Source organism: Papaver somniferum, chromosome 1 (assembly GCF_003573695.1).
Source record: "Papaver somniferum cultivar HN1 chromosome 1, ASM357369v1, whole genome shotgun sequence".
Classification (NCBI taxonomy): Eukaryota; Viridiplantae; Streptophyta; class Magnoliopsida; order Ranunculales; family Papaveraceae; genus Papaver; species Papaver somniferum.
This window is the reverse complement of record NC_039358.1, coordinates 74,698,920-74,770,511: the sequence shown is the minus strand read 5'-3', so window position 1 is coordinate 74,770,511 and position 71,592 is coordinate 74,698,920. Positions and strand designations below refer to the sequence as shown.

The 71,592-nt window shown below is 37.7% G+C and overlaps 2 protein-coding genes, 1 long non-coding RNA gene and 1 pseudogene across 3 annotated transcripts; 2 read left to right on the top strand and 2 right to left on the bottom strand.

The window, feature by feature from the left end:
- Positions 1-16,709: 16,709 nt before the first annotated feature.
- LOC113335616 lies at positions 16,710-17,434 on the bottom strand (annotated as a pseudogene).
- Positions 17,435-40,911: 23,477 nt separating this feature from the next.
- Positions 40,912-49,848, bottom strand: LOC113290945. The gene is made up of 2 exons (XR_003331609.1): positions 48,921-49,848; positions 40,912-42,102 (listed from the first exon to the last, which is right to left on the bottom strand). It is a non-coding gene; the product is annotated as an uncharacterized LOC113290945 (long non-coding RNA).
- Positions 49,849-51,133: 1,285 nt separating this feature from the next.
- On the top strand, positions 51,134-52,161 carry LOC113335539 (L10-interacting MYB domain-containing protein-like). Its single transcript, XM_026581598.1, has 2 exons — positions 51,134-51,466; positions 51,568-52,161. Exons 1-2 carry the CDS (start codon positions 51,134-51,136, stop codon positions 52,159-52,161), a joined length of 927 nt encoding a protein of 308 aa, XP_026437383.1.
- Positions 52,162-52,498: 337 nt separating this feature from the next.
- Positions 52,499-54,512, top strand: LOC113335450. The gene is made up of 3 exons (XM_026581516.1): positions 52,499-52,966; positions 53,083-53,308; positions 54,067-54,512. The coding sequence occupies exons 1-3, from the start codon at positions 52,499-52,501 to the stop codon at positions 54,510-54,512; spliced, it is 1,140 nt and encodes a 379-aa protein (XP_026437301.1).
- The last annotated feature ends 17,080 nt before the right edge of the window (positions 54,513-71,592 follow it).

Below are 71,592 nucleotides of genomic sequence, written 5' to 3'. Positions count from 1 at the left end.
CTTCCGAATGTGATCGTCTATGGACAGAGTCGAGAAAATACGAAAATTCGGTTCACACTTCATGTGGTCGTCTATGGATACGAGATCGAGACAATACAACAACAAGATCACTTGTATGATTGCCTATGGATACAAGATCGAGACGATACGACAACAAAATGTGTACTTGATAATAGGTTTGGAAATAACCGAAACTCTATAGGGTCAATATCAAGTATTATGGATTTAGTGTACGTGTGTAATTGACTTAATTATAATAAAAATTATAATGCAGAAAACAAAGTAAATAACACAGCAACATTTTGTTAACGAGGAAACTTCAAGTGCTGAAAAACCCCGGGACCTTGTCCAGTTTTGAATACTCTCGGAATTAAGCCGCTATATAAAATCTGTTAGAGCATTGCTCGGTCGAACTCGCATACGTTGCTATCTCAAGCATGTTTGTCAATGTTAGTGATCAAAACTATATGTCTTGATTTCTAGTTTACTTATGACTAAGTCTCGGTCTAGGATAGTTAGGTATAGTTGAGCTCTAGACTCCATGGTGATTATCTTACGAAGACGAAGAACTACTCAAGGAACCAGTGGAACTTCATCCGACCAAAAGGTATGTGGAGACTTGAACTCATCTGTCACTCAAAAGTCTATCTACTTTATCTCCTACTCTTGATACAAAAGTCGTATAAGTATGATAGTTTTCATATATACACATTTGCTATTTCGAGCCGAGTTTACTCTCCTATCTTTTTCTCGAAATATGTGTTGGTAAGCTTTTGCTTTAACCATTTTCATCTTTACCCATAACGAAAGTCATGATGACGTTTCAATCTTGAAAATAACTTTGATGACGATAGTCGATTCTTTTTGTCTAACGACTATTATAACATTGTAGAAGAATATCTCAATAATTGAAATATGGAGTTGAGATTACGTAACCAACTATGGTGTCAGAGCATAGCTCGGTCGACCTCGCATGCGTTGCTATCTAAAACATGTTTGTCAATGTTAGTGATCAAAACTATGAGTCTTGATTTCTAGCCTACATAGCTAAGTCTCAGACTAGGATAGAAAAGTGTAGTTGAGCTCAAGGACTTCGTGGCGATTCATCATACAATGACGAAGATCTACTCAAGGAACCGTGGAACTTCATCAACAAAAAGGTATGTGGAGACTTGAACTTATCTATCACTCAAAAGTCTATCTCTTATATCTCCTACTTCTTATGAGACAAAAGACGTATGCTATATAGAATGGATCATACACATTTGATATTTCGAGACGAGTATATCTCGCCTATCTATATCTCGAAATCATGTGTTGGTAAAGCGTTTCGCTTTGATCAAGTTTATCTTCACCTAGTGACGAAAGTCATGAAAAGTTTCAATTACTTTGAGAATTGCTCTGACGCGAAACGGTATGTGAATAACGGCTATATAACGTCCTCTGAGAATGTCTCAATGATTGGAATGAGAGTTTAGATTACATAACCATGTATTCCTTAATCCGAAGTTTTCGAACTTTGTTGATTGAGAGAAACCAGAGGAATTGGCTTTGCCAAGTCCGCGAACCCAATCCGCGAACTGACGGAAGTTCTTGTACCGAGAATTTCTGCTGGGATTTTCCAAAAACTCGTTTGCGTATAAGTCCGCGAACTCAGTCCGCGAACTTGCGAAAGTCCCCTTGCCGAGATTTTCTGCTGAGTTTGGAAAACTCCACCGGTTGTCTTAAGTCCGCGAACTTGTTTGTGAGCTTAAGAGGTTATGATCTAAAGATGTGCTCTGAACATGAAACTTAAATTACTAAGGAATGCTTTATGCAAACCGTGGCTATAAAGTTCATAAGCCGATTCAATCAAATCGAATCATATTTGTTTCAATTGTGTCTTGTGTAGTTACATAAGATCTCATAGCAATTGAACAACTCTCTAACTAGTTCATTTGAGTCAATTGAACTAGTTATGGTAAAGAAGAACAAGGTTAATATGAAATGCTCATATGGTTAACCTTTTGGGTTACTATGTTGAACCAACATACACGTACACGTTTGGGCATGGTTTCACAAACCCAGTAAACGTCTACCCAAGTGTGTGTGACAATCTAAGTTTTCGATCTAACGGTTGAAAAATATTAGCTTGAAACTAAACCAGGTTTTCATCTAACGGTGAATATGGATTGCTTTGTAACTAAGGCAAAACCCTGATTTGAAGGCTATATACAGGAGACATCTAGCATTGTGCAAAACTAATCCCCACACGTATGTGTGATATTAGTGCGCTCGCTAGAGTCAATTCTCCTTTAACCTTTGGTTTTCTTCTCTAAAACCAGGTTAACGACTTAAAGACTTCATTGGGATTGTGAAGCCAGACCAATACTACTTTTCTCGTAGTTGTGTGATCTGATCTTGCATCTTCTATCGTACGAGTATAATCTTTGATTGGCTTGGGATCGTGAGAGTTCTCCGATATGCAAGATAAAGAAGTCACAAAAATCTTCGTCTCACTGTTTGTGATTCCTCGACAAACCGCCTGTGTAGTCAGGAAGGATTGTAGAGAGGTGATTGATTAATCTAGGATGTTCTTCGGGAATATAAGACCGGATTATCAATTGGTTCATGTTCACCTTGATTTCATATCTTAAGACGGAACAAAACCTAGGGTTTATCTTTGGGAGACAGATTTATCCTTTGATAGATTTTTCTGTGTGAGACAGATTTGTTTATTATCAAGTCTGCGATTTTGGGTTGCAGCAACTCTTGGTTGTGGGTGAGATCAGCTAAGGGAATCAAGTGCGCAGTATCCTGCTGTGATCAGAGGCATAGGAGTACAACTGTACCTTGGATCGGCGGGAGACTGATTGGGATTCAACTATAGTCCAGTCCGAAGTTAGCTTGGAGTAGGCTAGTGTCTGTAGCGACTTAATACAGTGTGTATTCAATCTGGACTAGGTCCCGGGGTTTTTCTGCATTTGCGGTTTCCTCGTTAACAAAATTTCTGGTGTCTGTGTTATTTCTTTTCCGCATTATATTTTATATAATTGAAATAATACAGGTTGTGCGTTCGTGATCATCAATTGGAAATCCAACCTTTGGTTGTTGATTGATATTTATTGATCTTTGGACATTGGTCTTTCGTACCGTCCAAGTTATTCCTTGTATTTGATAAAGACTCGCTATTGATTTTAGCTTGAGTAAAAATCAAATCAAGAGAGAGATATTAACTCCTTGAGATACTTTTATCTAGATTGAGTCTGACCGTGTATTTGATTCTTTAGCAAAGTATTTCAGAGTTAGTCCATACATATTGCTAAGCGAAATATTGGGTGGTGTTGTTAGACCCCCGCTTTTTCAATTGGTATTAGAGCAGGCAAACACAGTAAACCTAATAAGTTTGTGTTTGTTCGTTCCATATAAATTTCCCTATGGGAACTTTCTTTGTAAAACTTGCTCCTAACATCTGTAACGCACGCCAGAATTCCTTAAAGATTGTTCAGAGATTGTTATGGTTAAAACCTCTGGGTTCTCATGATAATCTTATTTCATCTAAAAGGGGAGATTTAGATGTTAAGCAATCTGAAGGAAAAAATAAAAAGGAGAAAAAATTTGGAAAACGTTCAATACGCTCAAGGATATGGAACCTCACTAGATTAACTCTTGATCTCTATGAGAAATACTATCATGATGGATCAATTGATAAAGATTTATTTAAAGCGTTCGAAGGCGTTTTTAAATTCTTAGAAAAACTTAATTCTGTTAAGTCTAAGAATCTTTCCGGAAAGGGTGTTGGTCGTGTTAAAACTGTTAATACTGAACAACCCAGAAATCAGAAATATCCTTCTTCTAGCCCGAACCAACGAAGGATAGAAAGCTACAGCTGCCCTGACTATCATCATTATTTTGATTATACTACAGGGACTGTTCATACTTATCAACCAGACGTGTCGCATGAGAACTCCTATGCGCATTATGCCTCTTGGTAACAAGACTGGCTTTTCCCATTTGTACATATCTTGAAGTGGGACAAGAAATGGCTTGAGTTGTGTACAATTATGTTGTTGATTGATTAACTTTCTATTGCTTCTGTTATCTTCCACACTTATGTTGGTTGTTTACCTCTAATATGGAAAGGGCTAAGTTTTTCCTTGAGTCTTGTGAATTATAGTTCGTGTACAGCCCAAGCCCATGAATGAGGGATTTATATATGTTGGTGGTCCGCGTACCTCCTCCTTTCTCATCTTCCGTCCGCGTACGTGAACTAGGGTTTGTGCTTCTCCACCATTAAATCTTTTTTGAAGAAATCAAAAGAATGGGTTATTATCGACAATTCTACTCTTTATAGGGTTTTGGAGTTGGGCGTATACGAACCTGTCAATAGGTTTCGAACTTTACATTCCCTTTTCCTCTTGACATCCTATATAAGACTACTTGTTGAGTTAAGTGATTCAATCACACAAATCCAGTTGTTTATAACTATTCTCAAAGCACTATGTCGTCAGATGGAAAGGATGTCAACATGATTGTTAAGTCTTCAATCAAGGAAAAAGAAAAATCTTGTCTCTAAGTCCCTGAAAAGAAAAAGAAGGAATACAAGAAAACCCAGGGTTGTTCCTTCTAACTCTCAGAAGTTTTCCGATGTTCTTGATGAGTTAAAGGAAATAAGAAGGGTGATTTATGAAATAAAGACGTTCGTGTCTAAATCTTTGGAAATTCAGAGGACCCTAATTCGACCTCTTCAGCCAAGACAGTTCGTGGGCATTGACACTTATCTCCGTGAACCTTATGTCCCGATGGTTGTCGATAACAAGGAGTTCGGGAATGAAAAAGAATTTCTCAAAGGAATTGTTGTCTAGTATGTATTCTTTTTGGATTAGTTGGAAGAATAACTAGTGCCTTCAATAGTGATGATTGTGACTACACATAGATATTTTTGTATTCATCTTCTTGTTATTTTTTAGGTTTATTGGTTTTTAAATTCTAAAAATATTTGGAGGATGATGTTATTGCAGTATTAATCTCTATGATTCTGTGATATTGCAATTTGATTATGGGATATGTATTGTTTGCGTCCGTGAACTTGAAGGTCCCATATGCTGTCAAAAGTATAGTCGTTCATGAATTAGTATTCGTATTAATGAAAGGACGAATGAACTTTTGACAATTACAAAAGTTATGCCTATGCAGTCATGTATTTGATGGAAAATAGGATAAAATCTTTTGTTTGACAAGGATAAAGTCTATTATGTCGTTATGATGGAAAATAGAATAGATCCTTATATGTTATCCACGGTATTGATCTTCATTGATCCATTTTGTTATGTTTTACCGTGAAGGCTCCATTGTGTGTCTTATGTTGAGCACGATACAACTAAGTCGATTTTTCTTATTGACTTTGTTGGTTTTTCCATAAGATGTTATATGTTGAGCATTATGAACTAAATTAATCATCTTGGTTGGTTATTTAGTTATTTGCTCCGAAAGTCTTCTTTTGTTGAGAAAAATCTTTTGTCAATTAAATTGATTACTTTTGTGATTAGTTTGGTTGTTTGTATTCCAATTAGATTAATTATAAGTTCTCTTGTAATTAGTCTAGTTGAGTTTTCATATATTCCACAAGTTCTTGTATTGAGTATATGAACGGCTATACAAATCATGTTCTATTGGTTAAAGTAGTCGTATATTCCGTAATGTTTTTCCTTATGTTGAGTATGTGAACGATTAAGTTAGTCGTCTCCATATGATTACCTTAATCGTAGCTCCGTAAGTTTACTTATGTTGAGTACCTTTAATTAAATTGATCACTTTTGTGGTTTGATTTAGTTGCGTATTCCAATTAAATTAATCATGGGTTTTCTTGTGATTAATTTGGTTGAGTTTTGGATATAGAAAATCATTTCTATGGTTTTTGGTGTCCAATTTAAAAATCCTTATTTTCTTTCGAAATTAAGGTCGCTCTTGTTGTTCTTCCGGGAATGACATCAAATGGGGGAGAGTTCTTTTGAACTTGTGATTAATGGTAATATCTTGCGGGGTGTGCGGCTGTGGAATTTTATAGGGGTAATCTTGTATCTTAAAACTCCTTGATGAATGCATTTAGCTTCGGCTTTATGATTGCATCTAATTTAAGTTGGTATGTATTTTTCTTTTAGTCTATGAAATGTCTCTTGTGGAAATTTCATTATGATCCCGTTCTTATACCTTTGCCAATTTTATTGACAAAAAAGGGGAGAAATATTGTAGTTCACACTATAAATACATATGGTGTTTGGATCATTGTGTAAGGGGTAGTGGTTTCCATGATCGAGATGGAGTATTGACTAAGGGGAGTGATACATATCACCATAGTATTATTGTTAAAGTCGTGATACAATTGGACTTTGATGTTACATAATAATACTATGACACTGTATAATAATGATCGAGAATCTCGATTTCTCTCATTGTTATAGCTACGGATCTTCAACAACGGTGATGCTAAACTTACAACCTTTGGGATCATTGGAGTATTTGGAAGGACGGAGATTTCAGGGAACGTTGAAGATTAGACTATGGAATAGGAGCCACTAAAGTTTATCTTTTTTGTATTCCATATGTATTAATAGTTTTGTCACTAAAATTGACAAAGGGGGAGATTGTTAGAGCATAGCTTGGTCGACCCCGCATGCGTTGCTATCTCAAGCATGTTTGTCAATGTTAGTGATCAAAACTATAAGTCTTGATTTCTAGCCTACATATATAAGTTTCGGACTAGGATAGAAAAGTGTAGTTGAGCTCAAGGACTTCATGGCGATTCATCATACAACGACGAAGACCTACTCAAGGAACCGTGGAACTTCATCAACAAAAAGGTATGTGGAGCCTTGAACTTATCTATCACTCAAAAGTCTATCTATTCTATCTCCTACTTCTTATGAGACAAAAGTCGTATGCTATATAGACTGGATCATACACATTTTCAAAAGCCTCGCCTAATAGCATACGACTGAGTCGAGACAATGCAACTAATCGGTTCACACTTTGTGTGATCTTCTATGGATACGAGATCGAGATAATACAACAACGAAGCATGTTTACTTGATAAAAAGGCTCAGACTTAAACAAACACAATAGGATTGCTTATCAAGTAAATAGGAATTAACGTTTGTGTAATTTAATTTAATTATAATAAAATAATTATAATTGTTAGAGCATTACTCGGTCGAACTCGCATGCGTTTCTATCTTAAGCATGTTTGTCAATGTTAGTGATCAAAACTATAAGTCTTGGTTCCTAGCCTACATAGCTAAAGGTCTCGGACTAGGATAGAAAGTGTAGTTGAGCTCAAGAACTCCATGGCAATCATCATATAAGATGAAGGACTACTCAAGGAACTGGTGGATCTTCATAGACTAAAAGGTATGTGGAGACTCGAACTTATCTGTCACTCAAAAGTCTATCTATTCTATCTCATACTCTTGAGACAAAAGTCGTTTTGATATATAGACTTTCATTATGCACATTTGCTATTTCGAGCCGAGTTTATCTCGCCTATCTATTTCTCGAAATATGTGTTGGTAAGCTTTTGCTTTAGCCGAATTCATCTTTACCTAGTGACGAAAGTCATGTTATGTTTCAATCACTTTGAAAATTGCTCTGACGAAAAATGATCTGCGAATAACGGCTATATCCGTCCTCTGAGAATGTTTCAATGATTGAAATGAGAGTTTAGATTACATAACCATTGGTAGGATATAAGCATTGTTGTGGAAACACATATATGTATAAGTCCTTATTCCTTGAACCAAAGTTTGCGAACTTTGTTGATCAAGAGAAATGGAAGTGGCGTGAGCCAAGTCCGCGAACTGGCGGAAGTTCTCGACCCGAGAATTTCTGCTGGAGTTTGTGAACTCCTTCCATGAGTTTAAGTCCGCGAACCCAGTCCGCGAACTTGAGCAGGTTATATCTAAAACCGGTTGTTCTTGAAATCATGTTTATTTAAACTAAGGAATGCTTTTGCAAACCTTGGCTATAAAGTTCAAGAACTAATTCGAGTGAATCAAACCGTTTTTGCTTCGATTGTGTCTTGTGTAGTTACATAAGATCTAAGCAATTGAACAACTCTCTAACTAGTTCATTTGAGTCATTGAACTAGTTATGATGAAGAAGAATATGGTTGATATGAAAGTAATCATATGGATAACCATTTGGTTAACTATTGTTGAACCAACAAATGTTAATGTTTGGGAACGGTTCGTAAGCCCAAAATTGGACATTTCATTTGTGTATAACAAGCTACGTTTTCGATCCAACGATTGAGAAATATTAGCTTGAATCTGATCAGGTTTTTATCTAATGGTGAATATTGAATTCTTTGTTACCAAGCTAACATTGATTACAAACCCTGATTTGAAAACTATATAAGAGAGAACTCTAGCAACTGGGAAACCTAATCCCACACCTTACGTGTGATACTAGTTGCATAGCTAGAGTCGATTCTCCTTTAACTTTTGGTTTCTTCTTCTAAACTAGGTTAACGACTTAAAGACTTCATTGGGATTGTGAAGCCAGACTGATACTACTTTTCTTGTAGTTGTGTGATCTGATCTTGATGTTTCTATCGTACGAGTACAATTGAAATAATTGGCTTGAGATTTTATATCTCCGATAGGCAGGATAAAAAAGTAATCACAAACACTTCGTCTCATCGTTTGTGATTCCACAATATCTTTTTTCGCTGTGTCGATTAAGATTATTGTGAGGTGATCAATAATACTAGGTTGTTCTTCGGAAATATAAGACCGATTTATTGATTGGTTCCTATTCACCTTGATTTATCAAAAGACAGAACAAAAATCATAGGTATATTCGTGGGAGACGGATTTATCTATTACTGTAGACTTTTTTGTGTGATACAGATTTGTTTATTAAAGTCTTTGACTTTGGGTCGTAGCGACTCTTAGTTGTGGGTGAGATCATCTAAGGGAATCAAATACGTAGCATCCAGCTGGGATCAGAGGCGTAGGAGCATAATTGTACCTTGGATCAGTGTGAGATTGATTGGGGTTCAACTACAGTCCAGACCGAAGTTAATTTGGAGTAGGATAGTGTTTGTAGCGGCTTAATACAATATGTGTTCAATCTGGACTAGGTCCCGGGGTTTTTCTGCATTTTCGGTTTCCTCGTTAACAAAATTCTGGTGTCTGTGTTATTTCTTTTCCGCATTATATTTGTTTATATAATTTAAATATCACAGGTTGTGCGTTGTTCAATCAATTAGAATATCCGACCTTTTGGTTGTTGATTTAAATTGATTGACACTTGGATATTGGTCTTTGGTACCATCCAAGTTATCTCTCTTTGATAAAGACTCGCAGATTTCTATTTGCTTGAGTAAAGATCAAATCGAGAGATTGAGATAAAACTCTTTGATGTACTTTTATCTAGATTGAGTCTGACTGTCTAGTTGATTCTCTAGAAAGTATATTGGAGTTTGTCCATAAAGATTGCTAATCGAATTGTTGGGTGTGGTTGTTGTACCCCCACTTTTTCAATAATGCGGAAAATAAAAGTAAATGACACAGCAAGATTTTGTTAACGAGGAAACCGCAAATGAAGAAAAACCCCGGGACCTTGTCCAGAATTGAATACTCTCAGGATCAAGCCGCTACACAAAATTACACCAACTTCGTATAGTTGAGATCAAGCGACTAAACCTACAGTTCACCTAGTTCCATATGTATTCCCATGCCTCCAACTTATGAATAAGTCACGTACTTGGAACAATTCCTTTGGTTCGTATTCCAAACAGTAAAGGAACAACAAATCTGTTTGGTATCAACTCTCTTCAACCAAGTGATGTGAGTCGACAAAGGCTCTTCTGTTTATCTCAAATAAACTCTTTCGTCAGGTTCTTAGATCTATCTTATGTTCAACTACCGAAGTAATTGTTAATATTTTACAATCAATACTTTTAATCACAAAGAATTGTAATAATGTCGATCTACATAACTAATCAATCCAATCTACCACAAGGATAAACCGATTATAGTTGGATCCTCTTATACCGAAATAAGTATTGTGCACACCAAAGATTATGAACCTCAAATCAGAAATCTTTAATATCTTCTTTGTCTTCAAATCTTCTTAGATCTTCAATAAACACCTGCACACAACAACTTGAATCTCTTGTGATCAATCACGCACAAAACGGAGTCTGTTGATAATGGATTATCACAAGATCGTCTTTAGCACTAACAAAAGTCTAAAAATCCCTGTCGAAACTTTGATCTAGTTTGAGTGAATCTTATATCAGAAGAGAAGATTCTCAAGCATAAACAAACTAGGTGCAATCAAAGTTCAACCACCGTTAGTCAATCAAATCAATCGAAATCACAAGATAAACCGCAATTATCTAGTTTCCCACCAACGGTACTAATATAGCTTCTCAATCCCAAAGAAGACTTTAAACTAAGCGGTCGTAAGAGATTTCGCCTAATTAGGTTACTCTCTTCTCCGAATAGGCGGCTTCACCAATAACAACACAACCGAGGAAGTTTGATGTCATGAAGAATTAGTTTGCTAGAAATGCAAACTTCAAGTATTTATAGACAAGGAAGTTTGGACACCAAGGAATTTCCAAAACCGAAAATATTCTCAAGATATGAAATATATTCCAAACTCGGTTTCCATAATTCCTGGAAATGCTCTGTCCAAAATAATGACCGAAAATCTCTTTGAAAAATCTTTAACTAGTAAATGCACATTACTAATTCTCATTTTCCTAAAATAAAATTAAGACCTTAATTAAAAGATTCTTAACTTATTTATGTTTCGATCCTAGGATTTTCTTCCTGTAGCTATTAAGGAATAACTTTGAACAAATAAAGATAAACATTACTGCATGTGTTCAAAGTGTGTCGGCATCCTTACTTTGTAAGTCCTCTTTCATACTTACAACCTTGAAACCGATTTTCCACACTTCCAAACAAGTTTAGAATTGGTTCATCTGACTTTCAAGAACTATGTGATTGATCAAGAGCACTCAATCACAAATCATGGGTTTAACGGTTCTACCAAAACAAGTTTCGGTTCTACCTCCATGTGAGTACTGTGCATAGTCACACTAGCTTTCCAAAATTCAGTTGACTAGGTACTAGGATCGGTTCCCCACATATATATGGTATCTAACTTATATGTGTTGCACATGCCCATAGGATCGGTTCCCCTTTGCCTAAAAACGTGTTGCACATGTCCATAGGATCGGTTTCCCTTTCTGCTACAAACTTGTTGCACCTCATACAAGGATCGATCCCCTTTGTTATGTGTTGCACCTCTTACTAGGATCGGTTCCCCTTTACGAAGATTCGGTCATACAAAAATCACAAACTCGATCATACCATCTCAGGTGATTACTTAAGATCGGTTTCACTAATAAAAGTCATACCAATACATAAGTCAGGCCTTTGTGAATAGTTTTACCAAGAACACAAACAAGTCATAAGCGGTTATACTAAATCACACATATTGGTTGTTCACAAGATATGCAATGAATAACAATACCAATAACACCTGGCGATTTCCTTTTCGATTCATAAACAAGTTTATGAACTTACTTCCTTAAAACACATGTAAAACATTGTTTCCTAGGATGAAATCCTCACCTCATACCCATACATAATCACAATAACATTTAAACGATTATGTCGATGTCTTATCTACAAAGTTTAATGGTTAAGCAATAAACCTCGTATTGTATTCCTTAATACTACGTCTATCTAGAGTGTTCATGCTTCACAGTTTGTTTTCAATATGCACGACTTGAAAGATACGTTAGGGAATGAAACAGTTCAAGTCTAATATCACTAACCTCAAGTGGAAGGATGATGTTGTCGTTGTAGCTTCTTACTTATTCACTTCTTCAAGTCTTCACAATACTTGTAATGTCTCATATCCTAATACTTCCAAGCTAACCTATACGAAGTTGACTCTAGTACATAATCAAGCGACTCTTAAATGAGTTTTGATTCACTAAAATATGACAACAAAACTTGACATACCAACACTTGGTGGGTTCAACCGAGCTATGTTCTAACAATTAGGTGGAAAAATATTCACTAATTTGTTGTGGTTACGACACGCATCAATAGTATATACACAGATAACAGATCAAGGTGAAATTTTACGTGCTCTGGTTCATCACTTTCAATCCTTATTCCAACAACCTGTTATGCCATATCCTCCCCAGTTCTCTGTGCAAGATGATTCTTATTTCATTATGGATAATGATGCTTTGTGTAGGGTTCCAACAATAGAAGAAATATGGGAAGTTGTATATAAAATGGGCTCATTCACTTCTCCGGGTCGGATGGTAATTCACTCGTGTTTTATAAAAAGTGTTAGTCTACTGTGTGTAATGATGTTTACAGATCAATACAAAAGATATCACAAACTATTTCTCCAGCTGATTTTCGTTCAATATCATTGTGCAACGTGCTATACAAGATAGTAACTAAAATTCTCTCTAATAGGCTCAAAACCATATTTGGAGGAATTTATTTGTTGGTCTCATAATGCGTTTGTTCCAGGTCGACAAATCCTAGACAATATCATTATTTCTAAAGAGTTACTGTACTCAATGAATAACTTGAAAGCTATAAATGGTCACTTTGCCCTAAAAGTGGACATGGCAAAAGCATGTGATAGAGCGAATTGGAGATTTCTAGGAGACATGTTAGGGATTATGGGGATTCAGGTACTTCTCATTTTCTCATTATGGCTTGTGTTTCAATTGCTTCATTCTTAATTAACCTAAATGGCTCTCCACAAGGTTTTTTCAGAAGTGAAATGGGTATTCGTCAGGGTTCTCCACTATCTCAAACATTGTTTATAATCTGTTCACATGGATTATCTTTAGTTTTTCATCAATTTGAAATCCAAGGTCTCTATCAAGGTTATAAACTAATTAAATAGATGGGCACCTACAATCACACACTTGATGTTTGCAGATAACTTATCACTACCATAGATGGGTGAACTCAAGATTAGTTTGAGCTATCTATTGTTCACCCGACCGTGCTTTATGGGATGTGAGTCTAAGGGTATTAGATTTGCTTGGAATACACAAGTGTAAGGAAAGCGATCTGATTACTTTCGAAGAAAGTTATGTCACTTCGCTTGACTCGCATGATATGATTCAATCCAATAAGAAGTGTTGCAGCATAAAAGCTGGATAATCATTTGAATATGATTTTTCTAATCTATACTTTACATTTGGTATGAACTTCATTGAACTGATGTAGTTTAATCTCAGACCTTATCTAATCTTAATCTTAACTAATATATAGAAAAGGGTATTTTTGGTGAAGCCTTGGTCTAACCCTGATATTACTTATATGACCTTTAATATCAAATATAACTTCACATATATTTAAGGATAAAAACATACATTAAATCAATGTTTACATATTCAACTTTACATATTAACAGAAACGCCATTGTTTTAAAAATATATCAAATTTTTTAAAAACTTGATATTTTTCAAAATACACATCGGATTTTTGTAAGATTAACATATTTGAAAAGCTCTTTGAATTACCTACGTAATGAGTACAAATAGAACATTAAATTTTATTTTACAAAAAAATATCATTGTAATCAAGTTTGGAGTTGTTAAAAGAGTAAAATTCAAGCATGTGCATCGCATATGTGGTTTTGTAGCTCATAAAGAAAAGCGAAGGATTTGTAATCTCTACATGTCACCTATGAGCCGACTAATATTATGAATGTAGGATTTTTAGCCCCCCATCATTATGACATGGTATGAGATCTACCTATTTGGAATCTTTTACCATAAATAATTAGTAATCTCTTAGCTATGTGATTTATATTTGTTGATAATTTTGTTTTCAATATCAGCAGGATGAGGATGTTACTTTTGCTTGTATAGTGTTATCAGCATTTTGAAATACAAACAGAATGTGCGCACTTTTGAGAAATTTTTTGGAAGATGATAAGATAGATAAAGGAGCTAGTGAAGGAGGTTTGAGAATGTCTGTGTTGAAGTTTATCAGGAAAAAGTAAGTGATAAATTGATGATACCAGGCCTTTGATTAACAGTAGCTTTAGGAAGAATTCAATGTATGCAGGTGCTTTGAAATATTAGCCGTCCAATGAACTTTTTTGCTCTCTTTGTTGTTTCATGTTGCTGTGAATCAGTTTTTGTATGTGTTTTATTGGGATGCTCTAATTCATTGTGTTTTGTATGTGTTTTTCATTACAATATATATTTCTTTTTTTTAAAGGTGCATTTATTTTGTGTTACACGTCTTATGATTATATATCTGTCTAATATATATTTAAGTTGTTGCACCTAACATAAAAGAAATACCCTATAATTGTTTATGAAAAGGCTGGTTAAATTCATAGGACAAGGAAGTTATTATATTAGTCCAAATTTAATTTACTTTGTTTCTGTGTCCCATAACATTGGACTTTGTCACAATTGAGACCCTTTAAGTTTATCTAGAGGCCTTCCTTTTATCATTGAGTGCCACAAACTGACATTCTCAAACTTATTGTGTTTGATTTGATGAGGTTGCTAGCAAGCGGTGTTAGTGTTATTATGACTGGTTAGTTGGTTTTATGAGTTGTAGGATATTAGATGTTATTTTCATTGGGTGAAGATAGGATATCAAATTGATTTGTTATATCTTGTTAATCAATATAGTTTAATACCTTTTGTGTTTGGTGTGGTCTCCTGTTGTTTTGTTGCATTAACATTCTGTTACATTTCAGGCTTAGTGCCAATGTTTCTACACATATTCAGCGGCGCTGGAACGATACGATTGAAAAATCAATGCTTTCCAGAGTCTCATGTACCCTAGAAGCTCCCAGCAGGCAACATTTGATCGGGGAAGCTAGAAAATAATTTGTTGAGCCAATCATTGACGATTATAAAGAACATCTATGGCAAACTCCAGCCGAGAGCATCCAAGAAAGAGAGATTGTTGATGCTTTGTCTATAAAGTGAATCCAAATTGGTTAAAGTACATAAAAAACTGTTTTTTTTTTCCTTTTCATACCGGTTTACGGTTAAGTGGCGATGAACTCCTAACCGTAATTGAGGAAAATTGGGAAAAAACTCAGTTATGGTTGGGTAATAATAAGGAAAAACAACCGTAGGTTTGTTATAGCCAGGTTTGGTTGTTATAAAAAAAAAGGTAGCGATGAACTCCTAACCGTAATTGAGGAAAATTGGGAAAAACACAAGTTGAGAAAACCCCAGTTACGGCTAGGTAATAATAAGAAAAAACAACCGTAGGTTTGTCACGGCTAGGTTTAGTTGTTATAAAAAAAAAACAACCGTAGGTTTGTTACGGCCAGGTTTGTTTGGTTGGTAATAAAAAAACCAATCGTATATTCGTTACGACCAGATTTTTCCGATTTGCAATAATAAAAACCAACGGTAGCTTTTATTTTCCCCGAAGTTAAACAAAGTTAGGTAAATAAAATATTTCCTCCTTTGACTAAAACATGTTTAGTTAGGTAATTAAAGATTTGGCCAGTTATTTAGGAAAACTCAGAGAATTTTTCTTGGTCCCACATGATCAGAAAATGAGTAATAAAAGAAGTATTTTTTAGTTCAGAATTTCTTACGGTTAGGTTTTAGGGAGTCGAATCCAACCGTAAATATATTTACTGTTACATGCCTAACCGTATCAACTACAGTTTTTATTTTATTTTTAATATTTACGGTTAGAAATTCTTAGTTTCCTAACCGTAATAGTTTCACAGAACAACCTTAAGTGAATTTGTAACCCTAATTTTTCCTATATCAACCAATTTAATCATAATATCGTATGATCATAATGTCTTATCAGTTGGTTGTGGTTATAGAGATTTCAATTGACGACTATAAGTTTTTCGAATCGTGGATTAATCCAAAATGATGAAATAATCTCTATTGAAAAAAGAGGGAAGGATTTATGGTTTATGAAGGAGGGGAAGATAGAAGAAGAAGAAGAAGAGCATATTTTTGAACTAGAATTAGGTTTTGATTTTAGTTTTTAGGTTTTTATTTTAGATGGAGGGTAACGTAGACATTTTTTATTGCATCAAGACATCCCATAACCAAATATTTAGTCACTAAGAATCCATGTGAAGCCCTTTCATTGGAATGTGAAGCCCCTATAATAGGTTTCAAAAAGAAAGGCAACACACAAGATTCAATTAAGAACAATGAAACCCCTAACTCCCAAAAGTCATGCAAAGCTGCAAAAACAAATGTTTGGAGAAATAAGAATAAATGATAAAAAATAACTTCAACAAAATATAAGTGATAACTGATGAGTTATTCTGAGTGCATACATATATTTGTGTGGTCTGGCAAACCGCTATAACAAGGTGAGTTCATTTTCAGGAACTCATGGGGTACCATTCCTCCATGATGATCAACATCAGCGTTTGCAACTTAAGTACAGTAATAAAGACATATGGGCTCATATCACTCCCCAGTTTATATTGTGACTGACAGGAGGATCCTATCGAGGAAGCTTTAGTGGTATACTTCATTAACCACAAAAAAAGCTATCACCCTCAGAATCAGTTAATGGGAATATGTTTATGGCCGAGAATAAGAGATCGACCTTCACATTATCCATAGTTAGGTTGTTGTTGTCTGTTTGCTGCATAACATCAAAGAAATCATGAATCTAAGTATCAATACCTCGCCAAGAGAGAGTTCATATTTTTTCTTTCCACTCAAAGAACTCAGCATCCTTAATGAGTCCATATTTAATGACTTCGGAAAAACCCAGAAGCTAATTTCCTCTTAGGTAGTGTATCTAATGTATATGTATCTACAACTACACATTGTGTGTGTGGGGGGTGGGGGGGGGAGCACCAATCAACATGTGTGGTTGATTCTAGTTTTTCCCCCAACTGAGGAATCCACCTGACGAAAGAAAGTCAAAGGATTATACCAACAAGTATTTCAAGAAGAAAAAGTAAAACAAAGTCTGCAACAAACCTGTGCCATGACAGTTGTTGGAATTTGAATGAAGGTTACACCACGAAGGAAATATGCCGCAGCATAACCACACATGTCACCAATAACACCACCTACAAGAGCGACAAACATGGAACGACGATCAAATAGAGATCTTATGGCCTTGTCAAAAACTTTCATCGGAGTATTCTATTGACAAATACATAAGCAAACATCAAAAATCAGAACAACAAAACAACATAAAAAGATAAAACAATTAGAACAACAGATACCTACCATATTTTTATATTTCTCTCCATCTGGAAAAATCGCACTCTCAACCGAAATACTCGGATTTCCATGAGTTAATGCGCTGATAACTTTATCTAGGTATAATGGCACAACTGTTGTATTAGTTACCACGAGTACTCTCTTCCTATGTACGTTCCTGAATGAACAACAAAGAACGTATAAATCCATATCTAATAACTATCGCAACACATTACACACATGCTATAAGCATATCTACACGTGTATACTACTCTAAACGGTGGAAGACTATTTTATTCAGGGTAGGCTTTCTACGGTGGAAGAATTGGAGGTCAATAATCATGAGATTTTGCAGAGATAAAGATTTTGTTAGTTTAGCTAAAACTTTAGATTTGCTTGCTGTAAGTACGATGTATATTTGCATGAATTCTACAGAAGAAGTTTTCTTACATGTGGCAAACAAAAATAAATAAAAAGATGTTATGTTTGTTGTTATAGGGTTATAAATGGAGATAAAAACGGAAAACTTTGTTTTTTAACTGCCTACTCCATTTGTTCTTTGCTTATATCGTGTACTGGTTGCTCCAAAATTCTTGCTGAGAGGATGGATAATCCAAGTGATGCACCTAAAGTATGAAGTTGAACCAAGGTGGAAGGAAGGAATCGATTGGCATGATTTATTTGGTAAGCTAAGTACATGGCCGGGATAAATGTAGCGCAACCATTGCCGTACTTGGCAGAGGCCAAGTTGAGTGAAGTACAATCATTGCCGAACATTGGCACGAGCCAAGTTGAGCACAATGCAATGATTATCGGACATGGGTTCAAGCTGTCAGTTACAAGTGGCGTGTGCATCACACGTTATCCAGATAAATATAGTTGGTTGAGACTGTTATGAAGAAGATTTATAACCTAGTTTGGCATGTCCTACGTTCAAGAAAAGTGTGGCGCAATTCTGCAAGCCATCATTAAAGTTAGTAGTTAGAAAGGAACTGTGGTGGTTAGGGGAACTGCCTATGGACAGATGGCTGTTCATAGGCCGTGCAAATGAGTTGCAAACGGATTGGCCTGGTTCTTGGCATTATAAATAGGCCAGAGAACCTTTGCAAATGTAAGTCTTCATGTGTAGAGGAACCACATTGCAGTACAAAGTGTTTTGTTGTAGGCTTAGAGTGAATAAGCTTGTATGTCCATTGGATGGACAGGTTTTGTAATCTTACCCTTAATCTAATAAAAGTGATTCTGTTGGCTTAGATGTTTTCCTAAGTATTTTGTTGATTCGAAAGTACTCAACCAAATTTTGTGAAACATAAGCATTGAACAAGCGGGGGTCTAACAACCACACCCAAGATTTTGCTTAGCAATCTGTATGCACTAACTCCAATATACTTTTAAGAGAATCAACTAGACAGTCAAACTCAATCTTAATAAAAAGTATATCAAAGAGTTATATCTCAATTACTCGATTCAATCCTCACCCAAACAAATAGAAATCTGCGAGCCTGATTGAATACAAGAGAAATAACTTGAACGGTACCAAAGACCAATGTTCAAGGATCACTCAATTTCAGTCCACAACCAAAGGTTGGATTTACCAATTGATCGATTAAACGCACAACCTGTGAAATTTAAATTATATAACAAAATATAAAGTGGAAAAGAAATAATACAGACACCAGAAGTTTTGTTAACGAAGAAACCGCAAATGCAGAAAAACCTCGGGACCTAGTCCAAATTGAACACACACTGTATTAGGCTGCTACAAACACTATCCTAGTACAAACTAACTTCGATCTGCATGTAGTTGAACCCCAATCAATCTCACACTGATCCAAGGTACAATTGCGATCCTTACGTCTCTGATCCCAGCAGGATACTACGCACTTGATTCCCTTAGCTGATCTCACCCACAACTAAGAGTTTCTACGACCCAAAGTCGAAGACTTTAATAAACAAATATGTCTCACACATAAAAGTCTACAGGAATAGATAAATCTGTCTCCCACAGAAATACCTACGAGTTTTGTTCCGTCTTTTGATAAATCAAGGTGAACATGAACCAATTGATATACCAAACTTATATTCCCGAAGAACATCCTAGAAATATCAATCACCTCACAATAATCTTAATCGACTAGCGAAACAAGATATTGTGAAATCACAAACGATGAGAGAAGGGTGTTTGTGACTACTTTCCTATCTTGCCTATCAGAGAAATTAATCTCAAGCCAATCTTATGATTGTACTCAATCACGATAGAAATAACAAGATCAGATCACGCAACTACAGAGAAAATAGTTGGGTCTGGCTTCACAATCCCAATGAAGTCTTCAAGTCGTTAACCTATAGGGTCTCAAGAGAAACCTAAGGTTAAAGGAGAATCGACTCTAGCTTATACAACTAGTATCACACAGGAGGTGTGGGGATTAGGTTTCCCAGTTGCTATAGTTCTCCTTTATATAGTCTCCAAATCAGGGTTTGCAATCTAAGTTACCTTGGTAACAAAGCATTCAATATTCACCGTTAGATGAAAACCTGATTAGATTCAAGCTAATATCTTTCAACCGCTAGATTGAACTTAGCTTGTTATGCACAAATGAAATGCAACTTCAATTAGGTTTGAGTAACCGTACCTAAACGTGTACACTTAGTTGTGTCAACAATAGTTAACCAATGGTTAGCCATATGAGCACTTTCATATCAACCTTATTCATCTTCACCATAACTAGTTCAAATGACTCAAAAGAACTAGCTAGAGAGTTGTTCAATTGCTTAGATCTCATAGAAGTATACAAGACACAATCGAAGCAAAAACGATTTTGAATCACTCGAATCGATTCATGAACATTATAGCCACGGTTTGCAAAGATTACATTCCTTAATTTATAAATGTCTTAGTTCACGAATAAACCGGTTTTAGAAAATAATCCACTTAAGTACCATACTGGTACGCATACTTAAGTACCCGTATTGAGCTTGTTTTCAGTTCACAAACTCCAGCAGAAATTTATGGGATGTGAACTTCCGACAGTACGCGTACAGGTACGCGGACTTATCTCCGGACATCCTAAACCAGTAAAGTACGCATACTTTGGTTCAAGGATTTTGGACTTACACAAGTATGAGTTCACATACAACGTTTATATATCCTAAACTCTCATTTCAATCATTGAAACATTCTTAGAGGATGTAATATAGTTGTTATTCATACACTATTTTTCATCAAAGCGATTTTAAAGATATTGAAATGATCAACATGACTTTCGTCACGAGTAAAGATGAACTTGGCTAAAGCGAAAGCTTGCCAACACATATTTTGAGAAATAGATAAGCGAGATAACTCGAAATAGCAAATGTGTATAATCGAAGTATATATAGCAATACGACTTTTGTCTCAAGATATGAGATAGAATAGATAGACTTTTGAGTGATATATAAGTTCAAGTCTCCACATACCTTTTTGTCCGTGAAAATCCACCAGTTCCTTCAGTAGTTATTCGTCTTTCCATGATGAACGTCGTGGAGTCTAGAGCTCAACTACACTTACTATCCTAGTCCGAGGCTTAGCTATAAGTAGACTAGAAATCAAAACTTATAGTTTTGACAACTAAACTTGACAAACAAGCTTGAGATAGAAACGCCTGCGAGTTCGACCGAGCAGTGCTCTAACAATCTCCCCCTTTGTCAATTTTAGTGACAAAACTATCAATACATATGGAATACAAAATAAATAAACTTTGCAGCTTCTCATCCACATGCTTGATCTTCTTGGTTCTTCAACATTGCTCGAAATCTTCGTCACTTCCAAGTACTCCAATGATTCCAAAGATATTCAAATCAGCATCATCGTTGTTGAAATTCGTAGCCATAACAATGAGAATATTGTTACACAGTGTCATTGTATTATTACACAACATCAAAGTTCAATTGTGTCACAACTTTGACAATAATACTATGGTGATATGTATCAGTTCCCCTTAATCAATACTTCATCTCACATGAAAACCACCCCCCCTACATAATGATCCAAAACCCATATGTATTTTTAGTGTGAACTACACATTAATTCCCCCCTTGTTGTCAATAAAATTGGCAAAGGTACGAAAACTAGTGGGATCCTAATGAAATTTCCATAGAGACACTTCATGACCAAAAGAAAGTACATTCAACTTTTTTAGATGCAATCATATAGTCGAAACTAAATGCATTCATCAAGGAGTTTATAAAGATACAAGATAACCCCTATAATATTCTACAACCGCACTTCCCACAAAGATTTGGCAACTAAGCACAAGTTCAATTAAGAACTCTCCCCCATAAAATGTCATTCCCGAAATAACAACAAGAGCGACCTTACTTTCACAAGAAAAGAAGGATTTCTTTGGACATTAACAAATCACATGAAACATGAATTTGTATCCAAAAATCTCAATTAAATTAACCAAAAGAGAACCCATGATTAATTTAATCGGAAATGCTCACATAAGAGAACTTACGGAGCCGCACAATATTTACATAAAGATATGGATCAAGGAAGATCAATACTGCGGAATAAACAAAGATTCATTCTATTTTTCATCACTATTTGCACAATGACATATAATAGACTTAATCTTTGTAAATAAAAGTTCATCTTTTCTTCCATCAATATTTGCATAATGACATAAAAGGATTAACTTTTGTAGTCAAAAGTTCATTCTATCTTTTATCAATACTTTCATACGGACATATAATAGATCTAACTTTTTTGAACAAGTATGGGACAATCAAGGTTCACGGAAATAAACATCATATCCCATAACAATTTGCAATATATAAAACCATAAATATTAATACTGAAAAATATATCTTTGTCCTTAAAAGGTAGAATCAATCTTTTTCGCACGGATTTACACCAAGAATAGATACCAAAGGCGTATAAAAAGATTTTCTTAACAAAGAAGAACATACAAAGTCAATAAAGACCATGCATCATAGTTCACATAAGATGATTGTGCACATCCCATAGTAATGCGTACTACTGCCCATTCTTGAACTTCCTTCTTTGTGGTTCACCAACAACATTCTTGTAAAATCTACAAATGATCTTAGAAGAGTAGTACTCCAAGAATTCAAGTGCCCAAGTCCAAGAGAAGTGGAACAAGTGCGACGAAATGGAGCAAAACACTCAAAAACAAGATACGAGACAAAGATCAACCCCAACTCATTCACATTAAGGATTTCTCATCACCATTTTGAAGATAATTCATAGAGGAAGAGAATGCAAAAAGAATGAGGTCATTCCAAGTTCGGACGAAAAAGTTACGTCCAAAACGAGTTTACCGAATATCGACGTCTACAGGCCAGTATGCATACGGGTTTGCAAACGAATTTTCGTGACCTGAAGCAGTATGCAAACGGGTATGCGTACTAAAATCCCTCAATTTTTATTTTAAATGATGGTATGCATACCTGGTATGTGTACCATGAAGTCCAAAGATCCCGAACTACTATTTTTAAACCTAAACATATAAGAACCTTAAACACAGATCAAGTTAGGTCGAAATGAACGATAAGCAAGGTACATGGATCATTATAAGTACTCTAAGCAAATAAAAACACAAATATTTCTCAAGTTTATAGACATACCTTTTTAGACGAATCCAATCGAATTCTACAGCCTTACCGAACATAATATGTATGCCCCAATTCTCGTGCTTCCCTCACCGTATACATAGCAGGGCATCCCTTGGTGAGGATGCACTTACAACACAATCAAATTGTGTTGAGGTGAACAATGTATTGCTCACCACAAGTGACTTTTAGATTCTCATGAAAGAGATTGCTTTTAGAACCTTTCACATCAAAATCCATCTTTCCAAAGAAACTTTTAAGTTCCAACATCATGGATACTGCCTTCTCCATAGTCATGGAATGATATCATTCCTTTTCACACTCAAAACATCGTTAACTTTCTTTGTTATCCACTTCTGAGTGCGTTTAGGAACAACCAGAACCTTCTTCCCATTACTCTCTTCAAGAATTGGATTGACTATTCTTTTGCAAGTTAGTCTTTCTTCAATTGGGAGCATCAGATCTTGTCTTCGTCTTTACGAAGTTATCCTTGTGATAACCATTACGATTGTGAAAAAGATTCGTATGACGTTTATAGGCAAAACTAGGTTTATCACAACACTGATTTATTTGCCTAAAGGTTGGACAGTTACAAACTGTAACGTTAAGGGGATTAGTCTTAACATATGATCTTGGTTTCACAACTTCTTGTGATGCCCAAACAAGAACATCATGAAGTTTCTCATTCCTTATACGGAAACGACATCTCCTTTCCAGGTGACCTTTATTTCCGCAATAGTGACAAACATAAAGAATGTTCTTACCTCGATCCGTGTGTGCTGACTTTGGAGGTTGATATACTTTGCTCTTTTGAACTTTAACTGCCGGTGAAGGTATTTCACTTTTTCCATGAGTGGAAAACTTTTGTTGAGAAGAATACCTAGCCTTGACAAATTTTACCTCTTTGCTAATACTTGGAGCATTTATTCCCTTATAGCCCAATCCTCGTGTATCACGATGATTTTTACTTGCTCCTAGCATAGTGGTTAATTTGCTTGAACTAGTATTGAACTTTTTCAAGTCATCTTCCAACATCTTGATTTTATCAAGAGCAGCAACTAAATCAGCCTCAAGGCGTTTTTCTCGAGCGAGAAAAGCGCTTTCTCTGTCATCAAAACTTGCTTGCAGAGAGTTAATTCTTCCTTCAATTTCTGCAAGTTTCTCTTCCAACAAGAAGTATTTTTAATAAACACGATCACATTCAAGTGACTTTCTACTCAGGATTTCCTCGGTATCTTTGAGGAGCGATCGCAAGAGCGATTCCGACCATAAAGACCTCCGTAAATCCTTTTCAATTTCTTGTTTTCTCGACAGAGAGGAGTCAGAAGAGGTGTGACATGAGAAGTTGTAATCTTCTTCATTTTCAACGAATCCAAAAACTTAACATACTCTGAGACTTCCTCATCAACATCTCTATAAGTATCGGAATCACCTTCATCAGAAAGTTCATCCAACTGTTCTTCTAGGAGTGTTTCCCAATCAACAGTTTTTACATCAAGAGAATGTTTAAATATTCATTTAGATGTGACAGTTCTCTCAGGTTAATCCAAGCTTTCAGAATCATCTGGTAATTTCTGAATTGGCACGTTATTAGAGATAGACTCGTCCATAGTAATCATATTGCTACAAACACAGACTTATGATGTCTTAAACGTGTTTGCCTGCTCTGATACCAATTGAAAAAGCGGGGTTCTAACAACCACACCCAATAGAAATATGTATGGACTAACTCCAATATACTTTTAAGAGAATCAACTAGACAGTCAGACACAACTTAATGAAAAGTATATCAAAGAGTTATATCTCAATTTCTCGATTCAATCCTCAATCAAACAAATAGAAATCTGCGAGCATGATTGAATACAAGAGAAATAACTTGAACGATACCAAAGACCAATGTTCAAGGATCAATAAATTTCAATCAACAACCAAAGGTTGGATTTACAAATTGATCGATTCAACGCACAACCTGTGAAATTTCAATTATATAACAAAATATAATGCGGAAAATAAATAACACAGACACCAGAAGTTTTGTTAACGAGGAAACCGCAAATGCAGAAAAAACCCGGGACCTAGTCCGGATTGAACACACACTGTATTAAGCCGCTACAAACACTAGCCTACAACAAACTAACTTCGGTCTGGACTATAGTTGAACCCCAATCAATCTCACACTGATCCAAGGTACAATTGCGCTCCTTACGTCTCTGATCCCAGCAGGATACTACGCATTTGATTCCCTTAGCTGATCTCACCCTCAACTAAGAGTTGCTACGACCCAAAGTCGAAGACTTTAATAAACAAATCTGTCACACAGATAAAAGTCTACAGGAATAGATAAATCTGTCTTCCAACTCCTGACCGGGTTTCGGGTCTGCAGGAGACCACTCCAACACCCACCAAGTGTAAAAGCATTTCGTGTCTTTCTTCTCCTTCTCCAGATCATCGAATTCTCCCGCCTTTCGATGTATAACATTATAATCACGACGTCTGCATCAGAAATTTTATAAAAGAAGCTTCCGGCAACCAGCAGGTTCATCAATGCACCAACGCTTTCCAGAGTAATGGTCATCTCTCCCCATCTACATATGGTTGTATGAGTAGATGGACGCCACCGAGAAATGAAAGTGATCAAGCCTGCAACATCCTTCTTAATATGAAGAGTGGCGGATGCCATGACCGCATCAAGGATTTGCACCTTAATCAAATTAGCTTTAATACTCTTATTATTCAGCATGCGTCTCATCCATCCTTCATAAGGACCCAGCGGGGTATGACAGATCTTGAAGTCAATAGAAGAAGGTGGATACTCATTTCTTCGAAGACAGAATCTCATCACAAGTGCTGAAGAAGAGGATGGATTAGCTTCCCTATTTTCTGAACCAGAGAGCAAGACTATCTTGTGAGAAGGATGATTTCTAATGTTCGTAAAAGGCACGGTGAACAACTCATCATCTATGTTTGGCATATTTTTGAAGTTTTCAACACTCCCTGACTTGGAATCAGCATTATCTCCAGAAGACATCTTAACAGGAGCCCTTTTGTTCATTCTACAATAAAAGGCAGGAGAGTCAGTACTTGCATGAAAACGCATGGGATGTGTAGTCACACACGACAGAACACACATTCACGTTGGAGTACACAAGGCTGGGACAATCATACAAGCAAGGCTGGTATTGGGTCAAAACAAGGCTGGTATTGAGCCACGTCAGCAAACGAGGACGGTGTTGGTAAGTCCACGAAGCCGGTCGATATTATAGGGCTAATATCCCCAAGCAAGACTGATATCACGTCAGTCAAACAGGTATTGGGCCACGCAAACAAGACTGATATGATGACAGTAGGCTGGTGTTGGGTCACGTCAAGCCGGTATTGGTCATCAAGGTCACAAGTCTGGTGTTGGGTCACGTCAAGTCGGTATTGGCCAAGACCAATCAAGGTCACAAGTCTGGTATTGGGCCACGTCAGCAGGCAAGACCGGTCAAGGTCACGAAGCTGGTATAGGGTCGATGTTCAATCAGGCGTACATAGTGGGACTCACGTTCAACCAAGCATATATGGTGGGACCCGCATTCATTTGCACGTATTATAACACGATTTTCTTTATTCATGGGAGTCGTGTCTACGAAATTCAAGCCAAGGGTTTTTCAAGCTATAACCTAAAAGCTAGGTTTTGCATGCAACAATGGAAAAAGAAGCAAAAACAACATATTCATGGATTCACAGCTTGTTTTACTAAACAATCCTAGCAATATCGGCGGGTTTGCTATCAATTTCATCAAAAATTAATCATATGAAGAAGTTTCGTCTATGATGAGATGTTTTTATCAAGAGTGGAAGAGGTTTACCTAAGAACTAGGGTTTTACCTCTCAAAAAAAAAAAAAAAAAAAACGTGAAAGCAAGGAAGGACGAAGTACCTACCTCATACACGTACGGCAGCATGGAAGGACGAAGTACCTACCTTGCAGCAAAAACGTGGAAGCAAGGAAGGACGAAGTACGGCAGCAAGGAGCAACGATGGCAGCAGGTCCGGCGACTTCAACGGCGGCGGGAATGGTGGTGGAAGTCGCGGAGAGGAGCTGCTAAACAAAAAAAAAATATGTGAGAAAAGAAAAGGGTCGGTCCCCTTTTATACACAAATAATTGGAAGAATCCCAATGGAAAAAGGATTCCTCTTTTGATTGGATTCCTCTTTTGATTCAAACGCCCAAATAAGGAAACCGGTCCCACCAAAAGAGTCCATGCTTGCACGACGGCGTTCACATGGACAATTAATAACGGTCAAAGTTCTTTCGGGTAAACTTCCTTTATCTTGTCTTTCTCATATATGTATGTCACCATCTCATGCCTACCCCACAATAGTGTAACCATTATGCGCTAGGCAGGGGACTTAATGTTGATGGTGGATTTTCATTTAAGGCTAAAATTGTAAAAGCCAAAATTATGCGCTGACATCCTGTAAAGGATAAAGCCATTAATGAGTGATGAATACTTCTTCACTTTACTAATTCACCTAGAATGGAGCATGTAGCAAAAAATCCCATATACCCTATGAATTTATAGCATTATCAATTAATGCATGATCAGCCTTGTATTTCCTATGTTGTTCCCGCAGAACTCTCATTATTAGTGCGACATGACGACTGAGTGTTACTCTCAGCAGAGTAACACGAATCTCCAAGTATTAATAGTGAGGCATGCACGAAATACGCGTACATGCTACATCTCTCGGTGTGTTATACTAACCCGATTGGGCATATTTAAATCTGAACTGTCCATATCAGTCTCAGAAACAATCATAACCACACAAGTTGACCGAACGATTTAACCATCCTAGACGATCCTCAACAGGATCAGGCTACTACATTAATGACCACCAGCGGGCCCACTTATGCCATGGTCGGTCGAATACCTACCATGCCTCCCAAACTACCACCGAACACTATCCTGAAGTTGGATGTCCAGACTGGTATGGAGAAGCTTGGAGGAATCGTACAAACACAGGCCGCCTATGGCAGTCTCAAGTTCATCACGTCCGTCCAACTTCACCGGCGTGGTTGGACGGCGTGGATCAGCCCAAAGCCGGTCGAACAAGCACCGTGGTGTACACCGACGGACCTTCTTCCTACCTGCACAACCGACTCTTCCTTAACCTGACCAGATTGCAATATACGATTTCCGAAGTTGTGTCAGCGTGAAGAATTGAGGGTCGCAGGAAATTCCACTAAAGGTCCCAAATTGATCACGACCATACAATTTTACCGGCATGATTGGATGGCTTAGATCGGACCCAAAGCCACCAGGCGGGTATTGGCGTGTTCACCACCGGCCCAACGTGGGCCCCACATGGTCGGCCTCCCCAAAGGAGAAGCGTGGTTTGCCAATTCGTCCATCCAAAGCAGCGTGGACGTGAAACCCTAAATAGGGTTTGCGGCACATCACATGTGTCGCAAATCAGTCTCAACCATCCATCTTCGCAGGTATAGACGGAGGGTGTAGATGTAGATTCAAAGGGCCCAGAGCATGTCAACAAATCACCGTGGGCCCTATTACATACATGACTAATCGGTCAAGACCAACTATGGTTGGCCGTCTCGATTCGTGCGCCCAAACTAGGCATGGCCGCGCGTTTTCAATTGCAAATCGATCTCGACCACTCAACTTTGCCGGACAAATTGAGTGGCTTAGATCACATCTTCACGGGACAGTGAGGTACGGACGTGTACAGTGGCCTGCCGACTGCACGCGTGACTGATCGGCCAAGACCGACCATGGTTGGTCGTCTCGAAATGCGCGCCCGAAGTAGGCACGACGTGCGGTCTTCAATTCCTTCGCGGCATGGGATTTCTGTCGCAAATCAATCTCAGCCGCTCCTCTTTGCCAGACAAATTGAGTGGCTTAGATCGAATCTCCATGGGACAGTGAGGTACAAACACCTATAGCAGCATGCCGTCTACACGCATGCCCAATCGGCCCTGCCAAAAACGTGTCCCATGCCTGGATTCGACCAAGCTAAAGGTTGGTGTTCGAGCACCTCCTAAACCCTAATCCGACGGTCATATATATGGGTTGAAGCCATCTCGTCCGTCCAACTTCACCAGCCTGGACGGACAGCCTAAGACAGGAGTTAGGCGAACCGTAAGGTATCACCACAATCACCGTCCACCACTCTTCCACACAGAGTGATCGGCCAAGTCAGGGCTTACCTATACGGCTTCCAAATGATCACTCGAAGATGGTTGGACGTGATGCTATGCTTAATCCGCGACTTACTCCGTTAAGCCTTAAAACAGTGATGCTTCATACACGCTGAATATATTCGATGCGTTACATGCATAGAAATGCACACGATATTTCATAAATATCGACTTCCTAAATAACTTAGTTATTTAACCTAGCATCACATGCTTTCTGTGGGTCCCACGATCCACACACTCGAGATATTAATCATGTCACAAACTGGGGGATACATACTGGGGTATTGGTCTGGCGGTTTACAGCGTGCAGCGCACAACGCGCCATCACAAGAACGTGTCAGGAAGACATGGACGGTTAGTGATGATGGGAGAAGTGGGAAAGACTGATCGTGTGACACTAACACACACAACTCCACTACTCCATCATTCCACTTTCTCCACTTCTCACGAGAGACGTGGGTAAGGCTCAATGACTTGTATAAATAGGTTCTCCTCCCTATTTCCATAACAAGACAACAAAAACCAAGTGTTGATACAACCGTATCCAAACACCAGAACTGATAGCTTACATTCTGCAAGCTAGTTCAGCTTTCTGATACAAGTCATACACAACCAACACCTCCAATATCTCAACACTTTCTTTGCTTCCCTCCCTAAGATCAACCCCATCTCCTTCACTTTGTGACCGAAGCAAGTCTGGAACGACCATTTCTTGGTTTAGGCCGGAGTTGTACAGATTGATTTTTCTAATCACAAGCACTTCCGTGCAGTGCATTTGTTTAGGGTTTAGATTCATTTCTCATCCACACACCCCAAATTACCAAAACCAGCAGAAATAGTTTTCACCCATAAACATCCATTCATGGTTATATATTCTAAACTCTCATTTCAATCATTGAAACATTCTTAGAGGATGTTATATAGTTGTTATTCACATACCATTTTTCATCAAAGCGATTTTCAAGATATTGAAATGATCAACATGACTTTCTTCACGAGTAAAGATGAACTTGGCCAAAGCGAAAGCTTACCAACACATATTTCGAGAAATAGATAAGCGAGATAAACTCGGCTCGAAATAGCAAATGTGTATAATCAAAGTCTATATAGCAATATGACTTTTATCTCAAGATATGAGATATAATAGATAGACTTTTGAGTAATAGATAAGTTCAAGTCTCCACATACCTTTTTGTCGACGAAGATCCACCAGTTCCTTGAGTAGTTCTTCGTCTTTGCATGATGAACGTCGTGGAGTCTAGAGCTCAACTACACTTACTATCCTAGTCTGAAACTTAGCTATAAGTAGACTAGAAATCAAGACTTATAGTTTTGGCAACTAAACTTGACAAACAAGCTTGAGATACAAAGCTTGCGAGTTCGACCGAGCAATGCTCTAAAAATGATGGCATTAACCCCTTTGTAGTATGGGCTACATTGTTGGTAAAGAGAAAATCTAAGTAAGTCTTCCGTTGCATAACTTAGTGAAGTTGGATGTTTGCATAGGTGCAAACTTATAAGGCTAAAATACGAGTGGGTGATAAGAGATCACTGAACCATGTATTTCCGGGTCATAGTTGCGCAAAAAAATTTTGCTTGGAGCATTTTCAGGTGTGACAGCTAGGAAGGTGGCAACGCAGTTAAGAAGTGCTGATGATGATCGGTCCACATAATAGAGAGTTCAAAACTTTGGTCATAATATACTAATTAAGCACCTGGTGAAAAGGGTAGATATGATAATGAAAGACTTGGAAACTAGAAAAAAACAAATTGAGATTGACTACATATGTCTTCCTGCGAAGGTTTGTACAAAGTGTATGTGGGTAACTCATCCTTGTGATTATGATTTTAGAAATAAAACCCCTGAAACTCCAGTAGTGGTGGGGACTAAACAAAAAGCTAAAGAATAATTAGAGCTCAAGAAAAATAAAGCTAACAATTGAAGAAAAAAACAGATCAAACTTTTATAAATTTTGTAAGTTTGATTGACAAAGAGGCAGCGAACAAAGGTGAAAAAGCGGGGGTCTAACAACCACACGCAATATTTCGTTAGGCAATCTGTATGGAGTATATCCAATATAAATCTGTGAGAATCAACTAGACAGTCAGACTTGTAGTTGCAGGATATCCTACAACACACCCCTTGTAATAATTTGTAGATCTAAACATAAAAATGATGATAAGAATGCTAAAATTGTAAAGAGACACAAGATTTACGTGGTTCGATCAATTTGATCTACATCCATGGGGTTAGGTTTTACTATGATTATTTGTAATTACATCTTGATTACATAGAGACTCCATTCATGAGTATTTGGAGCTCTAGGTTCTTGAAGGAGGAAGAAGAAGGAGATAATAATAATACAACCAATTCTACTTTCTCTCTCTACAGAATGTATCCTCTCCTAACGTGTGTCTCTCTTTCTGATTATCTATCTCCTTTCTCTCTCTTGCCTTTCTCTTTATATAGGTGTTTACATAGTGGATCACAGCTAATGTACAGCTAACATTTCCCCTAATTTCGGATCTGGCTTGCGGTATTTTCGCAAGCTTACAAATGTAACATTCCCAACATTCCTAATTTTCGTAAGATCATCACACTTTTCTCATGTTTAAGTTGATGTCATCTGTTATGTCGTTTCTGAAATCATCCTGCGATGTCTTCGCGATGTGTTGTTAATAATTTCGCAAGCATATTCTTCTGTACGAGATTCTGATCTTGCCTCTTTTTTCTTGAATATTTCTTGAAAAGGGATCTTTAAGAAAAAATCCACCTTGTTGTAGTTGTTGGAGGAACGAGCGAAAGAATATCGGACTTGAAAAGTACGTACTTGCCTCTATTCTTTTGTGAAGTTCTGGAACATTGCGAAGTAAATAAGAAGTATCAACCCTTGAAGTATGCGAAGTATGAAGTATCCTTGATGAAGTATAAAAAGCATGAAGTATCCTTGATGAAGTATAAGAAGCATGAAGTATCCTTGATGAAGTATAAGAAGTACTTAATCCTCGAAATATATAAGAAGTATGAAGTATCCTTTGAGAAGTATAAGAGGTATCCGTCCTTGATTGCGAATAAGAAGTATTGCGAAATTATACTCCACGTTCTCTGCCTCATGCAATGCTGTAATGCAAATAAGAATTTAGATTAGTATTCAACATTTCTTTTATCAAAAATTTTCATTTAATTGCAAGTTCAAATCATTTTTCTTTGTTTAGATTTCCTTTGTATAACTTGTTTCGTCTCATCCGATAAACATCTTTCATGGAAATGATCCTAATGAGGTATTATGCAGCCTGTTGATGGAAGGTCTTACTAGCCTGTTGATGGAAGGTCTTATTTTGCCTCCTACTACTCTCCATGTTAGATATCATTCTCATTTGAAACAAAGCAAATTTTCAAGAGAAATATATAAATTGATCTGTGCGAGATTTTTCTCGGTTTCTTTTGTAATTGTGGAATCTTTGTAATTCTGAAATTTCTGTAATTTTGTGATTATGCTGCCTTTTGTAAATCAAATTACAAATCTTTTATTTTCTGTAAAAGAAATATTCTAGAAATATATATAAATCGAATTTTTTCGGTTTTTTTTTTTTTCGTTTTTTTTTTTTTTTAATTTTGAAATCTTGAAATCTTAGTAATTTTTGTAATTTTTGAAATCTTGAAATTTTTGTTATCGTGCGATTGAATCGTTTTTTGTAAATCAAATCTAAAATCTTTTTATTCGTTCTTAATATAAAGTAAAATGTTCAAGGAAGTGGTACTTATCTTTCATTTGAGTCGTTGTTGTTGTCAAAGAAGTGAATAAATGCCTTGAAATGTATGAATTTCGCGCAACAAAAAGAAGTGTGAGAAGTGAGACTTGAACCCTTGACCTGCTTTTTGGATTTTCTCGCACCATACCAAATGTGCTAAGCCTCTCTTGCGAAATAATCAAAGGTATTGCAAATTAATCAAATTCCAACTGTGTGAGAGGCAATTATGTATAAATTTCGTATAACAAAAATAAACATGTGAGAAGCAAGAATTGATCCCGCGACCTGCTGCTTGCATTCATGCCTCCTAACCAACTGTGCAAGCTTTTTCTTTGAGAAATATCTCTGCGAAATTATCATCAACTCTCTTCTGTGCGAAATAATCAAAGAAATATATGTGCGAAAAAATACGCCGGTGTTGGGACTTGATCACACGACCATGAACTCATTAACTTCGCAGATGACCAATTGTGCCGCCTCTTGTTTGCGAAATGATGAAACAATATTGCGAAATAATCATTTTTTCGCTCTCTGTAAAAAAGAATAAAATTATGTTCGCAGGAGAATTCGAACTTGCGACCACGAACTCACATACTGCTCTCTGGACCAATTGTGCAAGGACCTCTCTGCGAAATTAACGCATAACTTTTTTCCTTATTATTTTATTCTCCCATGCAAATGAGAAGAAAATGAAAAATATGTGTCTCTGCGAATTCGAACCTGTGACATATTTGTTGTTCGCTCAGCCATGAACCATCTGTGCGAATTTCTGTTCATGACAGAAATCACAACTTCTGACTCTTATCATTATCTTCGTCTTTCCTTTGTTTCTTCACAAAATGCCTCTTGCTTTCTCCTGAACATGAAAATGTTCTACTGAAACTTCCATTTTTTCCTTAAATTTCACCACAACAACCAATTTTTTCTCTCACTCTTTTCATGTCTTTGAATTGTTGATGATGTTTACTCCCTGAAAGTGTGATTTCTTCCATAAAATTACCATTTTTGAACCTAAACTTTGTAGATCTAGAAAAATATGAACATTAGCTAATCTTCATGGAAATTTCTTGAACCAACAAGTTACAGGAAGGATAAATCCTTTACTCGCTCCCTGTTTCTAGCGCCAAAAATGTAGTTGCAGGAAATCCTACAACACACCCCTTGTAATAATTTGTAGATCTAAACATGAAAATGATGATAAGAATGCTAAAATTGGAAAGAGACACAAGGTTTACGTGGTTCGATCAATTTGATCTACATCCATGGGGTTAGGTTTTACTATGATTATTTGTAATTACATCTTGATTACATGGAGACTCCATTCATGAGTATTTGGAGCTCTAGGTTCTTGAAGGAGGAAGAAGAAGGAGATAATAATAATACAACCAATTCTACTTTCTCTCTCTAAAGAATGTATCCTCTCCTAACGCGTGTCTCTCTTTCTGATTATCTATCTCCTTTCTCTCTCTTGCCTTTCTCTTTATATAGGTGTTTACATAGTGGATGACAGCTAATGTACAGCTAACATTTCCCCTAATTTCGGATCTGGCTTGCGGTATTTTCGCAAGCTTACAAATGTAACATTCGCAAAATTCCTAATTTTCGCAAGATCATCACACTTTTCTCATGTTTAATTTGATGTCATCTGTTATGTCGTTTCTGAAATCATCCTGCGATGTAATCGCGATGTGTTGTTAATAATTTCGAAGCATATTCTTCTGTGCGAGATTCTGATCCTACAAGACTCAATCAAGGAAAATATATCTAAGAGTTATATCTCTGTTTCTCAATGTAATCAGCAAATCAAACAGATAGAATCTGTGAGCCTGGTTATTATGAGAAACAACTTGAACGGTACCAAAGACTAATGTTCAAGTGTCAATGAATTTCAATCAACAACCAAAGGTTGGATTTACCAATTGATTGAACTACGCACAACCTGTGATATATCAATTATATAAACAAATATAATGCGAAAAAAAAAACACATACACTAGAAGTTTCGTTAACGAGGAAACCGCAAATGCAGAAAAACCCCGAGACATAGTTGAGATTTGAACACCACACTGTATTAAGCCGCTACAGACTCTAGCCTACTACAAATTAACTTCGAACTGGAATGTAGTTGAGCCCTAACCAATCTCACATTGATTAAGGTACAATCGCGTTCCTTACGCCTCTGAATCCCAGCAGGACTCTACGCACTTGATTCCCTTAGCTGATCTCACCCACAACTAAGAGTTTCTACGACCCAAAGTCAAAGACTTGATAAACAAATCTGTCTCACACGGAAAAGTCTATTGGAATAGATAAATCTGTCTCCCACAGAAATACCTACGAGTTTTTGTTCCGTCTTTTGATAAATAGAGGTGGACAGGAACCAATTGATAATCCGGTCTTATATTCCCGAAGAACAGCCTAGTAACATCAATCACCTCACAATAACTTAACTATATGGTAGCAGAACAAGTTATTGCGGAATCACAAAGAAAGAGACGAAGAGCTTTGTGATTACTTTTTATATCTTACCTATCGGAGATAAATCTCGCGCAAATATTAGAGAAGATAGTACTCAATATGATAGAACAAAGTAAGATCAGAACACGCAACTATAGAGAAAATAGTTGGGGTCTGGCTTCACAATCCCAATGAAGTCTTCAAGTCGTTAACCTATAATGGTTTTAGGAAAAACCTAGGTTAAAGGAGAATCGACTCTAGTCTCAACTAGTATCACGCAGGAGGTGTGGGGATTAGGTTTCCCAGTTGCTAGAATTCTCCCTTATATAGTCTTCAAATCAGGGTTTGTAATCAATGTTACCTTGGTAACAAAGCATTCAATATTCACCATTAGATGAAAACCTGATTAGATTCAAGCCAATATCTTTCAACTGTGATGGTCTTGGCTTGTTACACACAAATGAAATGTACCTTTATTTAGATATGGGTAACCATACCTAAACGTGTACACTTAGTTGGCTCACTTTAATCAATTCATGAACATTATAGCCACGGTTTGCAAAGATTGCATTCCTTATTATATAAATATATTTGTTTATGAGTATGTAAACATACTTAAACGATTTTAGAACTTAACCCACTAAAGTATGCAAACGGGTACGCATACTTAAATTCCCGGATTTGGTCTTGTTCACCAGTATGCAAACGGGTACGCATACTGTCGTTCATGATCGAACTCAGTTGAAATCAGTTTGCATACGGGTATTGTTAGAGCATAGATCGGTTGACCTCGCATGCGTTGCTATCTCAAGCATGTTTGTCAATGTTAGTGATCAAAACTATAAGTCTTGATTTCTAGCCTACATAGCTAAGTCGCGGACTAGGATAGAAAAGTGTAGTTGAGCTCAAGGACTTCATGGCGATTCATCATACAACGACGAAAATCTACTCAAGGAACCGTGGAACTTTATCAACAAAAAGGTATGTGGAGACTTGAACTTATCTATCACTCAAAATTCTATCTCTTCTATCTCCTACTTCTTATGAGACAAAAGTCGTATGCTATATAGACTGGATCATACACATTTGATATTTCGAGCCAAGTATATCTCGCCTATCTATATCTCGAAATCATGTGTTGGTAAAGCGTTTCGCTTTGATCAAGTTTATCTTCACCTAGTGACGAAAGTCATGAAAAGTTTCAATTACTTTGAGAATTGCTCTGACGCGAAACGGTCTGTGAATAACGGCTATATAACGTCCTCTGAGAATGTCTCAATGATTGGAATGAGAGTTTAGATTACATAACCATGTATTCCTTAATACGAAATTTTTGAACTTTGTTGATTGAGAGAAACCGGAGGAATTGGCTTTTCCAAGTCCGCGAACTGACGGAAGTTCTTGTACCGAGAATTTCTGCTGGGATTTTCCAAAAACTCGTTTGCGTGTAAGTCCGCGAACCTAGTCCGCGAACTGGCGAAAGTCTCCTTGCCGAGATTTTCTGTTGAGTTTGGAAAACTCCACCAGTTGTCTTAAGTCCGCGAACTTGTTTGTGAGCTTAAGAGGTTATGATCTAAAGATGTGCTCTGAACATGAAACTTAAATTACTAAGGAATGCTTTATGCAAACCGTGGCTATAAAGTTCATGAGCCGATTCAATCGAATCGAATCATCTTTGTTTCAATTGTGTCTTGTGTAGTTACATAAGATCTCATAGAAATTGAACAACTCTCTAACTAGTTCATTTGAGTCAATTGAACTAGTTATGGTGAAGAAGAACAAGGTTAATATGAAATACTCATATGGTTAACCTTTTGGGTTACTATGTTGAACCAACATACACATACACGTTTGGGCATGGTTTTCACAAACCCAGTAAACGTCTACCCAAGTGTGTGTCACAAGCTAAGTTTTCGATCTAACGGTTGAGAAATATTAGCTTGAATCTAAATCAGGTTTTCATCTAACGGTGAATATGGATTTCTTTGTAATTAAGGCAAAACCCTGATTTGAAGGCTATATAAAGGAGACATCTAGCATTGTGCAAAACTAATCCCTACACGTCTGTGCGATACTAGTGCGCTCGCTAGAGTCGATTCTCCTTTAACCTTTGGTTTTCTTCTCTAAAACCAGGTTAACGACTTAAAGACTTCATTGGGATTGTGAAGCCAGACCGATACTACTTTTATCGTAGTTGTGTGATCTGATCTTGCATCTTCTATCCTACGAGTACAATCTTTGATTGGCTTGAGATCGTGAGAGTTCTCCGATAGGCAAGATAAAGAAGTCACAAACATCTTCGTCTCACTGTTTGTGATTCCTCGACAAACCGCCTGTGTAGTCAGGAAGGATTGTAGAGAGGTGATTGATTAATCTAGGTTGTTCTTCGGGAATATAAGACCAGATTATCAATTGGTTCCTGTTCACCTTGATTTCATATCTTAAGACGGAACAAAACCTAGGGTTTATCTGTGGGAGACAAATTTATACTTTGATAGACTTTTCTGTGTGAGACAGATTTGTTTATTATCAAGTCTGCGATTTTGGGTTGCAACAACTCTTGGTTGTGGGTGAGATCAGCTAAGGGAATCAAGTGCACAGTATCCTGCTGGGATCAGAGGCTAGGAGTAAAACTGTACCTTGGATCGGTAGGAGACTGATTGGGGTTCAACTATAGTCCAGTCCGAAGTTAGCTTGGAGTAGGCTAGTGTCTGTAGCACCTTAATACAGTGTGTATTCAATCTGGACTAGGTCTCGGGGTTTTTCTGCATTTGCGGTTTCCTCGTTAACAAAATTTCTGGTGTGTGTGTTATTTCTTTTCCGCATTATATTTTATATAATTGAAATAATACAGGTTGTGCGTTCGTGATCATCAATTGGAAATCCAACCTTTGGTTGTTTATTGATATTGATTGATCCTTGGACATCGGTTTTTGGTACCGTCCAAGTTATTCCTTGTATTTGATAAAGACTCGCTATTGATTTTAGCTTGAGCAAAAATCAAATCAAGAGAGAGATATTAACTCCTTGAGATACTTTTATCTAGATTGAGTCTGACTGTCTAGTTGATTCTCTAGTAAAGTATTTCGGAGTTAGTCCATACAGATTGCTAAGCGAAATATTGGGTGGTGTTGTTAGACCCCCGCTTTTTGAATTGGTATCAGAACAGGATAACACGTCTAAGACCTAACAAGTCCGTGTTTGTAGCAATCTGACTCTATGGACAAGAGTACTATCTCTGACAATGCAACATCAGTACATGACTACTCAGATAAGTTTTAAAGATCTGAAACCACTGAGGAAAACTCCTTCTCGTCTCCTTCAGCTGAATCTAAATTCAACTGGAGGAAATCTCTTGATGAACAGTTGGATGATCTCTCGGATGATAGTGATTCTGAAGAAGGACAGAGTCTTGATGAGGAAGTTTCTCAATACATCAAGTTGTTTAATCGTGAATTGAAGGAAACAAGGACAACTGCTTGCTTGAGAAAGTATATGGGTCCTCTCTGTCAAGAAAACAGAAAGTTGAGAATACTCTTCAAAGGTTATGATGGTGGATACAAACTGTTACAATCTACCGTTAAATATCATGAAGAAGAGGTTCTCTCAAAAAAATCTGAATGTGATAATCTTCTTCGTGACCTATGTATATTAAAATAGAGGCTTGCCGAAACTGAAGGAAGATGTGAATCTCAATAGAAGAGTTTCAATGACAAAGAACGCAGTCTTCTTATCAAAGATAAATCCTTGGAAACCAAACTCACTGTTGCTCATAATAAGGTAAAATCACTGGAAGAGAATCTAAATAGGTTTGGTTCTAGCTCTACAAAACTGTCTTCTATGCTGGGAGCCTGTAAAGAACATCATGACAAACATGGTCTGGGATATAAAGGAACAAACACTCCTAACAGTGGTAAGACTAAGTTTGTTAAAGTTGTTAATATTTCTCCATGTGAAGAACCTGTGTCAGCTTGCAAAAACGAGGATTCTACTTCTTCTAAATCTGCTCAAAAGAGAACTACTGAACGTAAGTCCTTCAACTTCTATTACTGCGGAAACAAAGGACACTCTGAGCGAAGATGTCGTCTTCGGATAAGGAATGAAAAACTTCACAACATTCTTAATTGGATGTCTAAAGAAGTTGTTAAACCTATATCACAGATTGGAATCAACCCTGTGATAAAGGATTTTCCTAGTTATGTCTTCAAACCGAAGGATGCCTATAATGGTGGAAGGAAAAACAACAAAAGTGTGACAGGTGCTGTGAATCAGTCTGGAAGGAGAAAAAGGAATAGAAGAAAGAAAAACGAGTTAAGTTTCTCTAATTTTCTCAAAAAGGACTGTGAATCCAATTCAGATTTCTTACGTGTCAACAATCGAGTCTCTGATCTAAAGATTCACATAAACATACTAAGACGGAATATCAAGAAAACATGGAATGTTGTTAACCCAGGTACTTCTAAATTGTCTCTTGATAATACTTCTTCAACTAAACCAGGTAGTTTGTTAAATACCGATGAAAAAGGAAAAAGAAGAAGTAAACAATGATGAGCAAGATGCTCATCTAATTACACCCTGACATGTTCATGTTGCATCTCTTTTTAATTTTTGTCCTGTTAAAAAGGGATGCTCTTGATTCTCAGGATTTTTCGTCTAGAGAAAGCTGTCAGGATTGTACTGCATTCGATGTTACTTTATTCCGTTTGCTCCTCAACATCTATTTCTTTTACTTTTCTTTGGGCTTCATGGTCTTTCATAGGCCTGTTTCTCTAGTACACGCACCAACCCTCACGAACGTCATGTTTCCTAGAGTTTGATGGAATCCCTTATATATATAATGTGTTCCAGAGGTGCAAAAAGATTCTCTAGAAATCTTTTTGGTGCACAATGGAGGGAAGCAGTGATCGCTGTCGTAGGCGTCAAAAATAATTACACTTTCTTACTACTCAAAATATATAATGAAGCAAGGGAAAGAAAGGATCGTTCCCACAGAGAGGACTAAGGTTGTCAAGTTGTTTCGGTTTCCTATAATAACAATGGGGGATTTTCTGATTTTAATATAATAAACTAAATAAAAGCAAACAATAAAGGTAAACAAATCAAATCAAGGATGAGAAAGTATTGGTCACGGATTTCATCTTCATTCACAAACATGTTTTCTACACAATAACTAGAATTGATATTTTAATCTCAACTTTTACCAAAGGCCCTAGGATACCTTGATCGCAAGAATATCCCGCTAAATTCCTCTTATCATCAACAAATACATTAAAAGATGCGAATATGAATTCTACCTAAGAGAACAACCTAACGCGTAAAAGCACCAATCAATTTTAATTCCCTAGATGCATTAAGTTTTATGAAATCATGCCAATCAAAGCAATCGAACGTGTAAAAGCACTAATCCGATTTAACAAAGGTTATGACTCACATGTGACTACTAGGATGTATCACTACAAGCAATAATCACAATTATGCTACTTGTAATCAGGAATCTATCACTTTTGCGTATAATAGATCCTAATCTAGCAATGGAGATGAATACAAAATCAACCGATTCACGATTCGATCAAACAAGTATTCAAATCATAAGACAATGTCAATAGTGAATCATAACCGATAAAGCATGGAGACAAAACTAATTTATCATATCAAAAAGCATATTACGTGAAATCCAATTATTCCATAACCAATAATAATACTCTAGCTCATGTTCATGGAGTTCATAACAAGAAGAAAAAGAAAGGTTTTCATGTTTTCTAAACACTAGAACAAAAATAGAAGTCAAGATTAGATATTCAATTAGAATGGAACTCCTCTTTTTATATATACTGGCTTCACCTTCCATCTCATACTTTAGGTCGCATCCAAAAGTCAGTTACTGAACCAGCCCATGTGTGAAGCCCAGGTCCAAGTACATCTGAGTCATGCCTGGATCGGTGAGTATACTCGCTGAAACAGAATTCCAGTCGAGTTATGTCTGTTTTTGCTCCATTTCCCATTTCTCATTAGGTCCTCCCCTGCAATCCTAGCATACATCTATACATTTGCTTCATATGCTCCCATTCACCACTGCATCAGCCATTCTCTGTATCAACACCATTCACAAACCAGTCGTAGCAGCTTCTTAATCTCAACTGCAATTCACGGACACCACCAATTTAGTCACACCACTAAGAAAGTAGCCAGCTCAACTCCACGGCAACAGCTCCACCAGTCTCCATTCCTTCACTGCACCACATGCGAGTCTCGAAATGCAGCTGCAATTATCATCTCAACCACCAACGTCAATTGCAGTCACCATTTGCAGGTCAACTGCCATCTCAGACCAGCCTCTGCATCATTCTTTGTCTCAGCTTCCTACACCTGCTTCATTCCTAATCATTCATCTAATGCAGCACTCCAAGAGGACTTCAGTTCTTGCCAAACCTTCTATTACAACTTCTCAGCAACATAATCTCCAGTAAACCCATTCTCACGGCCTTGAAACCAGAACTGCCATTTACCAATTTGCATCTGCAACAACAATCACTCAACACCAATTCATAATTCCCAGTTATTCAGTTAGGCCAACAACAATATAGTTGAGCCAACATTACATTCCCATTGCTACCAGAACTCAGCCTAGTAACACAACGGTCTACTCCCTGTAATGCACAGACTCAATTCATCCAGCTTCCATTGTAATGTCCTAGCTTACATCTAATACACTTCATTCTCATTGTAGTGCATCAGTCCATAACACCTTTGCAATTCAATTCCTCCATCTCATCAGCTCAAGCTTCTATCTCAGAACTCATTTTAGCTGTCTAGATCCACCAATTGTCACAACCATATGCTCAACATCCATCCACCTGCAAAATTCTACTTAGTTCCATCTGAACAGCAATCATTTCCCAGCCTTAAGCCACCACAATTCTTGTAATCTGAGTATCACCTCCATGCCATCTTCAATATCAAACACGCTGTCTCAAGATCAACTCATTACAAACTCTTCCATCTAACTCCAACTCAACCTGACAGCACCACCACCAACTTACAACGCACAAGTCTTGGCTTTGTCGAACACACACCCCTTCTACTTGGCCCTTGAACCATGACTGGCAGAATCAGCTGGAACAACTTCAGCTTCCCTGGTAACTCAGGCATTCACTCAAACAACTTGTGTGTATTACAAGCGGAGTTTGTCTATGGCTCATCAACTCTCCTCAACAACAGCATCTCTGATTCTTCTTGTCTTCAAATTACATGAAATCAAACCCTGAACCTTCTTGCCATCACTCCCTTAACAAGAAAATAACTGAAACCCTAATCAATTACGTCCATGACATCACTGATTGATGCTCTCAACCCCTTCAAGAACAGCCACCAAACAAATCCCATTTTCGATGTTAAACCAAACCCGCGTCTAATCTCCTCCCTTTCTGTCGAATTGTAGCAGGAACATCAATACCTTCTTCTGGTTTCAAATCAAGCTCAATCCCAACTCAGTAAATCATTACAGAGCTTCAATTTCTCCATTTTCAGCAAACCCTAACTCCAACTGCTCCTTCATCACTTCTTATTCCAGAAACATGTCTTGCTAATTCTTCCTCTCTACGAGCTATGAACATCATCTTTGCTCTTATGTCCCTTCCAATCTCTCTCAATTTCAGCAGCAGCTGCGCTGCTTTCTTTTGTTTCTCAATTTCAGGTTCAGGTGTCAATAATGATTGAGAGGAAACAATTCTTCTCAATATTAGGGTTGTAAACTTGTAATGATTTGGGTGGGATTCAGACACCCAACTGTAGAACCACCCAGCTGGCATCCCCTTAGCCTCGACTGATCTTTGTTTAACACTCCTCTAAAAGGATCGTCCTTAACCTTTGCTTTGGCTCCAAACAGTGTTAAGCCTGCGAAATGATTACTTTGACCTTTTTGACTCAACCTGGATGATTTCTTCTTCTTTTCCTCCGTATGACTCCAAAACACCTAATAACACTCAAAAGCAAACATAAGATACATAATTTTCAAAGACAATAGCAAAGAAAGCATAAATACTAGATATAAAATTAGGTGTTTTAGACACCTATCAAATTCCCCCACACTTAGACTTTGCTAGTCCTCGAGAAAATCAAACAAAACTTATTCTAAAGCATACATACAACTCCGTGTCGTCGAGGCTACGGTCATACTCAGCACGTATAACAAGCCTTTAAACCCCTAGGTGTCCCTAGTGGACGAGTTATAGTCTCGTGAGGGTTTACTAGAGATATACCCACAAAAACTACTTTTCCAACTTACTAGTTCTTCGAAATGATAACATCCAACGCGCTAAGAAGACATAAAGATTCAACATACTAGTAATAAGAAGTTAGACAAATAAATGAACACAATCTAATCCTTAAAAGTTGAGAGAGAAATAACCATCCCTTATCGAAAGAAATTCGGGTTCGGAGTGATCAAAAGTCTCGACTCTGCCTCACAAGAAAGGGTTTTATGAAGTTGCTCTCAATAATAAATAGCTTTTTATGGGTCACACATGTGTCCAAGTAGGAATGAAGAGAGAATCCTGAGACACCTTGAATGGTAGGAAGGCAAAAACCCTCTGAATTGTTTTGAAAACCCACATCTTTTATCATTTTCGAAATCCTTTTTTTTTCTTTTCTGAAAATCTCTAAGAAAGGAAATCAACCACTTAACGAAGGTGGGAATATGCTTACTTACCTCGTTATCCGTTCGACGTGCAGTAAGCACCACTCTCACAACATCCATAGAAACGTCTTCGGTCTTCAATCCTTGTCTTCATCTTCGTCTTCGGTCTTCAACTAGTGATGATGACTCTTGAACTTCGTAGAATCTTGACAATGTGATCCTTTCCTCTAATTCCTTGTTGTTTGAAACTTTATTATGAATATTCCTTCTTTCCATAGGCTTTATTGAATGAATACAAAACCAAAAACGAACCAAAATATGATACAACAAATTTTTCTTGTCTCTTTTTTTTTTTCTTTTTTTTTCTTAATTTTCTTTTTCTTCTTATTTTTTTTAATTGAGACAAGAAAAATAAAACAAATGCAAAATGAAAACAAAAACAAAATAAAATAATAAAACTAATAATGCACCTAACAAAATTTTCTCTGTCTCTTTTTTTTTTTACTTTATTTTTTTCATTTTTTTGACAAGGGACTTAGCATAACAATGACCATGTCCCAGTTTTTTTTTTTTTTTTTAGAACAAGAGAAAATAATATACAAATATGATAAAATAAAAAATGCAAGTACAAAGGCCATGGTGTAAGTACTTTACCGCTTGATTCTTCACAACTTGTATGTCTCGATATCATAAACTCCTTGAACTCTCATCTTAATAATCTTCGTTCTTGTACAATAGTCTTCAACTTGTAAAAATTCTGCTCCTTGTCTTGTTGCTTTACTTGAATCTGAAACCTGCTAATTTCTGTACCGTTGCTTGTAAACCTTGAACGTCTTCAACTTTCCTTCGAATTTGTGATGCTCCTCTTGTTGATGATGATGGTGTTTCTATGGACCTGTTGGTGTAGAGAGAGATAAAGTGGATGGTGCTAACTGCGAACAAGATTACAAGTGGTATGTAAGTTAGCAATTCGATGTCACCATCATGGTTGATAAAAATAACACTCAAGAGATCAAAATAATGCTTCTATTAGTGGGAGGTTGGGTAGCTCACCATTCTACCCGGAGTTTACGTACGGTGACACACACTCTAAAAGCACAAATTTAGACAGGTACAAAGAATTGAAGATCGGTGCCTCTCATGATGTAACATGGGTAGTCTCCACTATAGGGGACCACAACTCTAATACCGAATTCAATCTGCACCTCATTTTCCACTGGGATGGTTAAATCCAACTTTAACTCTCATACAAGTAAGAAACCCGATTACGTTCTCTGTCATCTCTAAGTTCAGTCACTCTTATGAGAATCTCGATGTAATCTTAGCGACATGTATACTATGTGACTCTAAACTAACTACAAGTTGGAGTTTTTTATTCACTAATTTACACAAAAGTTGAAAATTTTGAAAATTTTACAATGCAAATGCTTAACCACTCCCCCACACTTAAACTTTACATTGTCCTCAATGTAAATTGAATCGTCCAAAGAAAGTCAAGGTGGGAAATCCTACATGATAATGTGACAAGAAATCAGAAAAAGTAAATGCAAGACAAGAAAAAGCTAAAAAAAAAAAGAATATAAAAATAAGACAAGAAATACTCATCCTATGGGTTGCCTCCCATTTAGCGCTTGGTTTAAAATCGCCAGCCCGACTTGCGCGACGAATTCCCCATACACCAATAATCTGAAAATTTGGGGATCCTTCCATGTAACCTGTTTTGCAAATAGTAACTTCACACAAACATTAGTATAATAAAGCAAAAGTGAAGCTATAGCCCAATAGAAGTTTCCCCCACACTTATTCTTGTCCACACTTGGAAGTGTATACAGAACATAAAATTCAGGAACTTCTATGGTTTCTTCTTTGCAAACTTGCATAGTATGAGAATCAAATATTTTTAATGGCAGAAATCGAGAAACAAAGTCATTCAACAATATTCTCGAAGCACATACATTCAAACCAATAAGAGGTAAAGGAGAAGAAACATTATGCAAAGGGTTAGACAAAACTTGCACAATCTCTTGTATCACATAATCCTCTTCATCCTTGAAAAACTCAAGTGAATTACTCACCTCTTTTATATCACGGTCCTTTATCAAACCTTGCAACCATTCTTCATCCGTTTCTGCCTTAACCAAAGTCTCGACATAAACATCATCATTAAAATTCTTTGCAAGCTCAATTGGGTCTTCCACAATATTGGTCAAATCGGTCACATTCTCAACACACTCATCATCATTAGGCTCAAACCTTGTTGCAAGGAAGTTCTGTAAAACACTAGTTTCATCATACTCATGTACCTTTTGAATAGGTGTTTGATCATTATAAAGATCAAAAGTTGAGTCAACTACACTAATGTTATCAAATATCTCCAAAGGTTGGTCCTTTTCAACACAATCATCTTCATTTTCAGACTCACCATAATAAGAATCGTCGTCAGTTTCCCAACCTTTATCACAACGTCGTTTAAGTTCCATATGAATGGTCCTACTAATTTCTGCGACAAGCTCTTCCGAGGTTCCCTCATCTTCCAACTTATATAATTTTTGTGCGAGTTTCCTGACGTTCACACGCTTACCACCATTGACTACAATAGGTTCTCTTTCCCATGAATCTTCCCTTTGAATGGGTGAATGATCATAACTACGATCCGGAGTCGGGTGAGAAAAAGTGTTGCAGAAATCAGTTTGTGCGATGTTCAGTCCATTTATAGCATTCATACATCTCGGATAAAGCAAATTGGAAGTAGAATTGTCCCACCTAGGTGCTTGACTTACATACCCACTGCAAGGTTGTTGTTGGTATGAATGAAAATCACCATAAGCTCTTGGATATTGATCATAGCCAATACATTGGTTCTGACCGTATTCCATAGATGGTGAGCAATCGTCATAGTGTTGAGGAGGTTGAAAACCGTATCCATTGCTCTAGTATGCTCCTTCCATATGATAATAAGTATCCGAAACAAGAGTTCTCAAAAATACGTCAAAACCAGAAAATAATAAAAATTATAAACAAAACTAAAAATAAGAAACCAAAAACAAGTGAAAACCGCTGCCTCCTCGGCAACGGCGCCAAAATTTGATCGCTGTCGTAGGCGTAAAAAATAATTACACTTTCTTACTACTCAAAATATATAATGAAGCAAGGGAAAGAAAGGATCGTTCCCACAGAGAGGACTAAGGTTGTCAAGTTGTTTCGGTTTCCTATAATAACAATGGGGGATTTTCTGATTTTAATATAATAAACTAAATAAAAGCAAACAATAAAGGTAAACAAATCAAATCAAGGATGAGAAAGTATTGGTCACGGATTTCATCTTCATTCACAAACATGTTTTCTACACAATAACTAGAATTGATATTTTAATCTCAACTTTTACCAAAGGCCCTAGGATACCTTGATCGCAAGAATATCCCGCTAAATTCCTCTTATCATCAACAAACACATTAAAAGATGCGAATATGAATTCAACTAAGAGAACAACTTAACGTGTAAAAGCACTAATCAAGTTTAATTCCCTAGATGCATTAAGTTTTATGAAATCAGGCCAATCAAAGCAATCGAACGTGTAAAAGCACTAATCCGATTTAACAAAGGTCATGACTCACATGTGACTACTAGGATGTATCACTACAAGCAATAATCACAATTATGTTACTTATAATCAGGAATCTATCACTTTTGCGTATAATAAATCCTAATCTTGCAATGGAGATGAACACAAAATTAACTGATTCACGACTCGATCAAACAAGTATTCAAATCATAAGACAATATCAATAGTGAATCATAAACGATAAAGCATGGAGACAAAACTAATTTATCATATCAAAAAGCATATTACGTAAAATCCAATTATTCCATAACCAATAATAATACTCTATATCATGTTCATGGAGTTCATAACAAGAAGAAAAATAAAGGTTTTCATGTTTTCTAAACACTAGAACAAAAGTAGAAGTCAAGATTAGATATTCAATTAGAATGGAACTCCTCTTTTTATATATACTAGCTTCACCTTCCATCTCATACTTTAGGTCGCATCCAAAAGTCAGTTACTGAACCAGCCCATGTGTGAAGCCCAGGTCCAAGTACATCTGAGTCATGCCTGGATCGGTGAGTCAACTCGCTGAAACGGAATTCCAGCCGAGTTGTGTCTGTTTTTGCTCCATTTCCCATTTCTCATTAGGTCCTCCCCTGCAATCCTAGCATACATCTATACATTTGCTTCATATGCTCCCATTCACCACTGCATCAGCCATTCTCTGTATCAACACCATTCACAAACCAGTCGTAGCAGCTTCTTAATCTTAACTGCAATTCAAGGACACCACCAATTTAGTCACCCTACTGAGACAGTAGCAAGCTCAACTCCGCGACAATAGCTCCACCAGTCTCCATTCCTGCACTGCACCACATGCGAGTCTCGAACTGCAATTGCAATTATCATCTCAACCACCAACGTCAATTGCAGTCACCATTTACAGGTCAACTGCCATCTCAGACCAGCCTCTGCATCATTCTTTGTCTCAGCTTCCTACACCTGCTTCATTCCTAATCAGTCATCTAATACAGCACTCCAAGAGGACTTCAGTTCTTGCCAAACCTTCTATTACAACTTTTCAGCAACATAATCTCCAGTAAACCCATTCTCACGTCCTTGAAACCAGAACTGCCATTACCAACTTGCATCTGCAACAACAATCACTCAGCACTAATTCATAATTCCCATCTATTCAGTTAGGCCAACAACAACATAGTTGAGCCAACATTACATTCCCATTGCCACCAGAACTCAGCCTAGTAACAAAACGGCCCACTCCCTGTAATGCACAGACTCAATTCATCCAGCTTCCATTGTAATGTCCTAGCTTACATCTAATACACTTCATTCTCATTGTAGTGCATCAGTCCATAACACCTTTGCAATTCAATTCCTCCATCTCATCAGCTCACAACTTCTATTTCAGAACTCATTTTAGCTGTCTAGATCCACCAATTGTCACAGCCATATTCTCAACATCCATCCACCTGCAATCACCACTGCAACATTCTACTCAGTTCCATCTGAACTGCAATCATTTCCCAGCCTTAAGCCACCATAATTCTTGTAATCTGAGCATCACCTCCATGCCATCTTCAATATCAAACACGATGTCTCAAGCTCAACTCATTACATACTCTTCCATCTAACTCCAACTCAACCTGACAGCATCACCACCAACTTACAACACACAAGTCTTGGCTTTGTCGAACACACACCCCTTCTACTTGGCCTTTGAACCATGACTGGCAGAATCAGCTGCAACAACTTCAACTTCCCTGGTAACTCAGGCATTCACTCAAACACCTTGTGTGTATTACAAGCGGAGTTTGTCTATGGCTCATCAACTCTCCTCAACAACAACATCTCTGATTCTTCTTGTCTTCAAATTACATGAAATCAAACCCTGAATTCTTGCCATCACTCTCTTAATAAGAAACTAACTGAAACCCTAATCAATTACGACCATGACATCACTGATTGATGCTCTCAATCCCTTCAAGAACAACCACCAAACAAATCCTATTTTCGATGTTAAACCAAACCCGCGTCTAATCTCCTCCCTTTCTGTCGAATTGGAGCAGGAACATCAATACCTTCTTCTGGTTTCAAATCGAGCTCAATCCCAACTCAGTAATTCATTACAGAGCTTCAATTTCTCCATTTTCAGCAAACCCTAACTCAAATGCCCCTTCTTCATCATTTCTTATTCCAGCAACAGGTCTTGCTAATTCTTACTCTTTACGAGCTATGAACATCATCTTTGCTCTTATGTCCCTTCCAATATCTCTCAATTTCAGCAGCAGCTGCGCTGCTTTCTTTTGTTTCTCAATTTCCAGTTCAGGTGTCAATAATGATTGAGAGGAAACAATTCTTCTCAATATTAGGGTTGTAAACTTGTAGGTCGTGTTTGGCCGCTTGGATATCCTTATCCTAGGATGGGTTATCTAGATAAAACGGTTATATCGTGTTTGTCTTTCCTCAATTCCCAACTTGTGATAAGAATAAGAAAACCCACCGTGATTTTCGTATGCTAAAAAGGTGTGATTAAGATATTCTCTCAGATACCTGTTTTTCCAATTTCCTCGCCAAGGATAGAATTCCACAATCCCATTACCATTCCCACGAATCCATGATACCTGTATCACCATTACTAAACCCACGATAGGGTTTTTCATACCTGAATTTTCCAATTTCTTCCCTATATATACTGATGCAAATATTGTTTCCACATAAAATTGGCACAAGGTATTCTCTTTTCTTCTCAACTAGTTTAGTTTAACAAATTCATCCCAGTAATTTCTACGATTCAGTTTGTTACAAATCTGATTTGGTTTTTCTTACAGCGCGCTTTCATATCAAATCTGCAACAGATCAATTGCAAGTTACTGGTATCATCTTCATCCTCTTTTTTTCTTCTCATTACTACATATGTTTTCTTTTGTTTTTATCAATTGCATGTTGGTGGTATCATCGTAATCAGATTAATGATTTAGGTTGTCTGTTGATAGTGGTTGGTATGACTTAAATTTGGGAAAGGAATTTTTTAAATTTGATTAAATTAGTAGGTAATTTTTTACATCTGATTCAATTTCTATGATTCAATTCATCCTAGTAATTTCTACGATTCAATTTCTTATCATGCAAATCTGATTTGCAAGTTGCTATAAAATCTGATTCAATTTGTTTTTTTTTACAGAGGGTTTTCATATCATATCTGCTAGGAATCAATTGCAAGTTACTGGTACCATATTCATCCTCTTTCTTTTTCTTATCATCTTTGTTGATGCATGAATATTTATCCATCTTCTTATTATTGTGTATGTTGTCTTTTGTTTTTTTCAATTGCATGTTGCTGATATCATCTTCATAGATTAATGATTTGGTTTTTCTGTTGATAGTGGTTTTTCTTCTCATTACTACATATGTTTTCTTTTGTTTTTATCAATTGCATGTTGCTGGTATCATCGCAATTATAATGATTTAGGTTGTTTGTTTATAGTAGGTTGGTATGACTTAAATTTGGGAAAGATTTTTTAGTAGATTTGATTGAATCAGTAGGTAATTCATTTTGTTTATGACAAGCTTTGTTTGAGTAATTACTAGCTTCCCAAGTTCACAGGGTTAAGCTTTGTTGTGTGGCCAAGTTTCCTGAAAAGTTTGTTTAGCAATAGCTTACATATTCAGTTGATTATAGAATATGGAGAGTGATCAATCATCCAACCCCCAAACTGGAAGGAAAACTTGGACTCCTCCCATGGATAGACTGTTCATAGGTCTAATGGAAGACCAAGTACAGAAAGGACAACTACTCGATGGTCAATTCAGCAAATATGCTTGGACACACTTTGTTGATAATTTCAAGCAGAGTTTTGGTTCTTCTTTTACCAAGGATGTGTTGAAAAATCGTATGAAAACTTTGAAGAAGAACTATGTTGCTGTGAGTACTCTTAGAGGTCAAAGTGGATTTGGATGGGATCAGTCGCGAGAAATTGTGATTGCTGAGGATGCTGTATGGGATGATTATATCAAGGTTTGTAATTTATGTTATTCTTTAACAATTGAATGAATTTTGATTTTCGTTTTGTATTTAGAAGATATGCTAATAGGAAAATTTTATAATTCCACTTGCAGAAGCATCCTGATGTCAAATGCTGGAGGACAAAGACCCTTGCTCAATTTGATGAGTTAGCTATTATATTTGGGGATAATAGGGCCAATGGAAGGTATAGCCGTTGTAGGAATGACAATACTGTGCAAGATGATGATGACCATGATAATGAAAATTTAGATAACACGCAATCTCCAGATACCCCTCAAGAACAGAATGAGAATGGATATAAATATAAGGATGAGGACTTGCGTACATCTGACACTCAAAAAAGGGCTCGAGCTTCAACAGGTCTGAATTCACGTCCTTTTAGAAAGACCAAAAAGAGTACAGGAGAAGGAATGGTAGATGCAATTCAGGTAATGGCAGCGGCTGTGAACAATGTTGCGACTAAGAAAGAAGAAAACAAAATTTCATCATCTTTAGAGGCAAGTTTAGTGTCCGCACTCGAGGATGTACCAAATTTGGATGATGATACTTTTGTGCAGGCGCTAGATTTATTGGAAGATGAAAAGAAAGCTAATATTTTCATTGCATTGACTGGGAACAGGAAACGACAGTGGTTGTTATCGAAGCTCAATATTCCCGCATATTATCCTTCCAATTTAAGTGACTAGGTGTCTGATAGGGTGAAGTTTGGCCACATAGTATTCTCAGGGATTTCGAATTACTAGGTTATGTTTAAGTTTCTTTTCATTTAGTAGTTTGTGTCAGAGATTTAATTTGGTTAATTTTTAAGTTTAGTGTTGTTATGGTACTGTAATAGTAGTTTTCCTTTCATTTTTTATGAACTATGTTCCTGCTCTATGAATTAAATTGAAATGTTTTTATTTTTAAAGTTTCCATGTTGATTTTTAATTTTCTGTGTGTTTTCTATTGATATAATGATTTTTAATCTTCTATATTCTTTCTGTTGGTAGGTACATATAAGATATCGTAATATGGAGAGTTCTGATGATAGAAGATTTGGTAGTAGTTGTAACAGCAGCCACAACAACACTAATTGCTGTTTATTACCAATATTTTTTGGAGAAAACAATATGCCATGATTCAATTCTTAGTGGTGCAGATCATGTAGATGAAGTCTTAAATGGTCATGATGCACGATGTCAGGATAGTTTTCGTATGGAAAAACATGTTTTCTTAAGATTATGTGATATGTTGAAAGAAAAGGAGTTACTTCGTCATAGTAATGGAGTTCGTGTTGAAGAAAAAGTAGCAATTTTTATGCTTGCTGTTGGACATAATGAACGTAACATGATACTTCAAGAGCGTTTTCAGCATTCAGGTGAGACAATTAGTAGACATTTTAATGCAGTCTTGGATGCTATTGTTGCATTGGCAGATGATTTTCTTGTACCAGCAGGGCCTGATACCCCCACTGGAATCTTAGGAAACCCAAGATTTTATCCATACTTCAAGGTATTGCATATCTTCAACCAAGCTTTATCACATAAACTCAATTAGTTTTTGTTGTATATATAAATATGTTTGTATCCACAGCCAACTACTTTTTACTCGTATTCTTTTCATTATAGGATTGTATAGGAGCCATTGATGGAACACAAATACCAGCAATGGTTGGTCTCGACGAACAAGTCCCTTTTTGGTGCAGAAAAGGGTTCATTTCGCAAAATGTTTTAGTAGCTTGTTCCTTTGACTTGCAGTTTCAGTATGTTCTAGCTGGTTGGGAAGGCTCGGCTGCTGATTCACGCATACTAGATTCAGCTCTAACAAGATGCGATAGATTAATTGTGCCCGAAGGTATAACGTGCTATCATATATTTTTCATTCTACTTCCAAATACTATTGCCAACCCATGTTTCTAGCTTTGACATCTTTTTAACGGGAAGCTCAGGTAGACAACTACTTTTTAATTAGATAGATAGGCATGCTGGTCATGCTGTATTTTTCATCATTTGTTCAATTCATCATTTACTATCAAAGAAACCCTCCATTTGAATTATGTGTTTGGAATTCCTAGAGCATGACATTTAATCTCATCTGTGAACTATTTGTCTGTTTTTTTTAATGATTATTCCTAGAGCATGATATTTAATCTCATCTGTGAGCATGACATTTTAATGATTATTGGGAACTATTTGTCTGTTTTTTTACACTTCCCATGTCTCAGTTCAGTGGTCTTCCGAGACCCACTTAATCTCATATGTGAATCCATTTCATTGATACTCACGGGTGGATCTCAGAAAATAGCTAATAACTCATGGGTGGCTCTCAGTTCAGCGGTCTTCCAAATGGTAAACGAGTAAAATACGGGCAGTAACAAGGGTTTTGGTTTTGGTAGTTACTGTTGGTTTTAGCACTGCATTGCAATAGCTTCCATTCCTATTCCTACTGTTGCAGGGAAAATTGTACAATGTCTGTACTTCATTTTAGAATGGGGAAGAAGATCCTATATGCAGTAGATTCTATAATCACATTTATGTTATATCCACGGAGAGCTTGATTGATAACTTAGCCTTTTTTTGTTTGTACATGTAAATTTTATCTCGCTGATGCAGGATTCGCCAATATGACGCAGTTTATTACTCCATATCGTGGTGTCCGTTATCACTTGAAGGAATTTGGTGGAAATCGTCCAAAATGTGCAAAGGAATTATTCAATCTCCGACATGCATCGTTACGGAATGCAATTGAACGTGCTATCGGTATACTTAAAAGACGCTTCACTATTTTGCAACTGCAGCCTCAATATCCATTCGAATCACAAGTGAAAATTGTACTTGCATGTTGCATCCTTCATAACCACATCCGCAGAGAGTGCATTAATGACTTGATTTTCGATGATGAGAACTTACAAAACCTACTAGAAACCGATCCAAGAATGCAACAAGACAGTGAATGCCCTACACTTGGGAGAAATAGACAACGAGAAGTAGCTTCAGAACTTCGAACTTCAATCGCAAATGCAATGTGGAATGATTATCAGCGTCGCCGCCGCGGCTAATGTTTGCATACTGTTGAGTTAGACTTCGATATTGTTATTTGCATATTGTTGTTTAAATTGGATGAGTTAGACTTGGATACTGTTATTTGCATATTGTTGTTTAAATTGGATGAGTTAGACTTGGATACTGTTATTTGCATGTTGTTGTTTAAATTCGAGAGCGAAACAAACATGATTTAAGTTATACTTATGATTTCTGTTGGGTGATTGAGATGTTAACCAAACAACTTCTATGTTAATCTGGGATAAGATAAAATTTGAGACAAACATAATTCAAGTTAACCAATTCCTAGTTAGATAACTGATATCTCTACTTAGGATATGTTGTTGGGTTTCCAAGCTGCCAAACAGACCCGTAATGATTTGGATGGGATTCAGACACCCAACTGTAGAACCACCCAGATGGCATCCCCTTTAGCCTCGAATGATCTTTGTTTAACACTCCTCTAAAAGGGTCGTCCTTTAACCTTTGCTTTGTATCCAAACAGTGTTAAGCCTGCGAAATGATTACTTTGCCCTTTTTCACTCAACCTGGATGATTTCTTCTTCTTTTCCTCCGTATGACTCCAAAACACCTAATAACACTCAAAAGCAAACACAAGATACATAATTTACAAAGACAATAACAAAGAAAGCATAAATACTAGATATAAAATTAGGTATTTTAGACACCTACCAACCCTCACGAACGTCATGTTTTCTAGGGTTTGATGGAATTCCTTATATATATAATGTGTTCCAAAGGTGCAAAAAGATTCTCTAGAAATCTTTTTGGTGCACAATGGAGGGAAGCAACAAGGTTGATGATGTTGATCTATGTCCTATTGATATCTCATGCTTTCATGCTCTTGATCATGAAAACGAAGACAAACTTCCAGTTCAGATTTCTTCACAACTGGTAGGAAATCTTCTTGGAGACTTTAAGGTCTTACGCGAGCAACTTGGTATCGCAACACGGAATCTAGACTACCTAAAAGACAAACTAAGGAAGGCAACTGAGGAACTCGTTCTTGTTCAATCCCTGGTTGCAGACATGATTTAGTTTTTCGTCCGATCTTGGGTCTAGTTGGTTGCCTAGTATGTCTTCTTTTTGGATTAGTTGGAAGAATAATTAGTTCCTTCAATAGCGATAATTGTGACTACGCATAACTATTTTTGTTTTCATCTTCTTATGTTATTTTTTAGGTTTATTGGTTTTTAAATTCTAAAAATATTTGGAGGATGATGTTATTGCAGCATTGATCGTTATGATTTTGTGATATTGCAATTTGATTATGGGATATGTACTTTTACGTCCGTGAACTTGAAGGTCCCATATGGTGTCTTTTAAAGTCGTTCATAAATTTGTATTCGTATTGATGAAAGGATGATGGACTTTTGACAATTACAAAAGTTATGCCTATGCAGTCATGTATTTGATGGAAAATATGATAAAATCTTTTGTTTGACAAGGATAAAGTCTATTATGTCGTTATGATGGAAAATAGAATAGATCTTGTATGTTATCCACGATATTGATCTTCATTGATCTATTTTGTTATATTTTGTCGTGAAGGCTCCATTGTGTGTCTTATGTTTATGTTGAGCACGATACAACTAAGTCGATTATTCTTATTGGCTTTGTTGGTTGTTCCATAAGATGCTCATCTTGGTTGGTTATTTAGTTATTTGCTCCGAAAGTCTTCTTTTGTCGAGCAAAATCTGTTGACAATTAAATTGATTACTTTTGTGATTAGTTTGGTTGTTTGTATTCCAATTAGATTAATTATAAGTTCTCTTGTAATTAGTCTAGTTGAGTTTTCATATATTCCACAAGTTCTTGTGTTGAGTATATGAACGACTAACTAATCATGTTCTATTGGTTGATGTAGTCATATATTCCGTAAGGTTTTTCCTTATGTTGAGTATGTGAACGATTAAATTAGTCGTCTCCGTATGATTACCTTAGTTGTAGCTCCGTAAGTTTACTTATGTTGAGCACCTTCAATTAAATTGATCACTTTTGTGGTTTGATTTAGTTGCGTATTCCAATTAAATTAATCATGGGTTTTCTTGTGTTTAATTTGGTTGAGTTTTGGATATAGAAAATCATTTCTATGGTTTTTGGTCTCCAATTTAAAAATCCTTCTTTTCTTTCGAAATTAAGGTCTCTCTTGTTGTTCTTTTGGGAATGACATCAATTGGGGGAGAGTTCTTTTGAAGTTGTGCTTAATGGTAATATTTTGCGGGGTCTGCGGCTGTGGAATTTTATAGGGGTTATCTTGTATCTTAAAACTCCTTGATGAATGCATTTAGCTTCGGCTTTATGATTGCATCTAAATTAAGTTGGTATGTATTTTTCTTTTAGTCTATGAAATGTCTCTTGTGGAAATTTCATTATGATCCAGTTCTTGTACCTTCGCCAATTTTATTGACAAAAAGGGGGAGAAATATTGTAGTTCACACTACAAATACATATGGTTTTTGGATCATTGTGTAAGGGGGAGTGGTTTCCATGGTCGAGATGGAGTATTGACTAAGAGGGAGTGATACATATTACCATGGTATTATTGTTAAAGTCGTGATACAATTGGAATTTGATGTTACATAATAATACTATGACACTGTATAGCTACAAATCTTCAACAACGGTGATGCTAAACTTACAACCTTTGGGATCATTGGAGTACTTGGAAGGACGAAGATTTCAGGGAACGTTGAAGATTAGACTATAGAATAGGAGCCACTAAAGTTTATCTTTTTTGTATTCCATATGTATTAATAGTTTTTTCACTAAAATTGACAAAGGGGGAGATTGTTAGAGCACAGCTCGGTCGACCTCGCATGCGTTGCTATCTCAAGCATGTTTGTCAATGTTAGTGATCAAAAATATAAGTCTTGATTTCTATCCTACATAGCTAAGCCTCGGACTAAGATAGAAAAGTGTAGTTGAGCTCAAGGACTTCATGGCGATTCATCATACAATGAAGAAGATCTACTCAAGGAACCGTGGAACTTCATCAACAAAAAGGTATGTGGAGACTTGAACTTATCTATCACTCAAAAGTCTATCTCTTCTATCTCCTACTTCTTATGAGACAAAAGTCGTATGCTATATATACTGGATCATACACATTTGATATTTCGAGCCGAGTATATCTCGCCTATCTATATCTCGAAATCATGTGTTGGTAAAGCGTTTCGCTTTGATCAAGTTTATCTTCACCTAGTGACGAAAGTCATGAAAAGTTTCAATTACTTTGAGAATTGCTCTGACGCGAAACGGTATGTGAATAACGGCTATATAACGTCCTCTGAAAATGTCTCAATGATTGGAATGAGAGTTTAGATTACATAACCATGTATTCCTTAATCCGAAGTTTTCGAACTTTGTTGATTGAGAGAAACTGGAGGAATTGGCTTTGCCAAGTCCGCGAACCCAGTCCGCGAACTGACGGAAGTTCTTGTACCGAGAATTTCTGCTGGGATTTTCCAAAAACTCGTTTGCGTATAAGTCCGCGAACTCAGTCCGCGAACTTGCGAAAGTCCCCTTGCCGAGATTTTCTGCTGAGTTTGGAAAACTCCACCGGTTGTCTTAAGTCCGCGAACTTGTTTGTGAGCTTAAGAGGTTATGATCTAAAGATGTGCTCTGAACATGAAACTTAAATTACTAAGGAATGCTTTATGCAAACCGTGGCTATAAAGTTCATAAGCCGATTCAATCAAATCGAATCATATTTGTTTCAATTGTGTCTTGTGTAGTTACATAAGATCTCATAGCAATTGAACAACTCTCTAACTAGTTCATTTGAGTCAATTGAACTAGTTATGGTAAAGAAGAACAAGGTTAATATGAAATGCTCATATGGTTAACCTTTTGGGTTACTATGTTGAACCAACATACACGTACACGTTTGGGCATGGTTTCACAAACCCAGTAAACGTCTACCCAAGTGTGTGTGACAATCTAAGTTTTCGATCTAACGGTTGAAAAATATTAGCTTGAAACTAAACCAGGTTTTCATCTAACGGTGAATATGGATTGCTTTGTAACTAAGGCAAAACCCTGATTTGAAGGCTATATACAGGAGACATCTAGCATTGTGCAAAACTAATCCCCACACGTCTGTGTGATATTAGTGCGCTCGCTAGAGTCAATTCTCCTTTAACCTTTGGTTTTCTTCTCTAAAACCAGGTTAACGACTTAAATACTTCATTGGGATTGTGAAGCCATACCGATACTACTTTTATCGTAGTTGTGTGATCTGATCTTGCATCTTCTATCGTACGGGTACAATCTTTGATTGGCTTGAGATCATGAGAGTTCTCCGATAGGCAATATAAAGAAGTCACAAACATCTTCGTCTCACTGTTTGTGATTCCTCGACAAACCGCCTGTGTAGTCAGGAAGGATTGTAGAGAGGTGATTGATTAATCTAGGATGTACTTCGGGAATATAAGACCGGATTATCAATTGGTTCCTGTTCACCTTGATTTCATATCTTAAGACGGAACAAAACCTAGGGTTTATCTGTGGGAGACAAATTTATACTTTGATAGACTTTTCTGTGTGAGACAGATTTGTTTATTATCAAGTCTGCGATTTTGGGTTGCAACAACTCTTGGTTGTGGGTGAGATCATCTAAGGGAATCAAGTGCGCAGTATCCTGCTGGGATCAGAGGCGTAGGAGTACAACTGTACCTTGGATCGGTGGGAGACTGATTGGGGTTCAACTAGTGTCTGTAGCGGATTAATACAATGTGTATTCAATATGGACTAGGTCCCGGGGTTTTTCTGCGTTTGCGGTTTCCTCGCTAACAAAATTTCTGGTGTCTGTGTTATTTCTTTTCCGCATTATATTTTATATAATTGAAATAATACAGGTTGTGCGTTCGTGATCATCAATTGGAAATTTAACCTTTGGTTGTTGATTGATATTGATTAATCCTTGGACATTGGTCTTTGGTACCGTCCAAGTTATTCCTTGTATTTGATAAAGACTCGCTATTGATTTTAGCTTGAGTAAAAATCAAATCAAGAGAGAGATATTAACTCCTTGAGATACTTTTATCTAGATTGAGTCTGACTGTCTAGTTTATTCTCTAGTAAAGTATTTCGGAGTTAGTCCATACAAATTGCTAAGCGAAATATTGGGTGGTGTTGTTAGACCCCCGCTTTTTCAGGTATGCATATTATAGTTCTCGGACTTCAACTGTTGAATCAGTACGCATACGGTTATGCATACTAAATTCCCGGACTTGGAATACACTTGCAACGGTTAGCATACAAGTACACATAATGTGCTATATCCAATCAATGGTTAATTGTTCTAAACTCCCATTTTAATCATTGAAACATTCTTAGAATACGAGAATATCTGCCTCACACAAATTATTAGCTTCAAAGCAATTTTCAAGTGATCAAATGACCAATACGAAACATTCCGAGTCTACATCAAATGACCGTCTCACACGAATCATACAAGATGTTGCCAGGCGAGTTTCACATGATCATCTTTTGACTTTCGTCAAGAATAAAAGATGAACTTGGTTAAAGCGAAAGCTTCCCAACACATATTTTGAGAAATATGTAAGCGAGTTAAACTCAGCTCGAAATATCAAATGTGTATAATTTAAAGTCTATATAGCTATACGACTTTATCTCAATAGGAAACAGAATAGAAATAGCCTTCTTAGTGATAGATGAGTTCAAGTATCCACATACCTTTTGTTGATGAAGTTCCACAAGCTCCCCTTAGTAGTTCTTCGTCTTCAATCGGTGAACGTCGTGAAGTCTAAAGCTAAACTACATATTCTATTATTGATAGTGGATTTTTATTTAAAGCTAAAGTTGTAAAAGCCGAATTTAATACACAGACATCCTGTAAACGATAAAGCCATTAGAGTGATGAATACTTCTTCACTTTATTAATTCACTTGGACCATGTGGCAACAATCCATATGAATTAAATACACCCAGAACTGATCATGTAGCAACAATCCCGATTTTCTGTGGATTTATAGCATTATTAATTAATGCTTTATTAGCCTTGTATTTTCTGTGCTGTTCCCGGGAACCCTCACTGTTGATGCGGCATGAGGACTGAGTGTTGCTCCTAATAGAGTAACACGAATCTCCAAGTGTCAATAGTGAGGCATGCACGAAATGCCCTTACAGGCTATCTCTCAGTGTGTTATACTATCCCGATTGAGTAAAGTCTCTCGGTGTGTTATACTAGCCCGATTGAGCATTCCTCTCGGTGTGTTATACTAGCCCGATTGAGTATAATCTGGACTGCCCGTGCTAGTCTCAGAAATAATCATGACCACGCAGGTTGGCCGCATGATTCGATAGCCTAGACAATCCTCAGTAGGAGCAGGCTATCACTACAATGACCACCAGCGGGCCCGGTTATGCCCTGGATGGTCGAACGCATGCCTTACCCCAAAATAGCCGCCAAACGCCAGCCCTGAAGAGGATGGTCGAGCAGGCATGGAGTTGCTAGCATGCGCAAGACTGTCAAAAAATGGTCTCAAAATAAGTCGCGACCGTCCAACTTCGCAGGCACGGTTGGACGACTTGGATTGTCTCGCGATCAATTGGTGAGGTGTTGGCACGCCCATTGACGGGCCCACTTTCCACCTACCTGATCGGTTCTCCCACAGCCAAGCTATGGAGCAATAAACGATTTCCCAAACATGGCTGTAGTGATGCTTTAGGAAACCGTGGAAATCCAAATTGATCACGACCATCCAACTTCGCAAGCATGGTTGGATGGCTTAGATCACACCCAGGACCATCGGTCAGATATCACCATGTTCACCACCGACCCAATGTTGGTCCCATGTGGTCGGCCAGTTCATACGAAGAACATAGCATGCAAACTCGTCCGGCCAAAGTAGCATGCGCGCGACCAACATAAAACCCTAATTAGGGTTTGCGACATATTACATGTGTCGTAAATCGATCACGAGCGTCCATCTTCGCCAACCTGGATGAAGGTTGCAGGAATAGACTAAGGAGGTCCAGAGAGTATCTACATGATCACCGTGGGCCCGTCTACCTCTATATCCGACCGACCAGCGCAAGGCAGGACCAGACACCTCGATTCGTGCACCCTGAAGGTGGCATGCCGCGCCTCTTTGGAAATCCTTTGCGTCACAGGATTCTTGCCGTAAATCGATCTCAGCCACTCCTCTTTACCGGTAAATTTGAGTGTCCTAGATCGCATCTTCATGGGGAAATGAGGTATGGACATGCACACCGGCAAGCCGTATACACGCCTGCCCGGTCGGTCCTGTCAAAAACACCTCCCATGCTTGGTTTCGACCAAGCTGAAGAGTGATGCTTGCGCACCTCTTCAAAACCCTAAAAATTCATCAACGGTCGCAGATGAGCGTCATATATCATCTTATCCGTCCAACTCTACCAGCTTGGTTAGGCAGCCCAGGCTAGGAGTTAAATGGCCAATAAGGTGTCGTGGTGATTACCATCCGTCACTCTACCACATCATGTGATCGGCCAAGGGAGGGCTTTCCTGTGCAACCTCCAAACTATCATTCGAAGATAGCTAAGCATGCATATGTTCTAAGACGCTTAATCCGCGACTTACTCCGTTAAGCCTTAAAACAACGATGCTTCATACACATTGATTATATTCGATGCATTACATGTGTAGAGTACACACGATATTTCATGAATATCGACTTCCTAAATAACTTAGTTATTTAACCTAGCACCGTATGCTACCTTCTGTTGGTCCCACGATCCACACAATCGAGACATCAAGCATGTCACAAATTAGGGGATACATACTGGGTATTGGTCTGGCGGTTTACAGCGTGCAGCGTGCAACGCGCCATCACAAGAATGTGTCAGGAAGACATGGACGGTTAGTGATGATGGGAGGAGTGGGCTCATACCTGATCGTGTGATAATCACTAATACGACTCCACTACTCCATCACTCCACTTCCTCCACTTCCCACGAGAAACGTGGGTTAGGCTCAGTGACTTGTATAAATAGGTTTTCCTCCATATTTCCAAGACAGACATGATATAAACCAAGTGTTTTTACAACGTATTCAAACACACAGAGCTGATTGCTTACATCCTGCAATCCAGTTCGGTATTCTGATACAAGTCATAAGCAGCCAACACCTTTACAATCTCAACACCTTCTTCGCTTCCCTCCCTAAGATCAACCCCATATCCTTCACTTTGTGACCGAAGCAAGTCTGAAACAACCATTTCTTGGTTTAGGCCAGAATTGTACAGATTGATCTCTCGAATCAGAAAGCACTCCCGTGCAGTGCATTTGTTTAGGGTTTAGATTCATTTCTCATCCACAGACACCCCAAAATTACCAAAAAACAGCAGAAATAGTTTTCACCCAAAAACAATTGGCATTCACAGTGGGAGATTAATCTCTCGGTTGTGAAGTCAATTTCTTCAATAACAATTCAATTTTACTGATTTCGAAAATGGTGGATCTTAGGTCTGGATCAGCAACCAATCCTGACGGGACTAGCGCCGACAACACTCTCAGTGTTGATATCCCAATCAGTGGTGTCACCTGCAGCCAGTCAATACCATCAATGTATCTCGTGGAATTACTTCCTCTACTACCAGCACCATCGTAGCATGAGGAGGTATTCCATTGGGCGTGACACTTCCTATCACCTAAACCCATCATTACCATCACGTCCTATCTCTTTATCAACCACTAATTTCTCCAATTTCTCATCTTTCTTCTCACTGAAACCCTAGGTGAGAAATTGGGGATATAAGTGATGTTAAAGCAACAATTGGAGCATGAGATGAACGAGGAGAAGTAATTGGAGAGTGGGTCGACGAGATGGAGTGAGTATCTCAACACATTAGGTAAATCAATTTTACCTAATTTTCTGTTTTTGGGGAAAAGGGGTTGGAACCCTAATTCTGATATGGGGAGTATAAATTTGTAATGTTTTATGTGAGGGGGGGGGGGGATCAAGAGGTATCTCTGGACTAGCCAGAAAAACATTTTGTTCTGTTTTCATTGCAATTCCAATTTCAGTTCTTCTTATGCAGTTAACAGTGAATGTGTGCATGTTGTTTTCAATTATTTTGAATGTTATGTGTGTGTTGTTTGAATTATCCTGTATGATATTGATTGTTGTTCACATGTTTAGCATGAGCTAAACTGCTTTAGGCTGAGGCTCAGTTGAAGCCTTATGCACTGTCAATTGACATGTTGCTAGATAGTTAACTCCTTGCCCTGTTTTGCTTGAGCAATGGGAAGAGACTAATGCTCTTAGTGCCTGTGATTGATTGTTCTGTCAAAAGACAGTCAATGCTAGGGGCAAACTAGTGAGCAAGTTAGTTTTCCTCCCATTCTAGATGTATGCATAGGATTTTTAACTCAACCTAGAAATATGTTGTTTGATTAGGACACAAGGTGGATACTAAGCCTTAGCTTAGCCACAATCCCTATTACTGTCACTTACTTGTTTAGTCCTTACCTGTTTAATCTTTGCCTGTTTAATCTCCTTACCTGTTTTATCTCCTTGCCTGTTTTACTTGTTGAATTTCTTGCAATCTGTAGCTGTTGTGCACTGAAATCAGTGCACAAACTCACCTCTGCCCTTGGCTCACAGCCTTGGTTCCTTGCTGTTTTGTCATTTGCTTTGCTTTGCTAACTGTTTTAGTGCTATTCACTGCCTTCATCCATCACTGCTCACTGCCATAGTGCTTTGCACTCATTGATAGCTTAGGAAAACTTCTTGTATGCTCCCACTCCCTGTGGACAAACCCCTACTCATCCCTATACTATAAAACTTGGCCTTGTATACTTGCAAGTTTTGTGTGCAACCCCATTTACACACCAAGTTTTTGGCGCCGCTGCCGGGGAGTAGTGCTGCCATCTGCTGATTTCCTTTGCTGTCTTTCATCTACCATTGCATCTCTGTCAAGATCATTGCATGCCATTCATTCCTGCCCTGCAATCATTGCACTTGTAGCCAATTTCTGAGTTGCTGCTGCTGTTGCTGGAGCTGGTGAACCAAGCCTGCTGCTGCCAAGCCAAAGCAACTGGGCTGCCAACTGAAGCTGCTGGGCTCTGCCTTCTACTGGTGGGCTTGTATTTCTCTGAACTGGGCTTCACCAACTTCAACTGAACTGGGCTTGCCAAGTGCTGCTGGGCTCTGCATTCTTCTGTTGCTGGGCTCGTGGTCTTCTGTGCGCTGGGCTTCGTTGCTGCTGCTGGGCTCTGTTCCACCTGTTGTTGCTGGGCTTGAGCGTGAGCTGCTAAGGACGATCCTAAAGCCCAACTGGGCTGTGCAACTAAAGGGAACAAAAGCCTAACTGGGCTTCCCTCCTTAACCAAGTAAGCCTAAACCATGAGTAACCCACTTGGGCCCCATTAAATATTCAATTTGGGTATGTAATAATTAATTTATTTTTAATTTGGGCTTGTAATAATTATTTTTATTTTTATTTTTCTTTTATTTTCTTTTATTTTTCTTTTATGGGCTTGTAATTATTATTATTGTTTTTATTTTCTTTTATGGGTTGTGCTAATTTATGCAAGGTTTAGTTCAAAAACTTTTCCAAAGCCCAATTTTAAACCAAAAACAAAATCCCTTATTAAAACCAAAACCCACTCAAAAACCAAATCTTCGTAACCCTTGTGGGCCAAATTGTTTCCGATTGCTCTGTCTGACCAACATGTTAGTTGAGGTACCTACAAGGACATGATTGTGACCTATAGAGACCAAACAAACAGACTTGTTAGAATTAATCAAGAAGAACCTATCGAAATTCTGAGTTCTGAGGTAGACATCCCAGATCAATCCGAAACAATGGGAGAACCCCGTACCCTCAAGGATTATATGTACCCAACTAGAGCCAGTCAACCTTCTTGTATTGTGCTACCCGAGGATAATGGCCATTAGCTGAAATCGAGCACAATACAGATGCTTCATATTTTTAGAGGTGTTGAGAATGAAAACCCGTACCACCACGTGAGAGAATTCGAGGAAATTTGTGGAACTCTGCGTTTCACTCAAATGTCCGACGAAACCCTAAAGTTAAGGCTCTTTCCTTTCTCCCTGAAAGATAAGGCAAAGGCCTGGCTCTATGCTTTACAGCCTCAATCCATCATGACATGGGATGACCTCATAAAGGAGTTTTTCAAAAAGTTTTTCCCAAATCACAAGACTGCGACAATTCGTCAAAGTCTAAATAGCTTTGTGCAATTAGAGGGTGAGACCTTAGCTAGATACCTGGAGAGATTCAACGAATTATTGCTCCAATGTCCCCATCATGGTTTTGAAAAATGGAGACTTGTGCAAATTTTGTATGAAGGTCTAGATGTGTCCACCCGAACAACGGTTGAGTCGATGTGTAATGGTCTATTCGTAGACAAAACTGCTGATGCGTCTTGGGACTTCTTGATTGAAGTAGCTGAAAAGACGCAACAGTGGGAATCCATCCGTGAACCCAGAAAGACTACATCCGAAGCGAAGGCCTTTAGGATTGAAGCAGATTTCGAGGGAAAAGCAAACATGGCATCAATAGTTAGGAGATTAGAAGAGTTAGAACTACATAAAAATTCAAAACCTTCCACCACTACTCTCCGAGAACATGTCGCTTCGTCTGTATGTGCCGCTTGTAACGAGCCCAACCATCAATTCCAAAATTGTCCCGATTTGCTTGCAGTCCAGGAATCTAGGCTTGAACAGGCACATGCCATGTTTCAAAAACAAGAACATAACCCCTATTCACAGACCTACAATCCAGGATGGAGAAACCACCCTAACTTTTCATGGTCAAAAGGACCCACTCAGGGAGGACCATCTCAACCCAATCAGAGCTATCAAAACAATCAGGGATATCAGAACAATCAAGGTTATCAACACCCGAGAAACCCTCAACAACAATCAAGCTCTCAAAAACAATCAGATCCTCAACACAATACCGACAAGAGATTATCCGCCCTAGAGGAGATTGTCCAGAGTTTGGTGCAAAGTCAGAAAAATCTAGATCAAAAGATGGGTCAAATGTGTGATTCAATAAGTGAGAGAGAAAAGGGTACACTTCCTAGCCAAACCCAACAAAATCCAAAGAGGATATTTCAAGCAGGCACATCATCTTGCAATGAAACCTCACCCGATCAAATCCACTCCATCACCACTCTTCGAAGTGGTAAGATTGTTGAGAACAATGTAGGCATACCACAATCAAATGAATCTGAGCCAAACATATCATTGCCTACACCACCCCAGAAAACCAATGAGCCTGAGCAAGTTGGAAAATCTGACAATTCTACTGCTGTGAATGTCCCTTTACCAACTCATGCTCCTGTCGCCCCATTTCCTCAGAGGTTAGTTTATCAACAGAAAAGCACCTACTACAATGAGATGTTAGATCTGTTCAAAAGAGTCAATATCAACATTCCTTTTCTTGAGGCAATTAGGCAAATCCCTGCTTATGCCAAATTCCTCAAAGACTTGTGTACTCAAAAGCGCAAGCTCAATGTGCACAAACGTGCTTTCTTAGCTGAACAGGTGAGTTCCATCATTCTGAACAAAACTCCACCCAAGTTTAGGGATCCAGGATGTCCAACAATTTCTTGCACTATAGGAGAACACACGGTCAATAAAGCGTTATTAGACCTAGGTGCAAGTGTTAACCTACTGCCATATTATGTTTATGAGCAGTTAGGTCTTGGGGAGTTGAAGCCAACATCTATCACTCTACAACTGGCAGACCGATCTGTCAAGATTCCTCGTGGAGTGGTCGAAGACGTTTTGATCAAGGTTGACAAATTCTATTTTCCCGTAGACTTCATTGTCTTAGACACTCAACCTGTACAAAACCCAGACTGTCACATTCCTGTCATCTTAGGACGTCCTTTCTTGGCTACGTCCAACGCAATCATTAATTGTCGTAATGGAGTGTTGAAACTGTCTTTTGGCAACATGACGGTAGAATTGAATATGTTCGATATTAGTCAACAACCTGTGAATCTTGATGATGATGATGTGCATGAAGTTAATATGATTGAAGGATTAATACAAGATTCGTTGACTAACATTCTATCCGTCGACCCCTTTCAAGCATGTATGGAGAACTTTAACTCAGATTCCTATGATGATGCATACTGTAGTGACGTCCTATCTCTGCTCGAATCTGTACCTCAAATGGACATCACTGAAAGGAAATATGAAGTGGAACCACCCTTACTCTCTGATTCCAAGATTATTCCATCCATTGTTGAGCCACCCAAGCTTGAATTGAAAACATTGCCTAGTACGTTGAAGTACGCATTCCTAGGTTCTTCTGATACTTTACCTGTCATTATTTCATCATGTTTAGACACGGAACATGAAATTAAGCTCTTAGAAGTACTTAAGGAACACAAAGAGGCCTTAGGATGGACCATCTCAGACCTCAAAGGAATTAGCCCCACCATTTGCATGCACCACATTAATCTCGAAGAGAATGCCAAACCATCTAGGGAAATGCAAAGGAGACTTAATCCTAACATGAGAGATGTAGTCAAAGGAGAAATCCTGAAACTACTTGATGCGGGTATCATATACCCAATACCTGATAGCAAATGGGTCAGTCCCATTCAGGTTGTACCTAAGAAGTCAGGCATTACTGTAGTTCAGAACGACAAGAATGAATTAGTCCCTACTCGTACAACCACAGGATGGCGAGTATGCATCGACTACAGGAAGTTGAACACAGTAACAAGGAAGGATCACTTCCCGCTCCCTTTCATTGACCAAATGCTAGAACGTGTGTCTGGACACAGTCACTACTGTTTTCTAGATGGATTTTCCGGTTATAACCAAATTCACATTGCTCCGGAAGATCAGGAAAAAACTACATTCACGTGTCCCTTTGGGACGTTTGCTTATAGACGTATGCCCTTCGGGTTGTGTAATGCACCTGCTACTTTTCAGCGTTGCATGATGAGCATTTTTTCTGACATGATAGATAGTTTTCTCGAGATCTTCATGGATGATTTCTCCGTGTTCGGTTCTTCGTTTGATAAATGTTTAGGACATCTTACCCTTGTGCTGTCCAGATGTAAGAAAAGGAACCTTGTTCTAAATTGGGAAAAGTGCCATTTTATGGTGAATTCAGGAATAGTTCTAGGACACATCATCTCGGAAAAAGGCATTCAAGTAGATAAAGCTAAAGTAGACCTCATCCGACATTTACCAAAGCCCCGCTCTGTGAGGGAAATTCGATCATTTTTAGGTCATGCTGGTTTTTACCGGCGATTCATCAAAGACTTTAGCAAAATCTCAAGACCTCTGTGTAGTCTACTCGCCAAAGATGTTACCTTCAATTTCGATGATGCTTGTGTGAAAGCTTGGGAGGAATTAAAAACTCTTCTCACCGCCGCTCCTATAGTCCGACCACCCAAGTGGGAACTACCGTTTGAACTCATGTGTGATGCCTCTGATTATGTTGTTGGTGCTGTTTTAGGACAGCGTGTTGATAGACTACCATACGTGATATACTACGCTAGCAAAACCCTTAATGATACTCAACTCAATTACACAACTACCGAGAAGGAATTGCTTGCTGTCGTTTTCGCATTAGACAAGTTTAGATCTTATCTCATAGGGTCTAAGATCATCATATACACAGACCATGCGGCTTTGAAGTATCTTCTTTCCAAGAAGGATGCTAAAGCTCGCCTTATTCGATGGATACTATTATTACAGGAATTCGATCTCGAAATCCGTGATAAGAAAGGTTGTGAGAATGTGGTTGCTGATCATTTGTCTAGATTAACTTTAGAGTCTATTGATGAATTTGAGCTGATTAGAGAATCATTCCCAGATGAACAGCTGATGTCTATCTCAGACCTTCCTTGGTTTGCTGATATTGTTAACTACCTCGCTGCAGGTAGGATGCCCTCACGTTGGTCGAGACAAGACCGCTATAAGTTCTTGACTGAAGTTAAACATTTCCTTTGGGATGACCCATATTTGTTTAAGTACTGCCCGGACCAAATCATTAGGAGATGTGTCCCCAACACTGAACAGAAAGATGTGATATCTTTCTGTCATGACCAAGCATGTGGAGGCCATTTCAGTGCCAAGAAAACCGCTGCAAAGATCTTGCAGTGTGGATTCTATTGGCCATCATTGTTCAAGGATTGCCATGATTATTGTGTTGCTTGTGAACGCTGTCAAAAGCTAGGAAGCATTTCGAGGAGAAACATGATGCCATTGAACCCCATTTTGATTGTGGAGATTTTTGATGTTTGGGGGATCGACTTCATGGGTCCATTCCCTATTTCTGACGGTAGATTGTACATCCTAGTCGCAGTTGATTACGTTTCTAAGTGGGTAGAAGCCATAGCAACCAGAACAAATGACCACAAGGTGGTACTTTCATTTCTAAAAGAGAACATATTTTCACGTTTTGGTACCCCTAGAGCTATAATCAGTGACGGTGGTTCGCATTTCTGCAACAAGTAGTTTGAGTCTTTAGTACGCAAGTATGGCATAACCCACAAAGTCGCTACTCCGTACCACCCTCAGACTAGTGGACAAGTGGAAGTTTCTAATAGGGAAATTAAGCACATTCTGGAGAAGACGGTTAACCCGTCTAGGAAAGATTGGTCAATAAGATTGAATGATGCTTTGTGGGCCTATAGAACAGCTTATAAGACACCAATTGGCATGTCCCCCTATCGTTTAGTGTATGGAAAGCCGTGCCATCTTCCTGTGGAGTTAGAACATCGAGCTTATTGGGCAATTAAGCAACTGAACTTTTCTCTGGACGAAGCTGGAATTCAACGGAAACTTCAACTCAACGAGTTGGAAGAATTGAGAAATGAGGCTTATGACAGTGCCAGGTTATATAAGCAGAAAATGAAGATATTTCATGACAAGCGTATTCTACGCAAATCCTTCACTCCTGGTCAGAAAGTCTTGCTGTATGACTCCCGATTACATCTTTTTCCAGGAAAACTGCGTTCCAGATGGAAGGGTCCGTACCTAGTACGCACAGTTTTTCCTCATGGAGCTGTAGAGCTGGAGGATGTTTCCAACAAGAACGTTTTCAAAGTCAACGGGCAGAGATTAAAACCATTCCTTGAACCATTCCCACCCGACATTGAAACAACCAACCTGGAGGACCCGGTCTATGTGGACTAAACTAGTCCACTCTTTCCCTAAATAACCAAAAAGTTTTCCAAATCTTTCCCTAAAAACCAATTTTTTTTTTTCTTTCCCATCAAGACCAAATGTCTCCCGACAAAACCAAATTTTTCCCAAAAAGTCCAATCCCATTAAACACCAAATTTTCTTGTAGATAATATGTTATTCGAATATTTTATTTCCTTGTGTATATATTTTGTGCTCATCCATTGTGACTCCTAATATGATGGATTTTTGCCTTGAATAACGGAGTTTTAATCGAGCTTTCGCCGTACAATCGGGTATTCTCTCTCCTTTTACTCTACTCAGCATGTTCCTCTTCATATATTGTTTTATAATTATTTCCATATTTTGAAACATTGAGGACAATGTTTAGTTTAGGTTTGGGGGTATAGAGTAGATACCACGATAATATGCCTTAATTGAAAACAAAACTCCATCTTTTTGAAAAAAATTGAAAAATCAAAATAAAAAATTAAAAAATTAAAAAAAAATCATCATAAAAATGGAGCTCATTTACCTTGAAATGTTGACTCTTGTGCAAATATGTAATTATTAGGAGTCTTAGTCTAGATATTTAGGCACCCTGATTCTAGCACAATTCACATAGTGATAAGAAATTTGCACGCGCACGATCTACCAATACATGTATAGCCTCGATCTTCAAGGTGTTTGATAGGAAGTTACGATTGCCAATCACTTTAGAATACTGAACGAAACTTGACTAGCTTGTTCTTTGGTTGGTTGGGATAGAAGGTGGAGGTTACATTAAGAAAGACAACCATCGAATTTAACTGGGTGCATCAAAAAGGGTTACCTCTTGCAAAGTGTCATGTAATTTTTTGTTTCTTTTTGTTATGTATCAAAAGAGCTACCTTATGTAAAAATCAATTTCAAGTTATGCAAAAAAAAAAAAAAAAAAAAAA

Coding starts and splice junctions, on each gene's coding strand:
- LOC113335450 (XM_026581516.1), top strand. CDS start 52,499: ATGATAGAAGATTTGGTAGTAGTTGTAACAGCAGCCACAACAACACTA. Junction 52,967..53,082: donor GATTTTATCCATACTTCAAG/GTATTGCATATC, acceptor TTTTCATTATAG/GATTGTATAGGAGCCATTGA. Junction 53,309..54,066: donor TAGATTAATTGTGCCCGAAG/GTATAACGTGCT, acceptor TCGCTGATGCAG/GATTCGCCAATATGACGCAG.
- LOC113335539 (XM_026581598.1), top strand. CDS start 51,134: ATGGAGAGTGATCAATCATCCAACCCCCAAACTGGAAGGAAAACTTGG. Junction 51,467..51,567: donor TATGGGATGATTATATCAAG/GTTTGTAATTTA, acceptor TTCCACTTGCAG/AAGCATCCTGATGTCAAATG.